Here is a 66,202-nt window from a genome sequence, read left to right as displayed (position 1 = left end):
ACAAATATTACTGAGAAAAGATGAAATTGATTCACACCCCCCCCCCAAAAGATAGAAGAAGGGGGCAGAGGGAGGTGGAGGTGGTTGGCCTCATAGATAGCATAGCATTGAGGCAGGGAGACTCTCTTGTTCCCTCCCGAAGACTAAGGCAAGCACAGGGCACTGGCACCCTGTTGCACAGTTAGACATCTCTTTAGCCAGCTGGTTTGCAAAACTTCTCATCTACTATCTGAGGAGGGGAAAAGAAAATTGTTAAGAGATGTAGAGTCGGGGGTGATCAGATAGAGAGGGTGCCAGAAATGTGATCCTGAGGTCCTCCTTCCTAGGAACTAAAAGAAGATGGGATCCGCCCTTTGGCGTGAAACACAGTAAATGGCACCCAAGGAAGTGTGCAACGTGGCAGTCCTGATGTGTATCAGGGGGGCGGGCGGCCCAGGATCACTGCTGCTCTTGTGGAGGAGGGGGAAGGACAATTTTCGGTTTGGTGTCTGCCACTCAGGTCTGTCCCAAACCATTTGTCTGGGACTTTAGGTCTTCTAGGGGGACCTAGAATGAACACTTGAAATGGCTGTCTCTCATTCTCTGACAGCAACAGGGTGTCCAACATTTCAATCTCATCCTGACATAAACCACCCCGAGCTAGAGACTCCATTGGTTTCGGTGTTCGGGCCCATGAGACTGAACCAGGCTAAAGTCTGGGGCCCCAGGCTACCCCCACTTTTGTCTGGCTTGGCTATGGATTCAGGGGCTCTCTCTTACGGACTCTCCCCCTTCAGGGTTGTTAATTTGCTAAGAATAATTCACAGAACTCAGGAAACTGCTATATTTACTATTATTACTGTTTATCATAAAGGACACAAAGAAACAGCCAGATGAAGAGGTAGATGAGTGAAGTTCTGAAAGATCCAGTGTGCAGGGGCCTCTGTCCCCAAGGAGATGGGGTGTGTCACCCTCCTGGCACTTAGATATGTTCACTAACCCAGAAGCTCCCAAATAGCAGGGTTTTGGAGTTTTGGTGGAAGTTCCACCTTGTAGGCATGATGGTTAATCATTGGTTATTGATGATTGAACGTAATAGATAGACCCTCTCCTTTCTCAGAGGGAGGGTTCCAAGGGGTGGGGCCCCAGGCTGAAAGTTGCAACCCTATAATCACAGGGTTGGTTTCTCTGGGGACCAGTCTCCCTCCGGAAGCTCTCTAGGGGCCCACCAAAGACTCATCTTATTAGCATAAACTCGGGTATGGTTGAAAAGGGGTCATTGTGCATAATAAAAGATGCAAAAGAAGAAGAAGAAGAAGAAAAAGAAGAAGAAGAAGAAGAAGAAGAAGCAGCAGCAGCAGTTCCTAATCACTCAGGAAATTGCAAAGCATTTAGGAGGTCTATGCCAGACACCAGGGACAAAGACCACACGTATTTCTCATTTCACCACAGTTTCACCAAATATTTATTAGGGAGTCTCAATTCTTTGGAATATAAATAGGGTGAGTGGAACCCTTTTGGGAATAAAAGGGATCACATTAACCAGGACTATCCTGGGTACATTGGGATGTGTGGTTACCTTAATACAGAGACAGCTTTATTTCTTTGAATAGGTGTTTCAACTATTGCATACCTCTCCTTCCCTCCCCCTCTCTTCCTTTCCCATTGAGTCATGGTCTCATGATTTCACTGTGATGAGATTCTCAATTTTGCCTTCTTTTTAGGTCAAAGCCATTCATGGCACACTGGACTCTGAAAATGCAGGGACCCTGGATCCAGGTGCAACCTGGATGGGGCCTGGGGCAGTCGGAGCTGGCCCAGTTGCCTCCTTGAGCCATGAGCGATTAATAAACATCATGTTTTTAGGAACAGTTTGAGAAGAAAAGGAATTAACTCTATGAGGTTTCGAAGCGCTTCATTAGGTTATTAGTAGGGTCTCATTTTGGTGTTTAAGATACAATCTTGTTCATTTAATTAACTCACTCCAATTCCAAATGCAATTAAAATTCTCCTCCTGCTTTTTCACATGTGGGTTCAGGAACTCCCTCTGAGCAGAGCCATGGGTTCGGCAGGCAGAGCAAGCCCTGGATCTCAGCCCCCACCCGACCCAACTATCTTGAGACATGAAACCTTCATGGCCTTGTGGAGTGTTGTGCCACAGAGAACGTGGGAGACCCATGTCCCCTCGAATGTGCTTCATTCACTCAAGAGCATTGCTCTGGGGTGCTTGCTGTCCTAGGAAGCTCCTTGGATCCATAGTCAATACAGTCAGTTTTGCTATGATATGACGTGAACTCCTGAAAATCATCGTGCTATGAAAAACTGCAATTATAAACCACAGGGCTGATGGGGGAAATGGGTTTAGGGCACAACATTTGAAAACTTTTTCAGTGACACACACACAAAAAGAGAGAGAGAGAGAAAGAAAGAAAGAGAGAAAAGAAGGCACCTAATAAAAATGATCACAATCTTGCACGTATTAAATGGTTAAGAAATACATAATACACAGCAGTACACATGGCCCCTTACCTTGAGAAAGACCGGAAACTTCTTATACAAGTGGGGAAAGGCTACAGCTTGTGGGTTATGGTGGTGTGGTGGTGTGGGGGGGGGGGGGCGGTGCTGGTTATCTGAGACAGAGCTGTAACCTCAGATTGGGGGGAAGAACTCAGGCAGCTGATGACGTTTGAGGTGTATGTATGTGTTTTGTGTAATCCTACTGACAATGTGAAACTTAACTGGAGTCCTATGATCCTGGAAAACAGGGAAGTCTAGAGAACTCCTTCTCCTTTCCGTGTTCCAGAAATAGCTTACTGCAGAGAACCATACTTCCCATGTGATTTAGATAAGGCTCACAGATGACCTCTTGTTAACCTACGGTAAGGCCAGACACAGACCCTCCAAATTCCCTTTTTTCACCTTATATATTTTATTTATTTATTTATTTATTTATTTATTTATTTATTTATTTATTTATGATAATCACAGAGAGAGAGAGAGAGAGAGAGAGAGAGGCAGAGACACAGGCAGAGACACAGGCAGAGGGAGAAGCAGGCTCCATGCACTGGGACCCCAACGTGGGATTCGATCCTGGGTCTCCAGGATCGCGCCCTGGGCCAAAGGCAGGTGCTAAACCGCTGCGCCACCCAGGGATCCCCCCTTTTTTCACCTTATAAGTGATTAGCTGAGTTGTTTTGTCTCAGTGATCTGTCGGAACACAGTGCTTGTTAACCAACCTTTGGTTAAGCTTTCTCTCCTTTCCCCAGGTCCCTGAGCTTGGTTGGCCCACCCTCAACGTGAGCCAGCATACAGCCCCTCCTTAGGGTCCTCCTGAGGGTAGGCTGACGTCCTCTGAGCCACTCTGTTTGATCATGCCAACCTTCCATCCTTCTCTCCAAGCTTGGTTCCTTCGGGCCTTGATTACTTCTCTCCAAAAAAGAAAAGATCCGTTTCCTTAATCTTTGAAAGCCTTGCAGGTCTCACAGCGGGGGTGTCCTCCCTAATGCAATTGTCTCTCCACCTCCCTTGCAAAAACCTTTCAAATAAAGTGTCTCCTTGTCTTGGTCCGGATTTTGGGTTTTATATGATACCACAAAGTTGGTTCAGGAGTTTGCAGAGCTCTGCTTTCACCTAGCGCTCCTTGGGGATGAAATAAACATTTGTATTATGCTCAAATTATTCTCCAAATTGTCCGTGGCATTGGGACAAATTCACATTTCAAAACAAATGTTAAATCTGAACCGACTACGGATGTCTGGCCCCGACATATTCCAAAGCTCAGCAGTGGATGCAGCTTATTCATATGCTGGGGTCCTAGTTATGTGATGGTCTTTTAAACTTAGGGAAAGATTCTGGTAATATTTTAGATTCTTCGAAAAACCCATGATATTTCCATTATCTCCCAGCCTTATCTTTATCTTCAGGTAAAGCCTCTTTTCACAAGACTTCCTCCTAGAGTCGACCTTATAGTCATAGCCATAAAAATCACAGAATTTCAAGGTGAGAAGGGATTTAAAGATCACTTGGTCCAATGCCTTCATCTTATGAAGAAGGAAAATGACGCTGCAGACGGTGAGCTCCTTGGGTCAGGTCCGAGGACAGTTTCACAGCTGAGACCCTCCCGCTTCGCTCAGGACCTGCTACGATCAGGAACTCAAGAGGAACTGAAATGAATTATAAACCTGAAGGGAAGGAGGGTGGAGTGAAAGGCATCAAGGCCGGCAGCCAGCTTGGTGGTCTCTTGAATCACACCAACTGGCCAAAGGCTGCTTTTCCTTCTAAAACCACCCAACAACTGTTCTCATTCCTGCCCTCTCGATGTTCCCTGAACCATCTAAGATATAGAGGTGGCTCTGTGCTCAGGGAAGACTAAATCAAGCCTTTTCTATTTTTCCTGTTTGACTGTTTTTGCCCATATCACAGTAGATGATGTGGATTATAAATGGCCAGACTGCATACTCTTAAAATGTGACTCCTCTGGGAGTTTTTAATCTATCCAAGACACAGACAAGCACAGCAGGGAAAAGTGAAAATATCTCAGCTTCATTAAAGGAAATTTATGAGCTTGTCTGGGGTCTCCATGGTGACCGGGAGATGGGAACTATTTGTAGATGCCAGTACCTGTAGAAGATCTCAGGTAAGGGGCGATGCTATGTTTACTGACAATAAACTACTGTGCCAGCTTGCTTAGCATCCATTTAGGTAACCCTTACAAAACCTGCAAGGAGGTTAGTATTGTCCCATTTAGAACTAAGGTAACTGAGGCTCAGAGGGTCTAGGCAATTTGCTGAAGACCACACAGAATGGATCTGAACTTGAGACTGTCCGACCCTGACATCTATGGGAATCGGACTTCTTGGAACTGTGAGGATCACCATGCTTTGACTTGGGTGATGGAAGTTGGCATAAAGCTGCAGAGAGGGCACCCGGGTGGCTCAGTGGTTGAGTGTCTGCCTTCGGCTCAGGTTGTGATCCCAGGGTCCTGGAATCGAGTCCTGCATCGCGCTCCCCGCATGGAGCCTGCTTCTCCCTCTGTGTCTCTGCCTCTTTCTCTGTGTCTCTCATGAATAAACAAATAAAATCCTAAAACAAAACAAAACAAAAAAACAAAAACAAAAACAAAAAAACTGCAGAGAGACATGCACATACCCAGGAAAGTGCATCCCTCAGGATGGCAAAGCCGTCATCGGCCTCCTTCAGGATGCCACGGGCCACCAATTCCCAGGATCCAGCTCATCTGCTGCTGTCTCCTTTTTCCTCCTTTAATTTCTTCTCTGCTCCCTGGGAAAAAGAATCAGGTGGCCTTGCTTAATCATAACCCTGTACAGAGTGGAGCTCTGGGCCAAGGGTGGGGGTGGCTGTCTTAGATCAAGGCTGAATCTTCGTCTAATCAGTTGAAACCGATGGTGAGCGTGGGTCCTCTGAAGCAGGGAATTGAGCACAAGATTTCACTGGGAAGGTGCAGGGCGGACTGGTAAGGGAGCATAAAAATGGCCCAAGGAAGGGGAGGTACATTATCGAGCTAGCTACTGCAGTGGGAGGCTGGAGTTAATTCCCTAGGGAAAACCCAACACAAAACATCTGCCTCCGAATTATTCCACTCAAAGGTCAAGGGAATAGAGGTATTAATTCATCAACTCCCCAGCGTCACTGGGTCAGGGCTGCTCCCCAGGGACGTCAATTCCTGGCCACTTTCAGCTGACTCTGTACCTGGGAAGAACTACCCTCTTAATTTGTAGAAAATAAAAGGCTTCAGGCTGACAGGTGCAGATACAGACCCCTGGAAGTGGGCGAGAGGCCGCTAGAAGTTCGCAGGTAGCTGGCGGGGGCAACGACAGCATCTGCTACACCAGGGTTGCAGGGTTATATGAGCAACAGCATGATGGCCTGTGTGCGAGGATTTGCCTCTGGCCACTTGGCTCCTAAGTGAGCTGCGAGCGTGGCAGGCATTGAAGGTGATCTAGGTTCTTCTTGTAGACAATGACCTCTCCTTCCAGAAGACCAAACTGTTTTCCAACATAGTCCATAAAAACAGGATAACATTTCATGCATTATCTCGTTGACCGCTCAACCCCAGCCCTGCAACATTCCTGTAGGACAGCGCTATTAGTTTCATTTCACAGAAGAGAAAACCAACCCTAAGAAAACAGAATAATGCCTATTTGAGATAATAATGCCTATCTAAGGATATCATTTTCCTTTTTTTTAAAAAAAGATTTTATTTATTTGAGAGAGAGAGAGAGAGCAAGAGCAGGAGCAGGGGGATAGTCAGAGGGAGAAGCAGATTCCCCACTGAATAGGGAGCCTGACACGAAGCTTTTTTTTTTTTTTTTAAACTTTTTATTTTTTAAATTAAAAAAAATTTTTTGGGTTCAATTTGACAACATATAGTGTAACACCCAGTGCTCATCCGAGTGACCCGTTCAGTGCCCGTCACCCCAGTCACCCCAACCCCCCGCCCACCTCCCCTTCCACTACCCCTTGTTTATTTCCCAGAGTTAGGAGTCTCTCATGTTTTGTCACCCTCACTGATATTTTCACTTATTTTCTCTCCTTTCCCTTTATTCCCTTTCACTGATTTTTATATTCTCCAAATGAATGAGACCATATAACGTTTGTCCTTTTCCGATTGACTTACTTCACTCAGCATAATACCCTCCAGGTCCATCCACGTCGAAGCAAATGGTGGGTATTTGAAGCTTGATCCCCAGATCCTGAGATCATGACTTGAGCCAAAGGCAGGCGCTTAACTGACTGAGCCACCCAGGCGCCCCTTGAGGATATCATGTTCAAAAGGTTCTCCTAAGGGCTTAATGAAAATTGTGGTGATGACAATTTTTTAAAAGATTTTATTTATTTATTCATAGACACACAGAGAGAGAGGCGGAGACATAGGCAGAGGGAGAAGCTGGCCCCATGCAGGGAGCCCAACGTGGGACTCGATCCCGGGTCTCCAGGATCACGCCCCAGGCTGCAGGCGGCGCCAAACCGCCGCGCCACCGGGGCTGCCCTGGTCACTTTTTTTTTTTTTAAACTTAAGATTAGAGTTTTATTACAGCAAAAAATCAGAACCAGCCAAAATAAAGGTACACAGGTCTGGAAGGGGTCCAAATGCAGTTCTTGTTGTCTTCTCTAGGTAGAATCGTGGATGGTGTTACCTCCTTTACAGGCAACACTCAGAGTATTGCCAACCAGGGAAGTTCATCCAAACTTAAGTATCCAAAGTTTTCATTGGGCTTTCATCACGTAGGCATGATTGGCTGAATTCTTGGCCATATGGTTGAACTCAGTTTCCAGCCCCCTCTGCTTCAGGGAGATGAGGCTGGTATCCTTTAGGCTACCTTTAAGTTTGTGCTAATGACAGGTGTCATGGAGCTGCTCTGTTTCTGCCACTGTCACTGTCCTAGAGATCCAGGAGGATGTGAGGGTCCAGGGCTGTCCCACTCAGCCAGGTGTGCAACACACAGCTCAAGCATGTGTCTCATGCACTCACCAACTGGGGCCATATAATGAGCATCCTCTTCTATATCCCTCGGTGTTCTCCCCTGGAGCCAGGAGTTCTAAATTCCACTGGTGCCAGTTTCTAAATCCTGATTTGGTTCTAAACACCAATCCCATCTTCAGTATTCGTCTTGTGTCTGGTGATGACAATTTACTTACGAGGTAGTTGTATATTGCTCCTGGCAGGTTTATTCATCCCACCATCCAGAGCCTCACAAAGTGCTTTGCACATAGGAGATGCTCAACGAATGGTGTGTTTTACTGAATTAAATCCATCCTGGCTGCAGTATACATAAGGGTACCTAAGATCATAGTTTCCAAACAGAGAAGTTCTGATTTATGAATGTTTATCAGGAGGATCTTGTCAGAGACAAAATGCACAGGGGAATTAAGAAGATATTTTGCTCGAGCCATCACAGCAGAGAGAGCCATCCAGGTGTGAAGATCAAAGTGTCCTAGCAGGGTGGCTTTAGAGTTAGAGGGAGGAGTCGACAAGTTATAGGAAGGGTGACGAAGAGCTAGGACGGCTTTGCAATCAGGGGAAGTCTCACCCAGCTGAACAGGAAGTGTTTATCTTTATGTCTGGCTGGTTTTGGAGGGGACAAACAATTCTAATCTTAATCACTGGTGAGACAAAGAATGGGAAGTGGGAGGGTCGTCTGTGTTCGGTTTTGTCACAGGTAAATGAGGGAGTCATCTGGAAATTTGTGGTAGTCATGACAACCAGTGTACAGGGAGTCTTATCTAAATTATATGGGGAAGAGTGGTTCTTCTGGGTAAGTCATGTCCAGGAACACACAGGATGGGTGTGTGTGTGTGGGGGTGGATTTTGGAAAACGAAGGTTAGGGAGATTTCTGTACTGCTGCTGTCTTCCAGGATCACAGGATTCAGAGAAAGTTTAACATCGTCGATTTCACACACGCACGCAAAACACCAAAACTTAAACTACATTTAATTCCATAGCATGCCTCATTTATCTAAAAAATAAAAACGGGGGCGCCCGGCTGGTGTGGTGGGTGTGGAGCACGTGACCCTTGATGTCAGGGTTGTGTGAGCCTCACGTTGGGCGTGGGGATTACTTAGAAACAAAACCTTCAAAATAAATAAGTAAATAAATAAATAAAAACAAAAACGACTCGCACACAGTACACATAGATGCAGCAAGAACAATCTTCTCCAAAGACAAATGCATCCCTGTCCCCTCTGCTGGCTTCCCATTGCTTTTGAGATAAAGATCGAAGTCCTGAGCAAGGCCTCTACATCCCACCTGATCCAGCCCCCAGGTGCCCCTCTGACCTCACCTCAGAGCTTCTACCTCTCGCCTGTGCATTCCAGCCTTCATTGCTCTTTCTAGAATGTTCCATGCACTCTTTTGCCTGAAAACTGTTGTCCGAGTTGTGTTCTCTGCCTCGAAGGCTCTCCATCCCTCCTGACCTCAACCCCACCCCTGTATAGACACTTCAAGCTTGTCTGGTTACATAATCCTCTTCAGTATGGATCAGGTTCCTTAGTTAAAACCCCCCAGGGATGCCTCGACCACCAGAAGTTTATCAACCACTTTGAAGTGACTTCTCTTCATTTGAATGTCTTCTGGAATATGTAAAAAGTGATAAATAACTGTATCTTCCATGATATATATATATAGTAAGAACTTCCCTAACCGTACATATGCCTTTGATGTATTTTCCCCTCAAGATGATCAGCTACGTGTTTGACAAGTGACTGTTACATAAATCTGTAATCTCTTGAAATTTGGGGTTATCAACATTATAATAGAAATTGTTTCACAACACGACATGTGAAGCACTATTAAATTTTGAGTAAACAAGTGTTCTGCAACGACTGTAATGAATGGCTAATTTACTCTTTTTCCTAAAAATGAAAATCCACGGGGATCAAAATTCTTTTCTTCTCAGGCAGCACCCGTAGAAACACAATGTGAGCCGCATGTGTAATATTCAATTTTCCTATCGGCAAATTTGAAAAAAGGTAAAACACGAGGTGGAATTCAATTTTTTTAAAAATTTTTTAATGTTTAATTGTAGGGATATGTACGTAACACAGAACGTACCATCCTAGCCATTCTCAAGCGTACAGCTCAGTAGCGGGGAGCACCCGCGGCCGTGCTATCAATCTCCAGAACGTTTCCATTTTGCAAAACCAAAACTCTCTACCCATCAAACAACTCCCTGTCCCCCCCTCCCCCGGCCTCTGGCAGCCACCGATCTACTTTCTGTCTGTAGGAGGTTGACTAAGGACCTCAGATAAGTGGAACTACACAGCATTTGTCTTTTTTACGGACTTATTTCACTTAATCATGTCCTCAAGCTCCATCCTTGCTGCAGCAGGTAGTAGCATTTCCTTCCTCTGTAAGGCTAAACAACATTCCCCTGTACGGTTTGTTTATCTGCTCAGGGCCCCTTGGGTTGCTTCCACATTTTGGCTATTACGAATAGCACTGCGATAAACGAGGATGTACAAATATTTCTTCGAGACCCTGCCTTTGATTCCTGTGGGATATATATATCCAGAAATAGAATTGCTGGATCATTTGATAATTTCACTTTTCATTTTTTTTTTGACAAGCTGCTACACTGCTTTCCACAGTAGCTGCACCATTTTATATCACCAACACCCCACAAAGGCTCTCATTTCTTCTCATCCTTGCTAACACTCATTTTTTAGAACAGCCATCCTAATGGGTATGAGGTGGTGAAATTAATTTTAAGAAGACATTTTATTTATCCCAGTCTATCTAAAATATCAAGCCTACTTATAATCAATAAAAAATAATTAATGAGATATTTTACATTTTGGTGGTACAAAGTCTTTGAAATCTGTTGTGTATTTTATACTGAGGGCACGTTTCAAGGAAGACTAGCCACATTGCAGGCACCTGGTGGCTCAGTGGTTGAGCGTCTGCCTTCGGCTCAGGGCGTGATCCCGGGGTCCTGGGATCAAGTCCTGCATCGGGCTCCTTGCAAGGCGCCTGCTTCTCCCTCTGCCTGTGTCTCTGCCTCTCTCTCTCTCTCTATTATAAATAAATAAAAATTTTAAAAAATAAAAAAATGAATGATCCCTATTAACATCTCTGTGCTTGTGACTTTGTTCAGACCCATTTGTAATTAATTTCTAGGAATAATTTGCGATGCTTTGTCCCTTGATCCACTTTCCAGACATGCTTCTCAGCCCCAGGAAAGCACGGGAATAAATGTTACCCAGGCAGATCCTAGATCTGTGTCTGTGAAGAGATGGAAATAGCAAGTAAACGCTATTGTAAGGGAGGAAAAATTTCTTTCTTCTGCCCAACACAGACTTTTGGCTGGGTCTTTATAATAAAAGACAGACTTACAAAAGAAAAGCATCCAAATTTAAGGTATGTTTTACGTGGCATGGGAGCCTTCATAAGGAAATGAAGACCAGAGGAAGTGCTTAAACCTGAGTGTTCTATTACTGAGTTGGAATGAAGAGTGCAAAGTTGTGGAAAATGTGTTAGGATAAAAGGGGTTATGAGCCAAGAGTACGAAACTGGAGGAAATTTAGCATGGCCGGTCTGTCCTGATTCCTTTTAAGGCCTCTTGATGTCCCGGAGATAAGGATGTTCCTTTCCTTATAGGGATATAGGGAAGGCATTTCTTACATGGGGGTCTCAAGACCTGCTTCAAGGGAGGGTCAAAGAGTCCTTCCTGCACCTGCTCATTCTCAAATTCTTTCAGTTTAAAATATTCAATATGTCAAGATGCCGTATTTTGGGTTGGCATGTCCTGAACCCCACCACTGTCACAGCAACACGCAGATAACTGGGTTCACTGGAGTATAAATATTCCCTAACACCAGTAAGATTTGAGAGTGTAATCTTCGGCTTTTTAGAATTATTTTCAGTATAAGTCAAGGAAGGGTAAGGGCTATTAATCACCAGCATTCCGATGTGGAAAATGTATATGCAGAGGCCAGGAAGCCGTCTCATAGCAGGAACCTAGGTGGGGCTGGGGCATTTAGTTCCTTTTTGAGTTTCCTATGGGGCAAGTCAGGCCCCCACTTTGGATTTTGTTACAGGACTACTACTTGGTCACATGGAGCCTCTGAATGGATTAGAGAAAGGTGCTCCCTGTGGGTAGAGGAACGGCTGGATTTTAGTCTCACTGTCTTGTGCAGTGAACAACCTGTTCAACTGTAAGCTCTGGCCCTGCAAAGTCTCTCTAGAGCCCTGACTTTGTCTTAGACAAACCTCCATTAACTAAGTTCGTTAGGTTGATAGGTAAAAGGCCCACTGATTATTTTTCTTTGAGAAGCCACTGTCACAGGGATTCAGATACCTACGTCATTAGTAGTGAGCACATTCAAAGCCAGTTACATGTATCAACTAATTTAACCTTCACGATTACCCTATGATACTACCATCAACTTCATTTTGAACATATGAGGAGTCTGAGGTTCACAGACGTGAGGTAGTCTGCTCAAGGTCACCCAGCAAGTAAAGGACAGAGTTGGATTTGAACCCAGCTGTCTAGTTTCCTCAGGCAAAGCAATGAGAGGCCCCACCTCCCTTGGTCGTCGCTGAGCTGGGACCTGTGAAGGTCATTATTGGCTCTTCACCTTGTTTCTGGCTTGTGTTTGAACAGCCACACATCAGACCGGGCAGTCTTTTCTTAGATGTGCTAATACTTTCACTCATCAGGGGTACAAAGTCTGGGATCCACTCTGTAACCTTCAGACAACTTTGTGAATCTTTGCTCTGGACTGCAGGCTCAGGACTTCAAGGCTTCCCTTGGAGGGCAGTTGCTTCACCCTCATTTCTTAGTTATTTCGGGACATCTCCCCAGAGGACCCAAGTTCTGACAACCAACACCCAGTCAGATAACCAGAAAATACCAACCAGTCTGAACATTTCAGAGAGCGGATTGTCCAGTATTGCTCTATACAGTGAAATTTTGAAACGTTGCAAGCAAAATAAATAAAAATATTTTTTTTTTAAAAAGAAAAAAATCTGGAACATGTAGATATTTTGATGCTTTCAGGAAGCTGTTTGTTAGAGGAACCCTAGTGTGAGGGCTTTTGTTAAGTCCCGAGGAGGACCAGGTTTGTAAATCAAACAATTACCCTCTAGCCAGATAAAAACAACAGCTTCCATTTCCTGGCATTTACTACAGACTAGAAACCGTGCAAGTGCAAGGGCTTCACATCCTCCTCCTCCTCCTCATCTCTCTCTCTCTCTCTCTCTTTGTAGGAGTTTTATTGTGACATAACTCACATACTGTCCCATCCACCCTTTTAAAGCAGTTTGGCATTTTAAGTATATTCATTCACAAGACGTGCAACTGTCACCACTACCTCCATCTGTCACATTTCCGTGATCCCAACAAAGAAACCCAGTTAGCCATTGCTCCTCGTCCCTCTCCTGGCTAGCCACTAACCCACTTTTGTTTTCGTGGCTTGGCCTGTCCTGAACATTTCACCTAAGTGAAGCTGCACCTGTGGCCTTTTGTGCCTGCATCTTTTCAAATTTTTTTTTAATTTTTATTTATTTATGATAGTCACAGAGAGAGAGAGAGAGAGGCAGAGACACAGGCAGAGGGAGAAACAGGCTCCATGCACCGGGAGCCCGATGTGGGATTCGATCCCGGGTCTCCAGGATCGCGCCCTGGGCCAAAGGCAAGCGCCAAACCACTGCGCCACCCAGGGATCCCTGTGCCTGCATCTTTTCACTTAGCATAAAGTTAACCAAGGTCCATCCAGGTTGCGGCCTGTCTCGATCGCACACTTCACTCCTCTTTAGGATCAAACACTATTCCATTGGGCGCATGTGCTACATTTTGCTTATCGACTCCTTTTGTTTATCAGCTGACAGGCCTGTGGGTTATTTCCACTTCTCGGCTACCATCATCTCCTAATCCTCTTGCCACTCTTGGAAGTATGTGTTGTCCTCTGTGGACTGGATGAAGCACACTTTCTTAGAACACTGAAAAATGACAAATCTTCCTAGCAATTGGTTGACTGGACTTAACAGTCCCAGGGACCAGTCAAGCGCTGCTTCCTTCAGCAGGAAAGAACAGGTGTTCTGGATTTTAGCTCTTTCCCCAACCCCAGGTCTGACTTCAAGCAAACGAAGATGTCCTGAGTCATGAGTCCAGCTCCTCCCTGAGTACAGAGAGACACTCCTGTCGGGAAGTTCTGGCATCCCTCGTTCCCGGCGCTCGGAGGGCGGACTCCGGGGGACCATCTGGTGCTTCCCCAGCCCGCAAGAGGCTCCCCACTTGCAGAGGAGCGCAGTGGACCAGATGCTCCGCTTTGCCAGCCTGGCTCCGTCCAAGTGCCCCATCCGACAGAGGGGGGGGGGGGGGGGGGGGCTTGGGCAAGTTGCAGACCCTCGCGGGGACTCAGCTTGGTTATTGGGGACCCGAGGGCGCAGCGTGGCTCCAGAGCTGCTCAGGAGCGGGTCAGGGGTCTGACCTCCTTGTCAACGCCACTTCCTTGGGAAGGCCCGGGAAGGCCTTCGGACACCTCCCCGCGCCCCCTGGCCAACGAGCTCTGCATTTCCCCTTCATTACTTGCTCAGTCTACCACTTCCTATTGATTTTGATTGTCTGCCGCGCGCGTGTGCACCCGCCGAGCGCGGGACCGGGGACCCCGCGGCCTGCTCCGCCCTCGGAGCGGGAAAGCGGCGCGGAGAAGGGGGAGCATCCTCCCGGGGGCACGCGGGGCCGCCGCACACGCCGAGCCGCGCCCCGCCCCCGGCCCGGGAAGATTGTCCTAACGTTCGACCTCCTGTAAGCGCCAACGCAAAGCTGCAGCGCGGGGAGAGCGAGCAAGGCGCGGGGGCACTAGAGGGGACCGGTCCGCGCGCTGCTCCGCCCCGCCCCGGGGCACCTGCGGAGCGGGGGAGGGGAGGGCCGCCGGCGGGTCCTGCGCAGGCGCAGCCGCGCCCCCCGCGCCCCTGGCCCCGCCCCGCCCCTTCCCGCTCCAGTCTCCGCGCCCGAGCGCGATCAGCTGACGCGGCGCCGCGGCCGTCACGTGATGGTGGGCGGGGCGTCGGCGCAGCGCGCAGGCGCAGATCCCAGCGGCTGGGTCAGCTGACCCGGGGGAGCCGCTCGAGCCGGCTTAGGCCGCTTCGCTGGGCCCCGGAGCGTCCGCCGTCGCCGCCGCCGCCATGGCCAGCCAGTCGCAGGGCATCCAGCAGCTGCTGCAGGCCGAGAAGCGCGCCGCCGAGAAGGTGTCGGAGGCCCGCAAGCGTGAGCTTTGGGGCGTGGGACGGGCAGCCGGCGGGGCGCGGGGTGCAGGGGACGCGGCCGGGCCGCGGGAGGCGGGCGGGGGGCGGGGGGGCTCGGCGCCGTCGGTCCCCGGGGGCGGCGGGGGGCCTGCGGGGGCCTGCGGGGGCCTGGGCGCGCGGGAGGGGGCTGCTCCGGCGGAGCGCGTCGGCCCCGCCCCCGTTGCTCGCTGCTCGGGCCCGCGGTCTCATTGTGCGCGGCTGCGGGGCCTAGAAACCGCCCTCCTCGCTGTTGTTCGGCCTAGAAACCGCCCTCTTCGCGGTTGCGGGGCCTAGAAACCGCCCTCTTCGCGATTGCTCGGTCTAGAAACCGTCCTCTTTGCGGTTGCGGGGCCCAGAAACCGCCCTCCTCGCGGTTGCGGGGCCTAGAAACCGTCCTCTTCACGGTTGCGGGGCCTAGAAACCGTCCTCCTCGCTGTTGTTCGGCCTAGAAACCGCCCTCTTCGCGGTTGCGGGGCCTAGAAACCGCCCTCTTCGCGATTGCTCGGTCTAGAAACCGTCCTCTTTGCCGTTGCGGGGCCCAGAAACCGCCCTCCTCGCGGTTGCGGGGCCTAGAAACCGTCCTCTTCACGGTTGCGGGGCCTAGAAACCGTCCTCCTCGCTGTTGTTCGGCCTAGAAACCGCCGTCTTCGCGATTGCTCGGTCTAGAAACCGTCCTCTTCGCGGTGGCGGGGCCTAGAAACCGTTCTCTCTGTCGTCTTCCCTCCCTCGCGGTGTTTAGCCAGTCGCCCAGGTGTTTATGGCTGTTCACCCCCCCTCCCCATCCCGACACCTAGCATCTCAGGCCGGGACACTAGGTGTTCTGAGGCTCCGGTGCCAGCCTAATTTGTTAATTCCTCTTTTTTTCTTTTTTTTTTCCCCGTGGTTACTATGTGCCAGAGGCCTTGCCCGGTGCACCAGCGTTTCCATCATCACGGTATTCGGAGTCCCGGTGAGGGGAGCAGAGAGTGGGCCGGGTAGTGGCAGGTGAGACAGGGTTAGAGTTGAGACGTGGAAGGTTGCTCAGGAACTTCGCAGGTGGATCTGGATCTAACCGGGACTGGTGAGCGGAAGAAGGCCGCTGCCGCCTCCCAAGTCCAAGTGTGTTCTCCCTGCTGGAGTCCGAGCCCTCCCGGGCGTGCGAATAGGACTTCCCCGCGGCCTTAAGGAGCCTCAACAAATGTTGAGGGCCTGCAGAGTAAATAAAGCCCAGGTTCCTTGATGGTGGGGGGGGGGCAGCGTTTTTGGGTCAGTAGCTAGCTTTCTTCCCTTCTCCCTCTCAGGTTCTCTCCTCCAGGCCTCCTGAACCACCTTATTCGCCTTATTTCACCTGCAAGCCTTTGCACAGCTCTTCTGCTTGGAGGTGCTTCTTCTTAGTTTCCACTCTGTTTTCTCTGACACTTAGGAGTCCTTCAGATCTCAGAATGTAGGCAGCAGTTCTTCCAGGAAGCCTTCCCTGCTTTGTCCTCCTCCGCTCCAGCTAGGCCAGGAGCCCTTCCTAAGAGCTTATTTCTGTCTTCGCGGTGCAATGCCTTGTTTCTTTAGGTGGCTCAGTTGCTAGACCAAGCTCCTGGATTACAGGGACTGTGTGTCATTTAAGGGTACGTATTCATTTCCCCACCTGGTGAGGTAGGTCTCCGTGTCCCTGTTATACAGTTGGGTGACGCGAGGCGTGAGAAATGGTTTGACCCTGCCCTGGGAAGCAGCCTAGAGGCCTCTTTCCCTTTACAAGGATACCATAGCAAGATCTGTTACTGTTAGTAGTTCCTTGGTGTTTCTCCCCTTACAAGACTTAGGATTTTATCCCACACCCAAGTAGATTTCAAGCATGGCTCTTGTACTTTATGGATTAGGGGCCGTGTGAGGCTCTGTGCTTCAGAGGAAAAGTTTTCTTTGAGGGAGCTGGGGGTGGGAACAAGCCTTTTATTCTTGGTCTGGTCACTGGAAAGTTCTGTGTTCTTCACAGAATATTTCTCATCACGCCCTTGATAAGCTATTTCCAGAATGACTTTTCAGAGCATGTCCTGTGATGGCTCCTTAGTAACAGAAGTTGTGTCTGTGGGGAGGCATGTGAGATGATTCAGGGGAGGGGCAGGAACAAATACTGGGAATATAGGAAGAAGAATTGAGTGCCCTGGACGTAGGGGTCACGTTTTACGCTTCTCTTTATCTCTTCAAGCTTGGTGCAGGATCTTGTGTGTCTCAGATAGCCTTTTGATATTTACTGAATGAGTTTGTTTTAGAGGAGTAAGTTTATGGCTAGAATACATCTCAGAATTTGTAGTACTTAGGAACAGAAGTATTGACAAGAGCTGTAATTTGAAAAGAATCACTGCCTTACTTGATCAGTAATTGTGGTTGACTTGCCCAGTGAGGAATTGGGAAGAGGAAGTGTGTGCACGATGTGACAGAACTTCAGTTTTTCATGAAATCATTGCTTTGGACCATAAAACTTAATTGGGTTACAGTTTATTTCATGGGAGTAGAAACAAAATGCTCGCTCCCTCAAAAATAAAGTTTAAAAGAAATATGATTTCCTTTTCAAATATTTAGTTTTGGTTTTCAGAGAAGCCCATCAGAAATGAACTTTGAAGGTATGATGGGCAGAGCATGATTTTATTTTTATTCAGAGAGCTGTGGGAATTGAGAGTGACAAAAAGAGTGGTATTGTGTAATTAGGTGGAGGTAGCATAATGTTTGGGCCATAAACGTTATTTGTAGATTGTTGGTTTGGAAAAGATCTTCGGCTCTGAAATACGGCTTTGAACGTAGCCGATGAGGAGGATGGCACGTGGAGGAAAGGGGAATTTGGCTCACGTGGACAGCAGTGGGCCCTAAATAATACTGGAGTAAACCTACACTTGCAGAGATAGTCTCTGGGTGCTTAGATCTGTTGATTGTTGTACCAGAAACATCAAGGAGTGTTGATGTCATGGGGTCATTATACATCCAAAATCCTGTTCTTCGTTAGGAGACAGAAGGTTTAATTCAGTTTCATTCACGCCTGTGGGTTGAGTGGGAATTGGGAAATTATGTACATTGATGTCTAACAAAGCTTGCTTTTAGATGTAGGATGTCTTTGCTCTAAATTCAATAAATGCTCAGGTTGATCGTCTTAAGTTCTCCTCCCCTCTCCCCCTAACTAATTTGAGTATCTGAGAAATTTGATCAGCGAGCCTAGATTCAAAACAAAGAATATGTGTTGGTTGGTCTTGTGGCCTATTTTCATACAGGCTCCCATGGCATCTAGAGAATTTTCTCAACTGTGTGTTTATTTTCTTCAAGAAACCAGAGCACCTGTGTCTCCTCGCTTCTTAGATGCTTGTGCAGTCTCAACTATCCAGTGCTCCCCATTCAGGATTCCTTTCCAGAATCCCTTTCATCGCTTATTTTCTTGCGCACAGGCATGGTTTTTAGTTTCCAATATTACATCATCTGTTTCATTAGTTACATTTTAGGTTGATGTCCCTTGGGAGCATATTAGTCTTGCTCAGCTTCTCAGCAGAGCTCTGGTTGTCATCAGCAAGCTACTTAGGTGTTTACTAGTTGGGAAGAGGAGGAGTTCCCCCAGATGGCTAATGTCACCCATTTTATGTTGGTTCTTAATAGTGGAGATGGAGAGAATATTCTGACACATTCCAGAATTTTTCCCATCATTTACCGTATCATTTTGGGAAGACTGTCCTTTTGACCTAGTCACTTCCTAGTTAAGTACAGCCTGAAGGAAGCAGGAACCTGTACCGGCAGTTAGCTCTGTATTCCCTCTTTCCCATGCATGTCTCTTGGGACTGCACCTTAAAATTTTTTTCCTTGTTTACCGTTAGAATTTACCATCTCAGTCTCTCCTTCCTCTTCTGCTTGTCTTTTAACCACTACTTGATGTAGCTTTTTCCTTTGAAAACAGGAAAGAACCGGAGGCTGAAGCAGGCCAAAGAAGAAGCTCAGGCTGAAATTGAACAATACCGTCTGCAAAGAGAGAAGGAGTTCAAGGCCAAGGAAGCTGCGGTGGGCCTGGCTTATTTTCATTATTGCTTTAATTCCTGAGGCTTTCCTCTTCTCCCCTTTTCCCCAGGGTCTCAAAATATCCAGCACAGCTTGGAGATTGTGATTCTGAAAATTGAAATTTGAAAATTTGGCTATTGCATGTCCAGGCTGAGTCTCCTAGGTGATCAGCTTTTAACTAACTTTGAGTGCTAGTGTTCACTTAGTCATTTCACAAATATCTATTGATGCTAGGGGATCAGCTGTGAACAGAGATAGACACAGTCCCTGTCTCATGGAGCTTAGTTTAAAGTCTGATGGTCAGGGGATCCCTGGGTGGCGCAGCGGTTTAGCGCCTGCCTTTGGCCCAGGGCGCGATCCTGGAGACCCGGGATCGAGTCCCACGTCGGGCTCCCGGTGCATGGAGCCTGCTTCTCCCTCTGCCTATGTCTCCCCCCCCCCCCCCCTCTCTCTCTGTGTGTGACTATCATAAATAAATAAAAATTAAAAAAAATAAATAAAAAAAAATAAAGTCTGATGGTCAGTCTAGTCCGACTCAGTAACAAAGTACAGGTCATGCAAACCTACAGCTGTGAGAAGGGCTGTGGTGGTCATAAACATCTGCCAGCTGGAGGCCACTCCAGTGTAGTCGAGACACTCAGCAACAGGGTAGGCTGGGCTATGAAGCAGAAGATGCATGCGATAACAGTACAACAACAGATCATGAAACGGAAAATTCTGGAAAGGGGGAGGATGGCGGAGGGCTTCACAGAGAAAAGAAACTGTCAGGACTCTAGGATACAAGTAATAGAAAACAATTCAAACAGGTTTTAAGCAAAGTGAAGTTTATTGGTGTACATAATTAAAAACTCAGGTGAAAGGCTAACTTTATTTTGATCCAGGAGCTTAATCTCTCAGGACATTATTTCCATCGTTCAACTCGGCCCATGTCTTTGTGGGCTTCATTCTCAAGTCTACCTTGTGACCTTCACTGGTTCCAGGCACACACCCTCTCAGGCCCAAGTCCAGTGATTAAAGCCACATGCCTCTCTCATTGCAGTAAGTAGCAGAAGTGTCTTTCATCTTTGCACTGGACTGTTTCAGTGCTATTAAGACTTCAGATGTGTCTGACTCGAACTGGGGCAGATCGGTGCTGTAAGCTGCCAGACTGCCCACAAGACAGTGTAGAAGCACTCTTGTCAGGGCAGCTGCCTCCTCTAATTTGTACATCGATGCTGCAGTTGCTTCTAGAGACAGGATCAGTGCTGTGATGCAAGCATGAGCTCTGAGGTTTCCTAGCATGTTCATTGTAACCCCTTCAGCTTTGAGACAACTTACTGAGGCCTGGCATATAGTTTATATTCATGGAATAGAGGTACTGTCCCCTTTTCTCCTCCCTCCTTCCCCCAAATTACTGGGTTATGGACCTTTTAATAATAAGAGCAACTGAGCTAACTAACAGGAAATGCCCCCCTGTTCCACCAATATGAGCAGTTACAGTAACAATAAAGGATGAAGAGTCCTAAGTTTGAACTCGGGAAACTGCATGTTCACTTTGAGCTCTTTTTTTTTTTTAAGATTTTATTCATGAGAGACACAGAGAGAGAGAGAGAGGCAGAGACTTAGGCAGAGAGAGAAGCAGGCTCCATGCAGGGAGCCCAGTGTGGGACTTGATCCTGGGATTCCAGGATCACACCTTGGGCTGAATGCAGGCACTCAACCTCTGAGCTACCCAGGCATCCCTCACATTGAGCTCTTTTAGCCTTGGTTTTTTCATCTGTGAAAAGGGGAGTGATGGCCTCCTTACAGGTTATGGAGGACTAGGTGACATGTGAGAGAATGCTTTCACCTTGTGCACTAAAGAGCATGTACAGCTTGGAAGGGACATAGTTGTTAATACATATGGAAAGAGGCAAGAGCAGCTCAGAAGATAGAAAGGGTCAAACACAAAAAAGATTCGTCTTCAAGAACCTGATGGGAGACTTCCCTAAGCTACTTCCTCAAGCTCTTAGGAGCCCTCCCTACCCCCGTTCCTGCCAGGGGACTCCTCTTCCGGCTCTCTGCGTGTAAACTGCATGTAGGCACTGGCTCTCCTGTGTGTCTGCCCACGCAGGGGAACACAGTGCTCTGGGCTTCCTCCGGGAACCCCTCACTCCATCCCTCCCTGTGCAGCCTCAACAACGTTTGCACATTCCCTGCCTGAGGCCCAAGCCACTCCCTCTTGGTGCCCCGGGGCTGCTGTTCCCTGGACAGGGCCTTAGGCCCTCATCTCTGTTCTGCCTCTGGCTGGGTTGCCTTCCTGGGCCTGCTAAGTTCTGACAGTGCCTGAACTCCCGATGGCCTCCAAGAAAAGTATTCTTACAGCTTTCTCCCTTTCTTATTGACTTGTTAATGAAGGGCTTATAGGAGAAGAAGAAGAAGAACCTGATCAAGGTCTCATTCTAACAAAGTAGGCATACCCTTGATGGAAAGCTGACTATACGGTGAAGACTAAAGTATATATGTCAGTATCTATTAAAATTGTGAATGGAGATTGAAAGAATAAGATGTGAATATGGCAAAAAATTCAAGCAGTAAAATAGGCAACGATGAAGTTAGTCTCCCTCCCACCCAGACCTGCAATCCTCCTCAGAAATAGTCACTTATTAATAATTTCTTGCATATTCTTCTAGAGTGTTTGTTTTTGTTTTTGTTTTTTAAAGATTTTATTTATTTATTCATGAGAGACAGACAGAGAGAGAGAGAGAGAGAGAGAGAGGGGCAGAGATACAGGCAGAGGGAGAAGCAAGCTCCATGCAGGGAGCCTGCTGTGGGACTTGATCCCGGGACTCTAGGATCATGCCCCGTGCTGAAGGCAGGTGCTAAACCGCTGAGCCACCCAGGGATTCCCGAGTATTTATGTTTGAAAGAATAGATGTCATGTATACATAATACTGGTGAATCCAGTGCTTAATATAAGAGCTAGAACGTTAACTAGTAATGTTGAAACTGTTTCTTCAAAATTGCATCCCCTTCCACCCTTATTTTTTTAAGAGGTGTTCTTTTTTTAATAATCTCATTTATCTCTCCCTTTTAAAACGACACAAACCCATTTACCAACCACACTGACACCATTTTATATCTTGCTTTTTCCCCGTTAAACTGCATATTTTACAGTTCATTCTGTTTTGCAGCACACATCTACTTTATTTTTCTTTATAGCTGAGAATGTTCTCTGGAATAGGTACCCCATGATTTGTTTAACCAGTCCTCAGTTATTGGATCTTTAGGTTCATTCCAGTCTTTGGTTAGGGCTATACGTTTGACATAGAATGAATATATTGCTCTCTCGGGTGATTTCTGAGTAGGGGAAATGTGCAGTTTACCTTTGATTGATGTTTGAAGGTTGGCCACCAGAGTGATTGCATCAATTTTTGCTCCCATTAACTGGGAACGCCACCTTCCCACATGCTCTTCAGTCACAAGGTTACGTTGCCTGTTGCTGATGATTTGTATTCACTGATGAGACTGGGTTTTTCCAGAACTAAGGAAGTTGGACCAGCCTGAGTGTCGATCTGACCTTCCCTATGTGTCCTTACCCCTCCCCCGACTCTAGGCTCTGGGATCCCATGGCAGCTGCAGCACTGAAGTGGAGAAGGAGACCCAGGAGAAGATGACCATCCTCCAGACCTACTTCCAGCAGAACAGGGATGAAGTCCTGGATAACCTCTTGGCCTTTGTCTGTGACATCCGGCCAGAAATCCATGAAAACTACCGCATCAATGGATAGGAGAGGAGGAAGCAGCTCTGTGAGCAGATTGGCATTTTATATGCCTTCCTGGAATATGAAGCTTCAGCACAGCTTGAGTTACATCCTTGTGAAAAGGCATTAAATTATTTCTGTATATTATAGTGTAGGTCCCTTCACTTTTTGGAGAATAGCAAATCGAGCTTCTTTGTACAACGTAGAGCTTATCCAAAGATTTTCTTCTTTTACCTCATTATTTCTTAGAAATTTAATGTGCATACGTTCTGTTTTCCTATGCCTTTTAAGCTCAAGCAACATATATATCGGTACTTTTTCTTTCTTAGATGTAGTTAAAATCATTTTTTTTTTTTTTTTTTGTTTAAAAGAAAGAAAGGGATTAAATATTTTTTTCCCTAAAGCTTTCTTGAAGGTCAGGGGCTTTATCTATGAAAAAGTAGTAAATAGTTAATTGTAACTTGTGTGAAGCAGCAGCCAGCCTTAAAATAGTCCTTTCTGGCTAAGGGGCAGAACAGCAAATACTAGTATAATTGTTTGGGCTGCTTTTATTTTCTCTTAATCAAAATTATTAGATGATAAAATTCAGGAACTTGTTACATGTTATTACTTGGTGTACTGATAATCATTTAAAAGTAAGGACTTTGGCATGCAATCCCCTCCCGCCCCCCCCCCCTTCATCCTTTTTGATGATGCAGAGTACGCTTTGACCTAGATGTTCTGCAGAATTTCACGTAGGAAATTAAATTAGCAGATGTATCACATACACATTTGCATGCATACTCTGAAAATAAAGCAGGAAGGAAATCACTTGTGATTTCGCCCAACATCCGGTTCGAAAAACAGCATCAGACTAGTAAGTCTGCAGTTTGCCTCTTCTCTAGAGCACGCTGGACTAGTGCAGCCTTGGGCCAGTTACCAAGCAGATTTCCTCCCTGGCGGGCTAAACGATATGTGTAATACCTATAGGAGCTTCACACTAGCTCTGAAAGAGTTAAATGCTCTGTGACTCTGTTAGCTGAAAGTCTTTGGCTGCAAAATAATTTCTAGTAGACACAGAGTTGAGAGAGAACATGAATGGGATTTCCTTGCTTGTTCCGAAATAGCATGAGAGCAGTAGATGCCCTTATAGGAATCACATTTTATGAGACTCACGATGGGTTGCTTGCAGGCCACGTTTGTTCCGTTTTATAGTGCGATTCCTCATAAGAGTTTTCTAGATGAGCTTTTCCAGTTTTTACTGTTCAAGCACTCCAGTCAAGCTTTCCACTCCACTGAAACCACGTCAAGGTCAGCAGTGATGAGCAGATTGAGAGGTCCAGTCTTCTTCCTACTGGACTTTTAGTCCTGTTGGACAGGGTTGACTAGTTCTTCTTGAACCCACTTTGTTAGCTTTGTTTTGCAGGGATGTGCTACTTTGCTCCTCCGTCTCTTGCTTTAGTTCTGATTCTTTTTCCAGGGATTTGTTCTTGGACGTCTCTACACTCATTTCCTTGTTGAAACCCACCTTCTCGTGGCTTTAAATATTTGTGCTGAAGATCCAAAATTTATATCCAGCCTCTCTCTCCTGAACTCTAGAGTTGTCAATTGCTTATTTGCTATTTTGATTTGGATATCTAATAAACATCTGTATCTTAACATGGTTCCACACTGTACCCGGTTTTGTTAGGACTTTATTCCTGATGCACGAAACCCCACCTCTGTCTATTGTAAATACAGATTTCCCAAACTGGAGGACCATGAAGAAGCAAAACCCACATTCACCAGTTGAGAACCAGTATCTAACCTGTTGGCCACCAACATTTTCATCCTGGGTTAGTAGGGTTGTACTTATATATGCTTCTGCTGACTCTTCCCTTCAGGCCAACCAGCTGAATGTTGGTAGAGCTGAAGAAGCGACATAAGGAAGTACTTAAAAAATGTGATCTAGGGTCAATTGAGAGGAAAGATAACATCTGAACAGAGCTGGGTGATCTGGGAGAGAGGAACTGAAGTGGTCTGAGGAGTGAATGGAATGTACAGTGAGTGGAGAAACTTGGCTGGGAAGGGGAGGGGGCAGGGGAAGAGCGGCAGTGGTGGCTGATGGAGGGCGTGGTTTAAGGGAGGTGAGAAGAACATGCTTGAGGCTGGTAGGGAAGGGAATAGAGGGAGTGAGATCCCCAGGGGTAGGAGGCTGTAGAAGAGCACAGGGGGACTAGCTCTAGCCTTCCAGCTTGACGGTACTCAGGGAAAATGGGTGCTTGGGTGCTAGTAGGCCAGTTGAATCGATTGCTGGGAGTGGGGCCAGGACTTGGGTTTTAAGAGCTCCCTTCTATTGTGGCCGGACGTGATAAACTAGCATCTGTTTGGTTCTTTGACCACTAAGGCAGATAATGTTGGTTCTGACATGGGATGAACTAATGACCTCCAAGATACACATATATGTAGAACAATGTGTGATTTGTTCCCACTGAGCATAAAAAAGGATATTCACATGCCTCTACTTGTATTTGCAGAAGGTACTGGAAGGTAGAACATGGCACTAATAGTTCATCTCAGAAGAGAGGGTCTGGGCTGCCGTGGGAGGGCTTTTTGCGTTGTTCATTTACAAGGTCATTCAGCAGTGTCCTTGGCCTCTACTCATTGGACACCTGTACTGTCCCTTTAGTTGTGACAACCAGAAATACCTCCGTTGTCAGATGTCCCCTGGGGGCCCAAACCACCCCCAGTTAAGAACCACTGTCCTGTAGCAACAACAGAATTCTCAAAAACAAAGTACCACATGTGATTCCTGGAACATACCAGGTGCTCAGCAAATGTTTCCTAATTTTCTAAAACATGCTTTTCCTTTCCCCCTTGATTTATTTATACGTCTAATACTAGCTGTTACTTGTCAGGGCAGGATACACTGAGACCTCGGCTTCATAAAGGTTTATTTCTTATGATGTCGGGTACAGGTTTAGTCACCACAGGGCAGCTGTTCTCCATGCAGTCATTCAGTGACTCAGTTTACTTCCCCTTTGCACGTGGTTTCCACGATTGCAGAGGCAGAGGAAGGAAAAGTTGGCAAACATGCACCACCAGCTCTTACATGCTTCACTCCTGAAAGGACACGTGACACCTGTTCTCAGCCCACCGACCAGCGTGGGTTGCATGAGCCAACCTAACTGCAAGGAGCCTAAGACGGGAGAGCCCAGGCATGCTTGGATATTCGGTTAGTAAAAAATGTCCGCTGGAGTTGTTCACAGCTTCCCCCATGCTGGCTGCTGTTCTGAGGGCTTCTGCATCGACATTAGCTAATCTAGGCTATGAGGCAGTGAGGGTGCGAGGATGAGCGGTGCGGGAGCCAAGACAGGGACTGGCAGTCTAGCTTAGCATCTGTGCCTAACCACTGTGTGTGCTCAGCACCGAGCAGGTGTGTCTCCCCTTTTATGCTTCTCACCTATGTGATTCTTTTCACTTTGCAGCTCTCGCATCCTAGATTAATTGCTCCTCTGGGCAATTTCTCCTTTTAAATTTTAAGTGGGCTCCCTGCCCAGCAGGGGGGCTTGGAATCATGACCCCGAGATTAAGAGTCGCATGCTCTACCGACTGAGCCAGCCAAGTGCCCCTCCTCCGGGCAATTGGATGTCCTGTGAACCGCTGTCTAGAAGGATGCCCTCACTGTTGCCCATTACAAGCACAGAAACTCTTTGGCCATTCTATTTGGTGCCATAACTCAGATCCACTGAAGTTCTCCTTGACAGAAGGCATAACATGGCTTCTAGCAAGTCAGACCTTGTGTGTAATCCCTACAAATTTCCTCAGGACATACCTTCCCGCCTTATGGGTGGGGAAAAAACCCCTGAGTTTCTGAAAGGTGAGGCAGTTTGTCGGAGGCCATACGAGGAATCACTGCGCTTGGAGTGAGGGAGCCTGTGTTCCAGGCACCTGTGTGAACCCGAGGGCCCTGCAGTTCAGGTGTGTGATGCCGCTTCATGGATGGGGAAGCTGAGGCCTACAGAATGCTCCTGGTCACAGAGTAAGGAAGTGACCGTGGGCGTCCAGTCCAGTCCGGTCAGCCTGACGGCTGCAAGGGACAACCTACCTGCAGGCTTTCCCGAGGCCTGTGGTGGGTGGAGTACTCCCCAACTAAAGCTTCAAAGCCTGTAGCTAAGGTTCTTGGCACACGGTCTTCCCGCCAGGAGGCTGGCGGTACCAGGAGTCGAGGGAAGCCGCTCGGTGAGGGGGACCTGTTCCAAGGAGTCTGGCACGCTCCTCGTCTCTCACCTTGCGCACTTCTTTCCTTCAGGGGCAATCCAGCAGACCTCCGAGTGCTGTTCTGTCAACTAGCTCCTACCACTTCGGTGGCTCCGAAATTACCGGAAGCGCTTCCATACGGGCAGGCAGCTTGGGTTTTGCTCCTTCCACTCCCCTTCCCCTGCGTAGGCTGCTCTGAGAGACAGGAGAGGCACCATCTTTACTGAAAGATTTGGCCAGTAGTTCTGGGGGAGGAAGCCGCCGGATCATGTCAACATCTACAATCTCTGGCTTTTTTTTTTTAAAGATTTTATTTATTCATGAGAGACACACAGAGAGAGGCAGAGACAGGCAGAGGGAGGAGAAGGGAGAAGCAGGCTCCATGCAGGGAGCCCGACGTGGGACTCGATCCCAGGTCTCCAGGATCAGGCCCTGGGCTGAAGGCGCGCTAAACCGCTGAGCCACCGGGGCTGCCCTCATCTCTGGCTTTTGAAGAACTTCTGGGTCAGATGTTAATTCAAGGCTCACTGTTTGGAGGGCATGAGAGTTAGGAATGGGTGGGCTTGGGGGGCCAGGGGCACACAGCATCCCCCCCTTTTCTCCTCCTCGAAGGGAGGGAATAGTGGCGGCATTCTGGAACACGCGGAGGAAAGGGCCCCGCAGACAAGACGGGAGAAGCTAGGCTGGAGGTTCCAAGGACGTGACTGCGTTGGCTACCCGTGTGCAGTTTGTAAAGGTCCAAAGACCAGAGGGTGGAGCTCCCTAGTTGAGAGCCTGAGTCCTTCCCATTGCCCCTCCCAACCCGACATGAGCTCTCCCTCTTTTATTCTCTTTGTATCCGTCAGTGGCTCTTCAGCAGAGTGGAAACGGCCTGGACACCCCAGGCCTTCTGGGCAGGAATTCAGAGTATTTCTTGTCTGGTTCTGACCCAGTTTCCCGGCAAGCAGCGTGTGACTTGTCTTCCTGCCCGCGCACCTCCTGACCAGGACCGCTGTGTGTTGGGTTCCGAGCTCTCAGGGCGGTTAGACCTACCTGCTTAAACCTACCTGCGTGTGTCCCGCCGCCGAGAGCTCCCTGCGCAACTGCGAGTCCACGTCCTGGAGTCCTCGGCCAAGGAAAATTCTGTCGGAATTAATGCTTTGGGAAATAATTTTAAAAATAGCTCACATTTACTGACGTTTTATACCAGAAAAAAATTCCAGGTGCTTTATATACACAGTTAAATTCTCCCAGTGTCTCCTGAGCTAGGTATCATTGTTCCCAGTTACACATTAGGAGACTGATGCGCTTGGTGCTGAAGTCACTTGTGCCCAAGGACAGAGCCAAGTTAGCGGCAAAGCCTGGATTTGAACCCGGGTCTGTCTAGCTTCCCACCCCGAGCCTCTATGACTCTGTTAAGATTGTTCAGGCCACGGCAAGGTTTTAAGTGGCAGGTTTCTAAAAGAGGAAGTCAGTGATACATAACAGACCAGTTTCCAAAACAAGCTCTAATTCCTAAGCGCGTTTATCACGTACCCAGCGGTTCTGAGCCGCCCCCCGCCCGCCGCGTGTCCCATCTGCCACGCTCGGAGGAGCTTCGTTCCTTCGCACCTCATCCAGGTTGGCGGAGAGTCGCAGCCCGCCCTCGCACACGAGTCTCTAACCCTTGCAGACACGACAGGACAGACGGTGAACTGCTGAGTAATGGTGACTGGCCGGAGCGGGTGCTTATTTGGATTTATCTGCAGCTGAAGCCCTGATGGTTTCACTCACGGCCGTTCATTCACTACTCCGGACGCGTGTGGCAAGCGCCGAGGGCAGGGAGCTGGGGGACAGCGGGGAGCATGGGCAGAAGTAGCCTGTGCCCCAAGGTGGGCACTTCCTCTGGGGAAGGCGATGTTAGCAACGAGCACCTCGCGGGCTAGGGGCGGCTGCAGGGTAAACGAGGACGACTCAGAACGGGGGACTGGCCGGGGCCCCGGGATAGGAAAGGGCTCCTGGAAGAAGGGCCCTTTCACCTGAGACCTGCGACTGTGTCTGGCAGTCACGTGGTGAGGTAGGATGGGGTTTGGGGTTACTTTCCAGATGCAGAGGGATGGCAACCACTGAGAACTGGAAGTGAGAGAGGGCACGGGGGTTAGGAGGAACTGAGAAATGCTCTGTGTTCTTGGAGCTTAGGGGCTTTTGGGGTTGAGGGGAGCCTGTATAGATGACTCTGGGGCAGGCGGGGAGGGGAGGGGGCCCCACATGCGGCCTTGTGAATCCGTGGAGATCCTGCTACCCAAGTCCGCTTCCCAGAGAACTCCACTAGACTAGTCCCCGTCCCCTGGATTTTATTCGCCTTTCTCTACCCTGTGGGGCCCCGTCTCCCCCATGCCGTGGTGCTGGGACCTCCCGTGCGCCGCACTGGCAGAGAGGGGGGCTGCTTTCCTGGCTGGCCGAGAACGCGCCTGAGTCCCACTGAAGACCTCCCGTGACGCCCTTCATCCTCCAAGCCCTACCATCAGGCTAGCAGACAGCGATGCCCTTCACGGAGGAGGGAGCTGAAGCTCCGAGGGGTGAGCTCGGCCTGCAAGTTCACGGGCAGGAGTGCTGGAGCCCGGACAGCCGGCCCCAAAGGCCCACGTCTTCTGGGCCTCCCTGGCCAAGGAGACTCACGTGTCCAAGGGTCAGTTCGGCCGCAGTGACAAGCAGTGAGCGTGGGGTCCAGGTAGCCGGGTGGAACAGGCGGGCTTCACGGAGGAGGTGAGCCGTGGAGAGGCGGTGGGACAGGAGCCGACCAGGCCACACGCCTGTCAGAGGATCCCCTCCGTGGCCCATCGGCACGTAGTGTAGCTCCAGCATCCAGGGGCTCTCGCTCCCACGCCCCCACATTGTGTTTTAGGAAACAAGACTAAGACAGGGGCCTCGTGCAGCGCAGCCCAGCGCGAGGCCTGGCGCTCCCGCTCCCGAGGCACCCGGCGCCCTCGGTGCGGGCAGGTGAGCGAACCCCCCCGGAGCTGCGCACTGCCCGGACCGCCCCTGGCCGGCGCTCAAGGGAGCCCGTGGCCTCGGAGGCCCCGGCCAGCGGGCAGCGTCTGTCGGGGTCGAAATGCGTCCGCGGGGGCTCGGCGCGTGCCCTCCAGGAAGGCCGGGGTGGCCGTGGCCGTGGTGGGGTCGCGGGGCTGGAGCCCGGGGCCGGGGGCCTTGGCGCGGTCCTGGGGCCGCCTGCCTGGGGGGGGCTGGGGGAGGGGCGCTACGGCGGCCTGGGGGTGCTGGGGCGGCCTGGGGGTGCTGGGGCGGCCTGGGGGGGCTGGGGGAGGGGCGCTGCGGCGGCCTGGGGGGGGCTGGGGCGGCCTGGGGGGGCGCTGGGGCGGCCTGGGGGGGGCTGGGGCGGCCTGGGGGGGCTGGGGGAGGGGCGCTACGGCGGCCTGGGGGTGCTGGGGCGGCCTGGGGGTGCTGGGGCGGCCTGGGGGGGCTGGGGGAGGGGCGCTGCGGCGGCCTGGGGGGGGCTGGGGCGGCCTGGGGGGGCGCTGGGGCGGCCTGGGGGGGGCTGGGGCGGCCTGGGGGGGCTGGGGGAGGGGCGCTACGGCGGCCTGGGGGGTGCTGGGGCGGCCTGGGGGGGTGCTGGGGCGGCCTGGGGGGGGCTGGGGCGGCCTGGGGGGGCGCTGGGGCGGCCTGGGGGGGGCTGGGGCGGCCTGGGGGGGCTGGGGGAGGGGCGCTACGGCGGCCTGGGGGTGCTGGGGCGGCCTGGGGGTGCTGGGGCGGCCTGGGGGGGCTGGGGGAGGGGCGCTGCGGCGGCCTGGGGGGGGCTGGGGCGGCCTGGGGGGGCGCTGGGGCGGCCTGGGGGGGGCTGGGGCGGCCTGGGGGGGCTGGGGGAGGGGCGCTACGGCGGCCTGGGGGGTGCTGGGGCGGCCTGGGGGGGTGCTGGGGCGGCCTGGGGGGGGCTGGGGCGGCCTGGGGGGGGCTGGGGCGGCCGCCGGCGTGTGCAGGGCCCCGCGTCCCGCCTCCCGGGAGCTGCCCGCAGCCGGGTCCCCGCGGGCGGGCACGTGCTCGGCGGCCGGAGGGAGCGCGGCTGATGCAAGGGCGCAGCCTCCCCTCGGGCCCGGAGCCCGGCGGCGGTGGCGGCGGCGGCGGCCCCTCCCTCCCGGCGGGTGACGGCGCGGGGCGGCCCGGCCGGGGGCGGGGGCGGGGCGGGGCCGCGGGGCGGGGATCCCGGCGGAGGCTGCGGCGCGGAGGGGCTGCGGCGGCCCCGACCTCCCGCGTCCCCGGGGGCGGCGGCGGTGAGTGTGCGCGGGGGCGGGGGCGCGGGCTCGGGGCGCTCCCGGGCGGGTGCGGGTGCGGGTGCGGGTGCGGGTGCGGGTGCGCGGGCGGCGGGGGAGGGGCGCTCCCGGGCTGGGGTCGGGGCGCGTCCCTCCGAGCGCCCGGGGCCGCGTTCCCGCGCGTGGGGGGCGTGGGAGCGGCTGGCGGGGCGGGGCGGGGCGGGGCCCCCGGCGGGGGGAGACCCGGGCCGGCCTCGAGGGCAGAGACCGCCGCGCCGCGACCTCCCTCCCGGCCGCGCTCGGCCTCCGACCCGGGCAGGCTCTCTGACCTTGGGTGGTTCACTTTCATTTCTAGGCCTTACTTTCCTCATCTGCAAAATGGAGAGCTAGGGCCCGCCGTCTTTTAAGGCCTTTCCACCCTGCAGCCTCCGTGACAGGCCCCCTTGCGGCCTTTTGCTGGGGCTTTCCAGTCTAACAAAAACAAAACCCGATTTGCCAAAAGTAAGTCTCTCCCTCTCCCTCCCTCTCTCCCTCTCTCCCTCTCTCTCTCTCCCTCTCTCCTTCTCCCTCTCCCCTCCTCTCTCTGCCTCCCGCGTCCATCCCAGGGAGGCACCTGATTCCTGGGGAGACCCGGCATTCTGTCCCCAGAAACGGAGACCTCTGCTGAGCGGGGCTTAGGGATGCCACTCTTCCTTGCAGGGGCTCACCAGCTTATTAAAAAAAAGAAGTACGACTGGAAGGTCTGGTTGAAATGCAGGATCAGCAAAGAAAGCGCAGGAGCCACTGAGCCTCGGGCTGTGCTCACTTGCTGGCTCTGTCTCCCCCCTGGGGTCTGGCCCCGGCCCCCCAGTCCTCCTGGGGCTGCTGCAGGGCTGAGCGGAGCGGTGGGCCAGGACACACTGGAGGGTGACGAGCGGTGGGCCAGGACACACTGGAGGGTGACAAGCAGTGAGCCAGGACACACTGGAGGGTGACGAGCGGTGGGCCAGGACACACTGGAGGGTGACGGGTCCACCCTGCCCTGGGCCGCCGTTGCCAACACCCACAACTTCCACGCTCTGCAGCCTGCGGGTTGGTCCAGGGGCTGCAGGGTGAGTGCAGAGGGCGCTCCGTGGACCCATCCCGGCCTCTGCTGCTCTGCTCCGAGATCCTTCTCTCGCCCGCCCGTCTCCACCTTTGCAAAGCCTTCCTCCCATCCCCTCCCGTCCCCTCCGACCACCTTGTGTGGTCATCTCTCTCAGTCCTCTTTCTCTGAGTTCATCTTTCCCACCTGATGGGATCCCCAGCACGGAGGGCTGACCAAGGGCTTGAGATTTTATTTTTGGTGTCGGAGCTGAGAAAGCACAGGGCCTGACACTTGAAGGTTCCTCGGGAACGTTTGTGGAGGAAAACTAGTGACAGCTGTATTCCTTGGGTGATTCCTATTTGCCAGGTGCTCTCTGAGTGATTGATGTGCCTGGACTTTTTTTTTTTTTTTTAGCCTCAGTTACCATATTATCCGCCTTTAAAGTTTTTTTTTTTTTTTTTTTTAATTTTTATTTATTTATGATAGTCACAGAGAGAGAGAGAGAGGCAGAGACACAGGCGGAGGGAGAAGCTGGCTCCATGCACCGGGAGCCCGATGTGGGATTCGATCCCGGGTCTCCAGGATCGCGCCCTGGGCCAAAGGCAGGCGCCAAACCGCTGCGCCACCCAGGGATCCCTTATCCGCCTTTAATGTAAAGAAACTCGAGGGAGAGAGAGAGTTGAGTGACTTGCTCCAGGTGACACGGGAGGGAAACAGCAGGACTGTACAGGTGCTTCTTAGCCACCACTTGTTACTTCAGTCGAGTGGATGAACTCTGATGGAGACTTTGCAGGAGGCTAACTGGGCCGACTGCGGCGCTGGGACTTCTTCTCCAAGACAGTGCCTACTTGTGAGATTTTGCAACTAACGGAAAGTTTCCACGGGGGAAGGGTACCTGGGCAGCTCTGGCTTGTGGGTGGTCCCTCCTGCCTGGAGGAGGGTGGGTGCGTTCCTGGGTCCCCCAGGCCTTTCTGAGACTCCGGTACAGCTTCTCTGGGCTGTAGGCTGCTAGCTACAACATCTCTGGGGTGTCTGGGAAAACAGATGCTTTCTTGCCTTGGAAATGGGCCTGAGGAATATATTTGCCTCGTGGGCCCAGGAGGTGACGAGAGGAGGCAGGGAAGGGCTTCAGAGATCGCCAAGGGCAGGGCAACCTTCCTTGGGCTGCTGTTGTTGCTTTTATGCTAACTCTTGGGGTGGGGGTGCAAGATAAGAGGAAGGAAGTAAGGGGTGGTGCCATTGACTGGTAATGCTCTGCAGTATTTAGGGATGCCTGCTGTGGGCAGGGCTTGGGGGAGGGGAGGGGGAGATGGCCTCTGAGGCCAGCAGGACTTTGCTGCCTGTCACACCTGGGAGATGAGCCTCTCTCAACTGTGTTTTTTTTTTTTTTTTTTTTTAAGATGTGTTAAATAACAGGCTCAGAGACAGCCAGACATGGGTCCTGGGGCTCAGAACCGAGGGATTATGGGCTTGGACTCTGGAGCCAGGTGGCCTGAGTTCCCCTCTTGGCCCTACAGCTTCCAGCCAACCCACTGGCTGTCATGCCTGTGTCTCCTTCCGTTATCCCTGTGCAGCTATGCCAGGTAGGATTCCCTGAAGCCATTTTACAGATGAGGACAGCAAGGCTCAGGGGGTTGAGTACCTTGCCCCGGAGCACATGAGTGGCTGAGCTGGGATTCAGATCCAGGCTCTTGGGTGTTCAAGTCCTTGCTTTTTCCTGACATTTTGTTGCTTTCTGGCCTCAGAGCCAGGTACAGGGCAGGTGTGTGATACCTGTTAGTTGAAAGGCTCATTTTTGTATATTCCTGGTTGGTGGAGGGGGCTCCCAAGTGATCTTCTGGAGGTTAATGTCACAGCTGGCTTCAGGTGCCTGCAGTCGGCGGGGTCACACAGGCTCCCCACTTAGAAAGCCGTGCCCCCCACACCTGGCTTAACGCTCTGCTCGAAATCCCTGAGTCATTTTTGAACAAGGGACCCCATGTTTTCATTATGCACTTGTAGAGCTGGTCCTTTCTAAAAGACTGAGTGAAATGGGGGGTGGGGAGGGTCTGGGAGTCAGGCTCCCCTCTTCAGGGGACCGCAGCAGCTTGTAATCAAGTAGATGTGTGCCGACTGGACACTTGTTTTCACCAGCGTCAGGTACCATGGCCACAAAACCCAGTTCTAGTGGACTTTTCACCGAGATGGTTGGCAAGGCCGGCGTGTCATCCCAGGGACTTAGGCGTGGTTTTCCTCGGTGATGGGTGATTCTTAGGGCCCCGAGTGGACACATAACAGAACGAGTAAGCGTGCAGGCTCCAGCCAGAGTGTGTGGCACCGGAGACTCCGCGTTGGCATCGAGAAAATCTCCACGAAGGACATTTCTGCTTTCCTGACACAGGTGTCCTAAGGCCATGTTCATGGTCACCGTGCTGTCTCTGAGCAGCTCCCCAGGCTTTGCAAGCATTTCCGAGATCTTTTGGAGCTAGATGCCAGGAAGATGCATTGCTTTCCTCACCCTCCTGTGTCCTGTCTCTTTGTAGGTAACAGGAACTGTTCCTCTGACAGCATTTCTAGTTTTGCTTTGGCCGCCTGGAAGCTCAAAACCAAATTTCTTGGCTCAGGCAATGCAACGGTGCCAAACTTCCAAGCAGCAACGGTCAACGCTAGTATTCCTGGGATGCCCCCTTGGTCCTAGATGCCCTCACCCATCCTTGTGTATTTATCATCCCGCTGAGTCTGTGTAGCAGCCCTGTGGGGAAGATACCGTTGAGGAGAGGGAGGCAGGTGTCTGTGAGGCTAACCCACTTGCCCAAGCTTACGTAACTAGTAGATTGCAGAAGTGTGGTGGAGCCTGATTAGTCCCGAACCCGGAGCCCATGCTCTTCAGCAGAGACTTCCACTGCTTCTGCCAGGGACTCTGATTGCCTGAAAATCTGGGTATTTTTGTTTTTCGTGGTTGTTATCATTATCATTATTATTACGAATGTGTGTATGTGTGTGTGTGTGTGTGTGAGATCTGTATTTCCCACCATCCTGATTTTTTTCACTTGTACTTTGTCACGTCTTCTGGGGAGCTTTGCATAAACAAGCCTCCCCGTGATGAGGGTACTGGTCCTGGGCCTGGCTGCCGGGGCTGCTCTCGGGAGGGGAACGGAAGCCCCAGATGCCTGGGCAGCTCATGGGCTCCCGGTGAGTGCCCGCGTGTCCGAGCAGAGGAGACCCCAGCCCAGGGACAAGGTCTCCCCCGGAGCAGGGTCTTATTTCTTGCTCTTCACTCCCGAGAGTGTCCCTCAGCCTGACTGGAGAGAGCAGAGTCCGTGGAGAGGCTCTCGGCGGCGCTCCGTGGCCTTGGAGAGGGCCAAGGAGCCGGCCTGCCCGGGCCTGAGGTCGCTTCTCGCACTGTTCTCCGAAGGCAAGTGAAGCCCAGCCGGCTGCTCCAGGATGAACCAGGGCTCCAGGAAGGGGAAGTAGACGCCCGGCGATGGCCTGCGAAGCACGGACGGGCCCCGGTGCCGCTGCCAGCCCATTGCCCACCGCCTCCCCTGGCTGGAGTGCCTTGCCTGGAGGGAGTCCTCCGGGCTGGGGCCAAGGTAAGGCTGTGACCCCCCCCACCCCCCCAGGATGCGAGCTGGACTCACTAACACATGGGGGGGGGCGCTGTCATTTGTACCCATTCTCTCTGTCCCCTTGCGCTTGGACCTCCTGCCCTATCTTCCTAGCTGCTCTCTTCTTCTTGCCCCTTCCACTTATATGGCATTTAGAGCTTTTAAAAATGCAGAACAGACTCTGTCACTTTCTGCCTCCGTGTTTCCCACGGGGCTTAGGGTGAAGATCTGTCAGGCAGCAGCCCGCGAGGCCTGCCTTCTGGCCCCCGCTGCCCGTGTCCTCTGCCCCCGGCACGCGGTGCTGCCTCAGGGCTTTTGCATCTGCTGTTTCTCCTGCCTGCTGGGCTCTTTCCTTTCCTCCTTTCCTCTGATTAATTTCTAGTCGTGCTTCAGAGCTCGGCTCAAATTCCCCTTCTGTGGGGAATCCTAAGTCAGGCCTCCCTGATGGGTTCCTGCTTCTCTGCACCGCACTTCCCTTAGCCTGCACCGAAATAATGGCCTGTGCGATGAGTCGAGTGCCAGCTTCCCCACTAGAATGTAAGCTCCCCGAGGGCAGGGGCACGGTGCTGTCCTGCTGTCCCCGCACCCGCACACCTCCGCATGCCCGGCCCCCAGCAGACGCTCAGTGAGCGAACGGAGAGAATGGGTGGCTGGGGGTGGGCATCTTGAATTGCGGCTGCCTACCTAGACCATTTGAAACCTGACCACTGAAGAACAAAGGTTTCCTTTTCTACAACTGTTATTGGGGAGGCAGTTTGCACACCCACACACATGCACACACATGCACACACGTGCACACGCACACACATTCCCCAATAGAAGAAGACGGGATGAAATAATTTTCCTTTAGAACTTTGAAGACTTTGCCCCACTGGTTTTTGGCAAGCCAGTTCTTGCTCCTTTGTAGGAAACTTCTCCTTGCTATACACACACGCGCGCGCACGCACACATGCATGCACACGCTCACACGTGTGTGCCTGCCCACTTCTTTCGTAGCTTTCCAAGTTCTTTTTCTTATCTAGGTGTAAAAAAAAAAAGTGTTTCTAAGTGGGGACTTGCTGTTCCCAGTTTAAGGAACAGATGAGAGAGATGATTGCCAAGAATCCAGGAACTTGGTTTGAAAGGCAAACAAAGACACCTCGGAAAATCTTTGCGTGGCCGGGGGCCCGCAGTCTCCTGGGTGTGCAGAGAGCCAGGCCGGGGGAGCAGCTGGTGTCCCGCAGGCCCGGCCCCTGGTCCCTGTGGGTTTTCTCCTCTGTGCCACCAAATGCAGGGCTAGCCTGTGGCCCCGGCTGGCGTGCCCGCCTGCGTTTTGGGCACTGCCTTGGCCCTGCTTCTTCTCTTTCTTACTTTCATTTCCCCTGGTAACTTTGGGCAGGTCTGTCCGCGGTGCAGAGGCCCTGTTCCCTTTTCCACGACGGTGGTGTCCCTGTCTGAGGGGCTCTCGGAGGATCAAAGGAGATTAGGACCGAGAAGCCCCAGCCCTGTGCCTGGTGCCCAGCAAGGGCTCCATGCCTGGGAGCTCTTCTTGTTTTTATCCGATTCTATCTTATTTCTGCCTTTGCTTTCTTTCTGTCCAATTTTTCTCATTTGCTTGTTTTCAAATATAATTTTGTAATTTTATCTTTGCCTGTTTTCTTTTTATGAAGTCACCTTAAATCCTTTCTGGCGCAGGTGTGGGAGGGTAAGAACACAAGTAAATGGTGTGCGTGGGTTGCTCTGTTGGCAACTTTTGAGTCCTGACAAGCTTGCTTTTACGCTGGCAACCGTCGTGGCCTGTTACGTTGTCCCAAGCATTTATGTTCATCCTCTTACCTCTCAGTAAAATCCTCTGCGGTGGATACGATTCCCCCTCCGAGGGAGGAAGCAGGCCAGGGATTTGGGTCACTTCTGCAGGGCTACTCTGCGAGCGAGAGGCCGGGCTGTGCTTTGAGTCCAAACCCAATCTAGCTTGTGCTTTCCCTGCCCCGCCACCTGGCCTCCACACCCCTCACCTCTTGCAAAGACTTAAAAAAAAAAAAAAAAAAAAAAAAAAAAAAGGAGGAAAGCAAATAAAATTCTTTTTAGCAGGGGGATCAAATACTGTGTCACCCTTGAGCTCATAGGTGATACCCCAGGGAACAAAAAAAGAACCCTGTTGGGACTGGGGACCAGAGTTCTATCCTGTCAGTTCATCTATACATCAAACCTTTATTTAGTGTCTGTGGTATACCCGGTACTGAACCCCGCTCAGGGGATTCAGTGGTGAGTGGAACTGGGGGAGCACGTAGTCTAATGGGTGAGGTAGACTCTGATCAACTAAATACACGCGTAAACAAAATAATTGCAAATATACGTACTTATCTTGGATGAGAAGAGCAGTTCTGAGTAGGCTTATTGGGGGTTTGATCTGTTAAGGGTATAGTGTCAGGGAAGACTCCCTGAGAAGGTGGTTAATGAGTTGGGCTACTCATGATGAGTCGGATTTAAGTGTGTGAACCCCGGGGGATGTGCTCTAGGGAATGGGAGCAGCATGTGCAAAGGCCCTGGGGTGGGAGAGATGCTGCGTGTTCTAGGAACAAAGGCGGCTGGTGTGGTGAGACACAGAGCTGAGTGGCCTGAGGTGAGTTTAGCAGGAGGCTGGTGCTTCTGAGGGCTGGGAGAGTGCAGTGAGGGGGTTGGTTTTGGTCAGGAGAGCACCGAAAAGCTATTGAAAGTTTTACCCTAGAGGATGTTGGGTCTCATCCGGTAGGTGTGCTGGCTGTTGTGTGGAGGGTGCATTGTAGGCAGGAGCAGTAGGTGTGGAGAAACCAGTGAGGAGGCTGCCCCAAGGACGCGAGGGCGAGTGGAGGTCACCTGGCCTGGGCTTGGGGTGTGCGCGCCAAGAGGTGTGTGGGATCCAGAGATGTCTTGTTGGCCCAGTTGGCAGGGCCCAGCGAGGGGCTGCGTGAGGGGCAGGATGGGTGGGCCGGGAATTCCCAAGGAGGTAGGACTGAGTCATTTTGGGTTAAGGACTCAGGCACTGCCCAGAGCCGGGCCCTGAGGTGACCGCTTCTGGCCAGCACATAACGTGTTTACGGTTTGCTGCCTTCCCTGCTGCTCCATCTTCTGGCCCTGCCCACAGAAGGGGCACCAGCATGTCCAGTCCCCAGCCTTGCGTGGCCCGAGCACCCGCTGCTCCCCTCCCCTGCCCGCCCCCAGGCCCCTGGCTGTTGACCGGACCGTGGGGGTGGCGCGGAGGGTTTGGGTGCTGTTGTGACCCGGCTGGGTTGATGTGGTGTGTTTTTTGAGGTTAGACTTAATTCACTTGGTGCTTTTGAAATGTTGAGTGAGTTGCAGATACCCTGGGGACGGGGTGACCAGTAAGGCAGTGTATTAATTTCCTGTGGTCGCCGTGGTGAGTTGTCACCCACACCGCGGCTGGAGAAACACAAATCCATCCTCTTACACAGCTCAGGAGGTGGGGGGGTCTGACGCTGGCTTCACTGAGCTGCAGCCCTCAGGGGGGATAATCCGTTTCCTTTTCCGGCTTCTAGAGGCCACACACGCTCGCTCCTTGGGCCACGAAGCTCCCTCCACCTCCAAAGGCAGCGGCGCCCCGTCTCTGTGCTCCCCACCCCCATCACATCACTCCCGATGCTTCGCCACCGCCTTCTTCCATTTTTAGGGACCCTGGTGATTACATCGGTCCCACCCAGACAGTCCAGGAGGCTCTCCCGATTTCAGGCCAGCTGATTAGTGACTTTAACTCCATCTGTAACCTTAAGTCTCCTTTGCAGCGTAAGGTAACAGATTCACAGGCTCTGGGGAGCACGGCGGGGACATCTCTGGGGGCTCATTGTTCTGCCCACCGCAGTCACGCTGAGGCCACTGGGAGTGTAGTATTGGGGTGAGCTTCCTTTGCGGTGATCCTACAAATGTCTGATGCGTCACCTTCCCCATGTCGTTAGTTGTTCAGGCTCCGTTTAAGTATCTTTTGTGATGGGGACCGCTGTACCTGCAGTTCGTTGTGTGGACAGCTCTCATTCTTGGCACGTTCTTCCTTATATGGTCTTGCATGGTGTCCAGGTAGCCTCCACGCTCTGGTCCCCATTCTGCCTCCGTGGGGGTTTCTTGTGAAGTTCAGTCCTTCTCGCGTAGGGACTCAGGGACCGCCACTATGCCACCTCCTTGCCGTGAGAAGGACCTCAGAGCCCAGAGGAGGTGATGTCATCAGGCTCTGGGCTCGTCCACAGTAGTTCTCACCCAGCCAGGTGAAGCTTCTGGTCTGCTTTCAGAGCTCCGCAATGGCCAAGTCCTCACGGTTCTCCGGATCGACAATACCTGTGCCCCCATCTCCTTTGATCTGGGCGCCGCAGAAGAGCAACTGCAGACCTGGGGCATTCAGGTGAGTGCTGATTTTATTGAGACCCTGCCATCTTTCCTTTCTTCCATCCACCCACCTGTCCGCCCATCCATCTATCCATTCTTCCGGTTTTTCACAAAATATTCGTTCAACGCTGACTCTGTGCTCCGTGTGGTAGGGCACGCACGGAAGATGTATTAGAAGTGTCCTCTCCTCCCAGTTACTTCACTTAACAGATACGTGTTTTGGGGTGCCTGTCATTTGCTAGGCACCGAGCCGGGTGCTGGGTACTATAGAGGTGACCAGGACCCAGCACCTGTGTTCCCACAGCTCTTAGAGCCCAGGGCGGGAGATGGGCTCACGCTGGGCTAACTTAGGACAGCAGGCTCTAAACGTCGAGGTAGAAGGACGTACAGGGCACTGAAGGCCTTCACAGGAGAAAGCGATGAACTCCCCTTGGGGAGCAGTGGTTTGGAAAGCATCACGGAGGGGCGGATACTTGACCTGGGGTCTTGAAGGAAAAATAGGAGTTTGCTGGGTAGACAGGACGAAGGGCATTTGAGGAGACGGAACTGCATATTCAAAGAGGGAAGGTGCAGGGATCCCTGGGTGGCGCAGCGGTTTGGCGCCTGCCTTTGGCCCAGGGCGCGATCCTGGAGACCCGGGATCGAATCCCATATCAGGCTCCCGGTGCATGGAGCCTGCTTCTCCCTCCGCCTGTGTCTCTGCCTCTCTCTCTCTCTGTGACTATCATAAATAAATAAAAAAAAAAACAAAAAAACAAAAAAAACAAAAAAAAAACAAAGAGGGAAGGTGCATGAATTCATTAGCTGGTAATGCAGTGCCCTCGAGCATGCCGAGTTGAGGCAGAGGCTTCTCAGACCCAGGGGTCTGGGTGCAGATCCAGCTCTGCGGCTCACCGCCTGTGTGACGTTGAGCAGATGACTTCACCTCTCTGAGTGGCAGTCCCATCCTCTATACAATGAGGGCAATATTGAGACCTACTACCCAGGGTTTTCTTGTGAAGAGGACGTGAAATAATGCTTGAGGAATCGTTGTACTGTCTCTGGCACGTAGTAGACGTTCTGTAAGTTGTGAGGTATTGGTGTCGTGACGAGGTACCCCACAGCTCTGGTGTTCTCGCTTCCCTAAGCCCTCAGCATCACCAGGCCTTTCCCCTGCACTGTCTAGGGAGGACTCATTTATTTATTTTTTTAAAAGATTTATTTATTTATTAGAGAGAGAGAGAGGGCATGAGCGGGAGGGGCGGAGGGAGAGGGAGAGAGAGAGAGAGAATCTCAAGCAGACTCCGCGCTGAGCTTGGAGCCCCGAGATCATGACCTGAGCTGGAACCAGGGGTCAGGACGCTTAACCGACTGAGCCACCCAGGCTCCCCGAGGGGAGGACTGATTGTAGAGGGGAAAGACACACCACTAATTTTACCCTGAAGATTTTAGGGTTTACTTCCCTCAAACTGAATTGAATGACTGTCTAAATGAACATTTTATCGCTTAAAGGGAAACTTTCTGAATTGACGCTTCTAACCCCACACCAGCACAGCGGCTGGCTTCTCATCCCACGTTCCCTGTCAGCCTTTGTGCAAAGGAACACTTTGCTTTTTTCTCTTTTATTTTCTTTTCTTTAAAGATTTTATTTATTCGAGAGAGAGAGAGTGCAGAGTGAGACAGAGAGAGAGAGAGCGAGCGCGCACATGGCGGTGGGAGGGGCGGAGGGAGAGGGAGAAGCAGACTCCCCCCAGAGCAGGGAGCCTGACCCAGAGCTCGATCCCAGGACCCTGAGACCATAACCCGAGCCATAGGCAGACGCTTAACTGATGGAGCCACCCCGGTGCCCAGAACATTCTTCTTAAATCGTCTTCGGGTGGGGTTTTAACCGGGGAACAGTTCACATATTCTTCTATCATGTTCCTAAATATTGTCTTTAATGGTCAAATTCTGTTTTCTTAAGCAGCCTGCTCTTGCAGAGCCTTTATCTGCTAAGCCATTTTCTTCTGGGGGGGTTGGGGAGAGGAGCAGGAAGATGGGAGCTTTCAGTACCTTGGGCTGCATTTACAGTTCTTGATAACGCAGTATTGGCAACAGCTCCCGTGTATCAGGTGTTCACTACGGAGCGTGCACCGGGCCTGTGTGCACATACGCTGAGATGCACACGTCTGCTAGAGTAACACGTAGCCGCTGGAGTAGAGGAACAGAGGTCCCCCCGAGGTGCCCGTGTGTGCGTACGTGTTATGCATACACTTACTTTATAGTATATACATTAGGACCGCACATGTGGCACGTTATTTAACATGCAAGTCGCCCCTACATGGTAGGTATTCTTACCCTCGTTTGACAGAGGGGGAACCTGAGGCTCAGAGAAATGGGGGTCCTTGCCCCAGGTCACATGGGACATGAACAGAAAGGCCAGGGTTAGGACCCAGGCTACTGACCCCAAGGCCTGTACCTTAACTGTTAGGCTGTCATGTGCCCGCTGTGAGGTCCTGAGCCTTGGGCCGCAGGCTTCCCCCCGGGGCTGTCCTCCTGGATCTCGAGTTGTCCCACCTCCTCAGGGGCGCCCAGCCTTCCGGGTGCCTAGGGCTGTGTCCGGTGATCGCCTCTTGGAGTGCTCCGAGCTCCTCATCCTGCCTTCCAGGGCAGTCTGGATCCACATGATCGTCACAAGAACTGGAAATGACATGATTACGTGCAGGAAGGAGGTGGGAGTGGTTCTCCGTGGCTGATTGGTGTCTCTCCCTCGCATGGCCAAGCAGGTCCCTGCCGACCAGTACAGGAGCTTGGCCGAAAGTGCCCTGTTGGAGCCCCAAGTGAGAAGATACATCATCTACAACTCCAGGCCTATGCGGCTGGCCTTTGCCGTGGTAAGGAGGCAGGGGCTGCACGCCCACCCTGTTGCGGCCCCGCGTGCTGCTGCCCATCTGGCCTTGTGTTCTGGGGCCTGCTGGTGTGGCCGAGGGGCTTGTGGCCTGTGGTCCAGCCGCCTGGGGTGGAGCAGGCCATGTGGACCTGGACTTGGTGTAGGGCGGCTGCGGGGAGAGAGTCGCCACCAGATCCCTATGTGCGGGGCGAGAGGGGGAGCTTACTAAGGATAGAGCTTGGGACTCGGAATCTGCGGACCCACCATTGAGACTTTGGACTCAGTGTCTGGCTTGGGGGAAGACTTGTCTTCTCTCTGGGACTTGGGTCCCTGATCTGTTCCACGGGTAGGTCCATTTCTGCTCTGATCACATATACATGAGAGTGTGTAAACATACGTGTGTGTATGTGAACCCATGAAGGCACATACATGTGAGCATCCATATCCACCTCTGTGTGTACGTGTCCGCACACACGTACACACCTAGGTACATGCAGCAGAGCCAATATCTGAGCCCAGGCAGTCTGATTTCAGCATCTGTGCTCTCAGCTACTCCCATCTGCTCCGTCTCTGCACGTATACGTGGCCCCACAGTACTCTTGACTCGCACGTCTGCTGCCGGGTGGCCACCGGCATTGTTAATCCTCTAACACGTGCTAAGCTGTTACACCTGTTGTCTGATTAACCCTTATAACAACCTGCAAAGCAGATAAGTGTCCCCATTTTATGGAAGAGGAGATGGAGGCTCAGAGCATTGCTAATAACTTGTCCAACGCCACACATGGCTGTTGAAGGATCAGTGTGGGTTTCTTTCTTTTTTTTTTTTTTTTTAAAGATTTTATTTATTTTTTCATGAGAGACACACAGAGAGAGGCAGAGACATAGGCAGAGGGAGAAGCAGGCTCCATGCAGGGAGCCCGATGTGGGACTCGATCCCAGGACCCCAGGATCACGCCCTGGGCCAAAGGCAAACGGTCAACCGCTGAGCCACGCAGGTGCCCCTCAGTGTGGGTTTCTGAATCAAATTTATCTCACTCCCAGGCCCCCTGCCCTTTTCTGTTTTATTTAAAATCAGGGTAAGCAAGGATTCGGAGTAACTATCCTGACCTGTTTCCTCTACTGTTGCTTATGGACGAGGAGCAAGGGCTCCGCACAGACCCTGGTCTGTCCCTTCCTGGCCCTGTGAGCTGCGTTTCTGAGGAGGGCACCGGATGCACCCAAAGGCTGTCTCCCTTTGAATGGAGCTGCTTCGTTCGAGCTCTGGAATTCCTGATCGTGCTTGTCTCTGGCCTCTTGCAGGTTTTCTACGTGGTGGTGTGGGCCAACATCTACTCCACCAGCCAGATGTTTGCCCTGGGGAACCACTGGGTGGGTGTGCTGCTCGTGACCCTGGCCGCCATGAGCCTGACCCTGACCCTCGTGCTCATCTTCGAGAGACACCAGAGGAAGGTGAGATGATCCGGAGACCCCGGCCATGCTCCCTCCGGGAAGGGCATGCCGGCTGGAGAATCCCAGGTCCCATCTTTCTCTTTTCTCTGCCTCCGAGAATTACTCCAACCATGAAAATTCATGCAGGCCCATGTGCCCAGCAACTAAAAGAAATGAAATCACGTGTGTGGTTAATTCCTCTCTGTTTTTCTTGCCTAATCCCTGTGGGTTGTTTTTCTGGAAGCGAGCTGTGCTTGGAGAGAGTCTGGGACGGGGCGGGGAGGAGGGCACTTGGGGTTTACTGAGCCCTTTCACACTAAGAAATGGCTGAGCTGGAATTCAAGACCAGGGCGCTTGGATCCCCAGCCGTGTTCTCAGCCAACAGCCTAGGGCACCGGTGGTCTGCGTGTGGAAGACCGTACACGTAGTGGCTCAACCCAACGCAGCGGGGCGGTGGCTTAGCTTAGAGCTCCATACTTCTGGGCTGTGTCCTCTCTGGAACCTCCAGGGGAGAACGTATGTCCTGCCTCTTCCAGCTCCTGGGAGCCACCTGCACCCCTGGGCTGATGCCACGTTGTCCATCTTCAGAGCCAGACATGGCGGGGCTAGTTCTCCCCACATCTTTGAGTCTTCTGGCTCCTTCTTGGCTTTTAAGGCCTCTTGTGATGACATTGAGCTGCTGGGGTTATCTGGGACCATCTCCCTTTCTTTTAAGGGTCAGCTAATTAGCAGCGTCCATTCTACCTCCAACCTTAATTCTCCTTTGCCATGGAATGTGGTGTAGTCACTGGTCCCGGGGAGCAGGACTTAGGCGCCTTGAGGCCGCACCTCTGCCTTCCACACCGCCGCTGCCTCCCCAGCCGCTGCCGAGGCTCCCCCAGCCCCCCGCACAGAGTTGGAACAGAGTCTGTTCTTGCCCGACTCAGGAGGAGAGGGATGCTGGGAAATGTGGTCAGGCTTTGGGGTATGAATTCTCTTTAGTTCCTGTGCTCACAGGGACAAATAGGAACTTTATGGCTTAATCATCCTGAAAAGATCTTTGTTGGGCTTTGCGGCGAGGCTGACGAAATAAGGCTGCCCTTGGGCTCTGTTGAAGCTTCCGTGGCTCTTGTGCTTGGCATATAAAAAATAATAATAATAATAAACTGGCTGCTCCTGCAGCCTTGAAGCCACTTCTCTTGGGGAGGGGAAAAAGCAGAGTGTCCGGCCTTAGCAGGAGCAAGGGACATCCCTGGGCCCCCTCAGGTGCTTCAAGGACGCAGATGTCGTTAATGCAGTTGAGAGCATGTCCGTGGGGGCCATCTGCCCTCTTCCCCCGCTGCCTGTTCAGCTGGTGTTCGTGCCACACAGGTGAATAAGACCCTGTGTCTTTACTCATAGGTGCTGCCGGGGGCCCCAGGTGTGCAGTGGTCCTGCTGTCGTCAGTGTTTGCTCATTCAGGGACCCTGAGTTTCCTTGTTCCTAAGCATTTATTATTTTTTTTTAAAGATTTTATTTATTTATTCATGAGAGACACAGAGAGAGAGAGAGAGAGAGAGGGGCAGAGAGAGAAGCAGGCTCTATGCAGGGAGCCCGACGTGGGACTTGATCCCAGGACCCCAGGATCACGCCCTGGGCCGAAGGCATCGCTAAACCACTGAGCCGCCCGGGCTGCCTGGTCCTAAGCATTTCACGAGCACCTACTGTGTGCTCTGTGTTCGGCACCTGCTGTCCGAGGCCACCAACCAGACAAGGAGGAAGAACTCTGGGGTTGGCTAGCTCTGCCGCCGGCGGTGGGTTACTAGTTAACCCCTTGGGGCGCCTGGCTGGCTCGTGACTTGTGATCTCATGGTCGTGAGTTCAAGCCCCACTGGGCCTAGAACTTACATTAAAAAAAAAAAAAGGTGTAGCTCCTTCATAAGATTATTGGGGGAATTGGATGACGTGATCCGTGCAGAGTACTTAGAACAGTACCTGGCGTAACGGAGACGCGCAGTAAGTAAGCGTTACCTGTCGGGATTATTGGCGCAGTTTGCGGGTGGGGCAGCCAAAGCTCAGGACGTTGAGCAGCCAGTCTGTGGCCACACAGGTGCCTCATCCCTCGGGACCTCGCAGCCCCCCTTCCTGACCACATTGTCCCTCTTCCTGTCCTGCCGTCTCACAGCATCCTTGGGAGCCTGAGCACTTTGCGGGCACTGCCTTGTTTTCCCCTTTCTCAGGGTTGGAAGGTTTGAGAAGGCACACGAGACCCGGCCTCGTGTCGCAGACAGAGGAAAAGCACGTTGCTGAAGCCTGAGGGAAGTCCCTAACACTATCTGTGGCCCACGAGGCGCAGCGGAAAGCGGTGTTGTCAGCTCCGTATCATCTCTGAGCTGATGCCAGGAGCTGACGGGCACTGCAGGTTCTTTCTTCTAGGTGCTCTATGGGCGTCGACTCATTTCATCCTTACGAGGAGGGGTTTTGCTCCGCTTCTGGAGGCGAGGGGACGGAGACGGAGAGGTGGGGGGGCATTTGCCCAAGGCTCCCAGGTGGTGGGAGGCAGAGCCAGGGTTTGAACTCCTGGTGGCGCAGGTTTCAGAAAAGGTGCACAGCCCTTCCCGAGGCTCCGGGCAAAACAAAATGGAATCACCCCCTGTTCTCTTGCTCGTGGCATCCCTGGAAAATTCAGTATATTTTACACCCATTAAAAACAAAACAAAACAAAACAAATAAACCACTTCAGGTTTCCATGTCAAACGGAGCCAGGGTTGGCTGCTCAGAACCGTAGGTAGACTTTTCACCTGTGTTCACACCCAGTGGGGAGCCTGGAGAGGTGGGGAGACTGCCCTTCCGAGGGTGGGACTGTCTCTCATGGGACGCGGCCTTCAGCAGAAGACATCCCGGGGCCTCGTCCTAAGTGCCACCAGTGCCCGTCCCATCCCTGTGACAACCATGGGGTCTTCTCACAGTCCTAAAGCCTCCCTGCAGGAGTCCTGCCCTCCCGGGGACCGTGATGGTCCTTGAAGGGGTTGTCATCTAGTTGCATCTCTAAATCCTGGTGGGGTCTCTTCCCCAAACCAGCCCTTTGGGTCCTGACACCCTTCCTCCTGCCCTTCCTTTCTCCTGCCCACCCCAGCCTGCATAGTTAGCATCTACTTCGCCAACCGGATCCATGGTGTCTGATTGGTTTGGGTAGGAAAAGAGGCAGATGGATTCCCAGAGTCCCCCTCCGCGGGCCTGGCGCTGCGCTCGGTGCTTTGGGAAGTAGGTGCTGTATTTACACCCTATGTGCTCGAACCCATCCCCCCCGCCCCTCCTGCAGATGTCTCTGTCAGCACACCGGGCTGCGTCCCAGGCGCTGGGTGAAGTGCTTCACACACACAGTCAAGCTCAAGCCCACCACGCTCCCGGGTGGCAGGGATGCTCTTGATCTTTATGCTGCAGCTGAAGAAAGCAGGACTCGGGAAAGGAGCGTAACTTGTCCAGGGCCACGCAGCTGGGAGGTAGCAGGGCTGGGCCTCAACCCAGGGCTTTCTGACACTATTGAATTTATTGTCTCCAAACCCTGCAGTCCCATTTTTCTAGGGGAGGCGATGGACATGTCTCGAAGGCCAGGATCGCCCTGTGGCGTCCAGCGGTGGGACAGTGCGTGGATGTTGTCAGGGCCCCCGAGTTCCCTGGTAGCCTGGGCGTCTGCCACGGGGCCGGCGTTTGTCTTGCAGGCCAACACCAACACGGACCTTAGGCTGGCGGCTGCCAACGGAGCCCTCCTGAGACACCGGGTGCTGCTGGGGGTGACGGACACGGTGGAAGGCTGCCAGAGCGTGATTCAGGTACTGTGTCTGGGGGTGCCCTCCGCTCAGGGGCCCGTGTGAGGACTGGGTTGATGGGGACAGGCGGCCCCAGGATCCCCGGGTCTGCATGGTGTCTTGGGGTCTGCTAATGAGGCAGGTGAGGGCAGCCCTTCCCTTTCTCTACCCCAGTGCTGCTTCCTTGGGGTGCCGACCCGCAGCCTAGGACCTGCCCAGGGCGGGGCTGGAAGGAAGCGTGGAGACCGTCTAAGCCACGCTCCTTAGTCAGCATTTGTTCAGCAAACAGAAGGGGCCTCCTCTGTGCCGGAGCCTTCGATGGGCAGTGAGGAAGCCCGGCCAGGTGGCCGGGGAGGCAGTCAGATCCTGAGGCCTCGTCCACCTGGCTCCGTTGTTTTCTTTGTTCCAAGCGCACTGGGGAGATCTTCAGTGACAAGTGTGAGGTCACACAGTGGATCTGGGACACAGCTGGGGCCCAGGTCTCCTATTCTGGCCTGGTGGGACTGCTGGATCTCAGAGCCACATCTGCGTTCTCACCGGGCCCCTCTCCTGGTTGGAGCCCAGGGGTGGGCGTGTGGGCGGGACCTGGGAAGAAGCTCCTTGTGCACAAGTTCATCCTACAGATATTTATGGGGAGCCTCGTATGTGCCAGGCCTGCCCTATTCTAGGTCCTGGGGCCGCCCCAGGGCACAGACCTACCTGGATCCCTGGGTTATGGGCTCCAGCACACCCGAGATGGTGTAGTGCACAAGGGGATCTTGCCTGAGACTGTGTGTGTGTGTGTGTGTGTGTGTGTGTGTGTGTGTGTGTTGAACTCCGTGACATCACAAGATTTCTGGCAGTTCAAGTGTGACATCATCCTTTTAGCCTCATTTGTTCTCAAATCCTTTTTATGGATTGGCATGTAAGGGTGACTCCGCAAGTGTTCGCTGAATGCACGGGTGACTAAGGAATAGGCACATCCTTTGAAATAATGGGGAGTATCTTTTAAAATAAATAACTAAAAAAGCAACTTCAGTTTCCAAATAGTATCCTAGGGTGAGCAGATACAGTATCTTGGATTTTCTATAACATCTGGGGTGGGGAAGGGGAAGGGTGGAGGTGTCTGGGTGAGTGACGGTGAAGCAACGAACTGAGAGGAGCCACGAACTGAGAACCGTCGCCCCAAGATGAGGGGCAGCTCGAAGCCAGTGACCTCATTTGCTCCACTTAGTAGATGTTTGGGAAATTTCATAATAAAAAGCCAAAAAAGAAATTCGTTATAAAAAGCTTCCCTTGGGGCTGAGACATTGAGAGAGACTAGTTGGCACAAGGGATGCAACCTTGGGCCTCCTGGGTCAGTCGCCGGGAGGACGGAGATCTGGGCCCAGAGGATGCGGTCGGTGGCTGGGGGCGCGAGGCGACGGCCACCAGTGTCGTACGTACAGAACTTCCGTTGTGATGTGTGTGGCCTGTGTGGACCTGGCCGGAGGTAACGAGTGAACGTGGGGCGTTTTGGCCTGGCCGTGTTGCCCCTGACCTTCTGGGGACCGTCAAGATTGAGGAGGAAGGGGAGGTAACGGTGAGGTGACTTTTTACCCCGTCCCTCCACCCCTGCCCCAAGTTGGATTTGCACCCGCCTGGCCTTGAGCGGCGGCGGTGAGCAACTGAAGGGGTTTCACCCATCTGCATGTAGGGGTCCCAGGCAGCAGGGCACCCCAGCCCCCGAGGATGAAGGTGGCAGCCCGGGATGGGTACGTGGTGTCCAGGATGGTGTGGCATCTCCCTGGGATGCTCAGTGCCTTGTAGGAAGCGAACCCCCTTCTGAACGGGGTTTGACGTTTTCCAGGTGTGCGCACAAAGCCACTTTGTACCGCAGGAGGCGTTGCTGCGTACGAGGACTCTGGGAGGGGGCTGAATGCATCGTCCCACCAGAGATCAGCGAAAATTAGCTCGTCCTCAGAAGGGCGGACCTCCGGGGACGAGGCCGGAGGTGGAAGATGGTGTCAGGGACGGAGGGTTCGAGGTCGGGCTGGCTTGGGGCCTCAGCCGGCGTGGCTTCTCTCCCCAGCTCTGGTTTGTCTACTTCGACCTGGACGACTGCGTGCAGTTTTTGTCTGACCACATTCAAGAGATGAAGACTAGCCAAGAGGTAAGATACCGTCAGCGAAAAAGCAAGCAAACAAAAATAAACCAGGGGCCAAATTGTACAGGCTGCATTTTCTTTTTTAAAGATTTTATTTATTCATGAGAGACACAGAGAGAGGCAGAGACACAGGCAGGGGGAGGAGCAGGCTTCCCACAGGGAGCCCGATGTGGGACTCGATCCCGGGTCTCCAGGATTGCACCCTGGGCTGAAGGCGGCACTAAACCGCTGAGCCACCCGGGCTGCCCAACAATTATACTTTTAATTGTTAAAGATAGGTCATTAGTTACATGAAAAAATAAGCAATATCATAGTTTTTTTTTTTTTTTTGAGATTTTATTTATTTATTTGTGAGAGACACACAGAGGCAGAGACACGGGCAGAGGGAGAAGCAGGCTCCATGCAGGGAGCCTCCTGGGAGACTCCATCTGCAGACCCTGGGGTCACGCCCTGGGCCGAAGGCTGATGCTCAACCACTGAGTCCCCCAGGCGTCCCCAGATGGCATTTTCTCAATGTTGGAAAAATAGCTAAGGAAAAGTTACTTGGAAGAAAGAAGATCTATGTGGAATCAGCGGTGGTTTTTGCCTAGGAAATTATTACTTCTTCACTAGATTTCAGTTAGGCTCCTTTTCAACTAACTGCATTTTCCACATTTCTGAGAGTGCTCACGTATTTATGGATAACACGACCATTATATTGACGATTAATGGTAATAATACTAGTAAAGATTCTGGGGATCCCTGGGTGGCGCAGCGGTTTGGCGCCTGCCTTTGGCCCAGGGCGTGATCCTGGAGACCCGGGATCGAATCCCACATCGGGCTCCCGGTGCATGGAGCCTGCTTCTTCCTCCGCCTGTGTCTCTGCCTCTCTCGCTCTCTCTCTCTCTGTGACTATCATAAATAAAAAAAATAAAAAAAAATTTAAAAAAAAATTAATAATACATTTATCATGGAGAGATCTCAAAGACTCAGTATTAAAAACTGAACAATTCTTTAGGACTCTCATTTCTCACTTGTTTCCAGTAAAAAAAAAAAAAAAAAGATTCTGGCAGAGGAACGTACCAGGTATTTAGACGACTCTCTTGTCCAGAAGGCCTTCCTGCCATTTATGATCAGCCTGCTCTTACTCCATCCCCCACACAGGGAAACAGCCTCTGAGGAGTCCCCATGCCACCCGAATTGTGGCCACGGGGCCCGCAGGTGATGCTGGGTTTGCAGTGCAGCCTCCTGTCTCGGAGCCCTGGGCTCCTTCCCTGGGATCAGCCTTCCCCTGGGCCCTGTGAGTGCTGTAGGGTGGGTCTTGAAGTCAAGATCGCAGTTTGTCCCTGTCCCAGCCCATTCATTCCCATGTGGCTTTGGGCAAGGCCTCTGAGCTGTACGTGCTCATCTGCACCATGTAGATAAAAGATACCCGTGACCTGGGCTGCCCCGAAGGGCAAATGAGAACATGGAAGGAAGGTGCTTTAGAAGCTATCAGAGGCTGTGGGGGACCTTGTAGGCAATGACCTGACCCCTCGAATGTGGCTCTTCCCGACTCTCCTGAGGCCGGCATCCCAGTCCAGGAAGTGGCTCGGCCTCCGACATCCCCCCCAACCTGAAGGGACACCATCCACGTCCCCTCTCTCTTTCTTTTGCAGTCCTTGCTGAGAAGCAGATTGAGCCAGCTGTGTGTTGTCATGGAAACCGGGGTGAGCCCCGAGACAGCCGAGGGGCCAGAGGACCTGTTGGAGGATGCTCCCCTCCTTCCCGGCGGCCCTCAGCCCGAGGAGAGGCCATTCATGCAGACTGAGCTTCGCCAGCTTATCCCCGAGGCTGAGCCGGGGGTAAGGGGCAGCTGGGCTGGTCGGGGGCCCCCTTCTCTCCCTGGGGTGTTTGTGGAGTCCGGACGGGGCCTCAGGTTGTAAATCCCAGGGAACGTGACTTCACTGATTGGTAGAGGCCATACACAGCTTCTAGCCTGCTAGTTTTCATTATATATTTATTTTTTTTCCCTTGCAGCACTTTAAAAAGCAGTTTATAGGAATCATGTTCTACTTCCTGGGTTTTTCCCCTCCCCATTTAAAAAAATATTTTGGATATTCTTCTTGGTCCTTCCATGGGATATGTAGTTGCATGTTGATGGGTCATAGCCTGCCTACCCGTGAATGTGTTGGTGAACATTTGCGTCATTCTAAAAATCTCTTTCTCAGTCTGTCCTCTGTCCATCCATCTACTTAAATTGCAGTCGGATAGATAAGTGTTGTGTGCATTTCTGTTGGATTCCAGTGTCCCCAGCCAGCCCCAGAGCCCCGTCACAGAGAGCCCCTGCTCTCTGTTGGGTAGGACCAAGTGCTGGTAGACCAGATACCCGTAGCATGGTGTTTTATTTCTTCAGTCTGTGTCCTCCATGAGGACAGACTGACTGGGAGACACAGACCAAGGCGTGACCTCAGGCGTTCTGTGATGCAGGGGAGCACCTGCATTTTCTTTTCAGCCAACAGATTTGAGGATTAAAGGCCCAAACCAGCCCAGACTTTCCCTTTTGCCTTGGTGGGGAGGGAGGGGGTCCGGCAGGCAAATGGGACTCATCAAAAGAGAGAATGATAAATATAGTAATCTCTTCACTTGAATCCCACCGAGCGTTTTAATTTTTATTTATTTTAAAGATTTTATTTGTTTATTTGAGAGGCAGAGAGGGAAAGAGTGAGAGAGAGAGAGCACGGGGAGCTGGGAGGAGCCGAGGGAGAGGGAGAAACAGACTCCCGGCTGAGCAGGAGGCCCAGCACAGGGCTCGATCCCAGGACCCCAGGGTCATGACCCGAGCCAAAGGCAGATGCTTAACTGACTGAGCCACCCGGGCGCCCCCGCTAACTTTTTTTTTTTTTTTTTTAAAGAGCAGAAAAGATTGATAAGATCGTGTACTTTATTGTGGCATGCCCGGGTTTATGTGACATAGCCTGTTAAATCTGATGGGTTTTTTAAATCATTTTTTTCAAATTCATTCAAACCGATGGCGATATAATATCCTGTCATGAATATCAAGTGTGCGTGCGCATGTTTTTAAAGCTGCTGCCCTTTATAACTTCGCTGGGGAAAATGCAATCAGTGCCGGAGTCTCAGCATGGGCCACACACCGTCATATTTCAAGAGGAAACCAGCACCTGTGAAAGACAGAGAAATAGTTATAATCCCCTCTTACCTTGTAACCGATTTCTTTTGCATAAAGTCCGTGGGCATACCCTCCTGGGTAGGGACGGTTTTTCCTTCTTCATTGGGTTGGGTGAAATAAGAAGTCAGCTGACCTGCCCAAGGTCACAGAGCAAAGGGAGAATGTGGCAAAGCCACGGGCAGAAGGCAGCCCTGCGGGTTCTAAGTACACTTTTCTCGCCTCGGCTCTTTGCTTCTTATGCTCTTGATTTTATTTATTTATTTACTTACTTATTTATTATTTTTTAAAGATTTTCTTTATTCATGAGAGAGACACAGAGAGAGAGAGAGAGAGAGAAAGAGAGAGAGGCAGAGACACAGGCAGAGGGAGAAGCAGGCTTCACGCAGGGAGCCCGATGTGGGACTTGATCCTGGGTTTCCAGGGTCATGCCCTGGGCTGAAGGCAGGCGCCAAACCGCTGAGCCACCCGGGCTGCCCACGCTCTTGATTTTAGAGTAGATTGGCCGGGAGGCCAATGTGAGTTAGGGAATAGAAGATTACCTGAGGTTTTCAGTGTGTTTCTAGCACGAAGGATGACTCAGCGGAGGCGCCAGTCCTACAGAGCGAGGTGGTTTGTGCTTCCTAGAGTAATGATAATAATAATGATATTAGTGACACTGAGCACAAGGTGGGGAGGCTCTCTGTTGATTAGGTGCTGTGATTTTTCTCTGTTTTACTGTTGAAGAAAAGGGCAGGGTGAAGTAACTTGTCAGGGTCTGCCATAGGGTGCCAGGTGGAAATTCCTAGTCAGCCCCTTCGATTTGGAAGCCTGTTTTTTTTTATTTTTTATTTTTAATAATTTATTTATTCATGAGAGACACACAGAGAGAGGCAGAGACACAGGCAGAGGGAGAAGCAGGCTCCCTGCGGGGACCCTGATGCAGGACTCGATCCCAGGACCTCGGGGTCATGCCCTGAGCCGAAGGCAGGTGCTCAACCACTGAGCCACCCAGGCGTCCCTGCAAGCCTGGTCTTAATCAGTAACCCCCCTGACGTGAACAGCCTGATGTGACCCACACCTTATTTTTATTACATTCACACTGGACACAAGGGATTGTGAAAAACAGTCAGTGCCACGCCAACGGGGCTGAAGCATCTCTGGAATCCCAACCGCCAGTCTAACGAATGGACAAATGTGTTGATAAGAGCGTGCATTAAATCTAATTTTTTAAATTTTTTTTTTTTAATTCTTTTTACTGTTTAAAATTTTTTTTTCACTACACTAAAATACATATAATAGAAAATTTGCCACCGTAACCATTTCCAAAGGTATGACTCAGGGGCCTTCAGTACGCTCGCCTTGTGCGACCATCAGCAGCAGACATCTCCAGAACCTTCTCATCTTCCCAAACTGAAACTCCATACTCACGAAGCAGGAACTTCCTCTTGTCCTCTTCCCCAGCCCCTGGAAATCACGTTCTACTTTCAGTCTCTGTGAATTTACTTCTCTATCTGCTTCAGATAAGGAGACTCGTATATACAGTATTTGTCTTTTTTGTGCTAAATCTGCTTTTTTAGAAGCAAACTCTTAATATGGTAGGAGTAGTTGTCTAAAGAAATCCAGCAGGTGCCAGCATGGGGATGATCCCTCAGCCCATCCCCCCCCCTTTTTTAAGACTTCATTTACTTATACATGAAAGACAGAGAGAGAGAGAGAGAGAGAGAGAGAGGCAGAGACACAGGCAGAGGGAGAAGCAGGCTCCACGCAGGGAGCCCTACCTGGGACTTGATCCTGGGACCATAGGATCATGCCCTGGGCTGAAGGTAGTGCTAAACCGCTGAGCCACCCAGGCTGCCCGACGACCCCTGTTTACTAATGATTTTTATTCAAGTGTATTATGTTGACCTCATGCACTTTATAGCCTTGTGGTCATTTGACTCTGGAAATAGTGCGCGTATGTGTGTGATCGGTTGGTATAGATCAGTGGTAACTTCTCTAGCTTTGAGGCCCCATAGCTTTTTTGTGGTTATTCTTGTTGCCCACGAGCGGTTAGGTCTCCCACCTTGGAGGTGGGGAAGCTGAGGCTGCCCATGGGATGAGTGGCAGAGCTGGGGGCCAGTCCAGGCGTCTCCCAAGAGCCCCAGGGGAGGACCTGGCAGGGTTCTTCCCAGTGAGCATCACTGCTGGTCCAGGGGTGTGAGGACCACTTGGCTTTCCCCTCGTGCATTAGATGCTTCTCTGTGGCCCTCACTCCGCTCCCCTGCCTCTTCCAGGAAATGGCCCAGCAGCTCCTGGCGGTATTTGGAGGCTATTACATCCGGCTCCTGGTGACCTCGCAGCTCCCCCAGGCCGTGGGGACACGACACACAGACTCTGCAAGGATTCCCTGCCCTTGTCAGCTCATAGAAGCCCATATCCTGGGTACCGGGTGCTGCCCATTCCTGGCCAGGTGACCTAGGGAGGACCCAGCATCTTGCAAGCCTGAAGGTGAGACATCGGGAAGACTGGGAGCCCCAGGTGGCTGAAGGTGAGCCCCAGGTGAGGAGAGAGGCATCTGGGAGTTCTCTGAAGAGCGTCGGTCACGTCAGCGGGGGTATCGTGCTCACTCTAGGACTCTGCACAGAAATGCCTGTGGACATCTCATGCTGACCCCTGACCCCAGAAGCTGCTGGTTGCCAGGCTGGTCCCGCTCCAAACTACTCTCTGTGCTGCTTAGAACCGGGAGCACCGATGGAAGGCCACCCTCCCATGCCTTCCATTGTGTGCGGAGCCCAGGAAATGTGAAGAGGACCCAACCACGTGTCCAAAGCTCGGTCTCAGATGCTGCTCCCGTCCTCAGCTACTTCGTGTTGGATGGGGAAACTGAGCCTTGGAGAGGACTCTGTTCTTTGTACCTTGTCTTGGGCCTCTAGAATTCCTAATATGGAGGACAGAAGCAAATTCTCAGAACCTTCTTCACTTTTAAGTTTCTCCTGCCCTATATTATATGAAAAACTATGGCCCCGTGTTGCTTGCTAGCTCACAGGCTTCCAGGGGACAGGAGAACGAGACCAGCAGCACGTAGCTGATAATGGGTGGGACTATTTGGAAAAGACCGGTTCTGGCAGATTTGAGGCTGTATTTTGTGCAGAGGCATGCATGCTTGTGGTTGTGGTTGTGGTTTTACACTTCAGGCCTGGAGCCACGGTCCTGTGTTCTGACACTACTACCGTCCCGGAGTGGAGCATCATCTGTCACTCGTGGTGTTCCTCGAAGAGCTTGGGGGCTTCCAGGTCTTCTGCTCCTGAGCTAGTTTGAAGCCCAATTATTCCAAAGGCCCAAATCCTAAAGCCCTGGCCGGGCATATAAAGTCTCCCCCATCTCCAGGACCCAGCCCCCATTCTGTAAGTTTGGCTTCATCTCCCACAAAACTTCTCGATACGTTGAAACACTTCCCTGGACTAACATACTCGTTCCGTTGCATCTGTCAAACTCCTGTGCACGCTTCAAAGCCCAGCTTTATGTCCCCTTCCTTCAAGAAGCCTTTCGACATAGACCATGCCCTGCTTCTCTGCCTCCTTTAAATTCTTAACGTAGCTGCTACATCTGTGGAGGTTTTTATATTACTAATTCTGTTTTTCTGGGCACATGTGTGTTTTTCGAGCTAGACTAAAGCTCCTCAAGGACAAAGATCGCACCTTATAATTTTTGTGCATGGGCCTGGACCTGCTAGGGGGAAAAAAAATCTAGTGGGTTGAGTGCTTTGTCATCTCCGTAGTAACTTTTGCAGATTGTGCTGTGTTCTCCGTTGAATGATGAGGTTAGCACAGACCTGGGCTCTGGTCCCGCCTGACATTTCTAGCTGTGCAACTTGGACCAGTTCTCAGTTAACTCATCTTTATATATATGGGTATAGAGTGGCCAGGATGGATGATTCTTAATTGCCCTTCCATAGCCAAAGTTCTGGCTTTTTCTGCTCCAGGCTAGCCCTTGGCCTATCTGTTATGTTTTTATCTATATGTAGAAGGGTCCTCTAGCCTCGCATGACCGGGATGTCCCAGCCCTGATGGGCCTTTGGATAGAACAGGGGCCTTGCGAGCAGGAGACCTGGATTCTCATCCCAGATACTCCACTTCCTAGAAGCATGAGCGTGGCTACGTCACTTACCCTGTCCGAGCTCCAGTTGACTCCTTTCTAAAACAAACAGATCTGGTGAACATGACAGGTAATCATGCGGGTGACTTGCTCGTGAGAGACCAGTCTGTTCATTTGCTTTCTCTGGGCCAGAGAAGAGAAATCATGTACGTAGACCCACCCTTGGAAATGGCCATTTTAGACCTTTTTCTTTAGCCATTTCTCTGCGGGCAGCTGTGCTTAGGTAAGAGTAGTTCCTGGAGGCAGTCGCTGTCTTCTCACCTGCCACAGAGGAGATGCGCCCTGTGAGTGGGACCTGTAGAAGCCCGTATTTGTCACCCAGCCATAAAACCCTGGTAAGTCTCAAACAGAATAAACATGTGTATGTTAAATGACAAAACAGCCGTTTTTCCATTTTAAGGCTTGCTTACAGACCCTCCTCCAGGTGTTCCTTCTAGCCTTTTCCTCTCTGGAGTTTCCAGTGGTCTCACCTGGTGGGCGGAGCAGCGTTCAGGTGTGCCCCCAGGGACTTCCTTTGCGTCTGCCCTATGGTTTCCTCATTTCAAAAATTCCGTGATCTCTGCCTTGCCCCATTCCCAGGGTTGTGTGAGGATCAGATTCCATTCATGGACCCGCACTCTGCTCGAAGGCTCTGTGTCGAGGACAGGCGTGGAGGCCTGGCAGGTGATGCAGTGTCTTGAAGTGGGCACCGAGGGAGTAGCTCAGAGCTCAGGTTCTAGACGTACTCAGATCCAGGTCGTGGTGCGGGGAGTGGTCCTTCCCATCCTTGGGTGGCACTCCTCAGTGTGGAATGAGGGCAAGAGTACCTCCTTGGCAGGTGTTGTGAAGATGAAGGGTAAAGCCCTTGCAACGTTGAGTTGCAGGCTTGAGTAAGAACGCAGTAAATTGTTGCTATATATATATTTTTTAGTCTCTCACTCTTCTTCTATTCTGCAGGTGCCCATGATATATATTTATTGATGTATTAGGTCATTGACAGTTAATATTTATTCAGTCTGCATCAGACCTCAGTTACTCCAGCACCATGGGGTGTGTTTATGTGAATAAAGGTCCTGGTCCAAGTCTCTTTGAAATTCAGGACCCGGAGATGGTGAGCAGGGAGGTCAAGAGCAAGCTGGTGACCCTGGGCCAGAGGCTCACCCTCTCTCCTCCTCCTATACCTCTATTTCCTCACCTATAAGGGAGGGTGTGAGAATAGGGGCATTAACTGAGGTGTTGTGCATGGGAAGTACAAGGTCTGGTCCATAGTATGGTGTAAAGGCCAGCTCCGTCAGTGACTGCGTTTCTTGGCTGCTGTTGCATGCTGTTTGCTACCCGTGTCTGCAGTGCAGGCTTATTATTTTTTTAAAGATTTTATTTATTCATTCATGAGGGACATGGAGAGAGGCAGAGACACAGGCAGAGGGAGAAGCAGGCTCCCTGCGGGAAGCCTGATGCGGGACTTGATCCCGGGACCCCAGGATCAGGCCCTGAGCCGAAGGCAGACGCTCAACCACTGAGCCACCCAGGTGCCCCATGTCAGTGCAGGCTTACACCTGCCTGGTTCAGATCCCCATCTTCACCGATTTTGGTTTGTTTGTTTTTTCTATCAGTGACCAGGGGAGGAAAATCTCCCAGTATGGTTGTAGATTTTCTGTTTTTGCCTTTTACTTTTGACACATTTTTTTTTATTACATAGTTCTTAAAAAGTTGAGATATAATTCACAGAGCAGAAAACTCACTGTTTTAAAGACTTATTTATTCCAGAGAGAGAGCGTGTGCGAGACTGAGTGCACACGTGCGAGTGAGGGGAGGGACAGAGGGAAAGAATCTCAGGCAGGCTCCATGCTGAGTGCAGAGCTAGACTTGGGGCTCGATCTCAGGACCCTTGAGATCGTGACCTGACCCGAAACCAAGGGTTAACCACACCTAACTGAGCCACCCAGGTGCCCCCAAAAACTCAGTTTCAAAGTATATAGTTCAGTGGCTTTAGTATATTCGCAGGATTGCACGACTGTCACACTATTTAATTTCTAGAATATTTCCATCACCTTCCCTGCCCCTCTCCCCTCAAACCCCATATCTATTAGCAGCCACCCTCCATCCCCGCCCCGTTCCCCAGCCCTGACGGCCACTGATGTGCTTTCTATCTCTGGATTTTCCCGTTCTGGACATTTCGTATACATGGAATCATACAGTAGGTGTCCTCTTGTGTCTGCCTTTTCTAACACCAACATAGTATCTTCAAGATTCATCCGCGTTGTAGCGTGTGTCATTATCCTTCATGATTGATTATTAATTCCTTATTATTCCTGAATAATATGACATTACATGGACATATCCTATTGTGCTTATCCTCCTTCAGCTGGGTGGTTTGTACTTTCTTGCTCCTGTGAATAATGCTGCTGTGAACAATCGCAGGTAAATTGTTGTGTGAATGTGTCTCTTAGTTCACTTCCCACAAGCGTTGCCTGTTGTCGCCCGCAGGCAAACTTCGAATGGTTAAAACTTCCCGATGGGTTGGCCCTTTGGTATCTGTGAAGTGTCCCTTCTTACTCTATCCGACGAGTGCCTTAAGACCGACTTTGTCTCTGGCTTAGGGATTCCACAGTTTACCTTGGTTCACCTTTTTACTTTCAGTTTATCTGAGTTTTTCTATTTAAGGCGCCCCTCCTGTGGACTAGGGGAATTAGAAAGAATCAATTCTCTGCTTTTTATTTTATTTATTTATTTTTAAAAGATTTTATTTATTCATGAGAGACACATAGAGAGAGGCAGAGACACAGGAGGAGGGAGAAGCAGGCTCCGTGCGGGGAGCCCGACGTGGGACTCGATCTCAGGACCCCGGGATCGTGACCTGAGCTGAAGGCACGTGCTTAACCTGCTGATCCACCCAGGCGCCCTCAATTCTCTATCTTAAACCACAACAGACGTGATTATCCGTGCTTTATATAGCCAGCATTCATTTAAATTTATCCCCACGTTTACTTTTTATTACTCTTCGTCTCTTCCTGCGTTTCTCCACGTTTATCCATGACTGTTCTCTTTTTCCTGGAACTACCTTTGGAATTTGTCCGTAGGATAGGATAGTATTCAGTACACTGAGAACTATTTTTGGCCTTTTCTTTCTGATACAGGTCCTCTGGTGACAGATTTGAGGGTTTGAGCGTCAGAAAGCCTGTTTTGTCTTGAATTTTGAAAGATCTTTTTGGTATGTCAGGAATTCTAGGGCACTACAGCTGTTTTCCTTAAAACTTTGGAAGATGTCAAAACACAAACAAAAGACCCACGCCACCACCTTTGGAAGATGTCTTTGGCTTTCACTGCTTGTGTTTGCCAAGTCAGCTGTCCGTCCCTTTGCTGCTCCGGTTGGCTCTGGGCTGTGGGCTTCACAGGTGAAGCAAACCAGGTGTGCTTTGCGCATCCAGCGGTAGCTGCCTTCATGCTTCTCCTGCGTGGGCGTCCGGGGCGCATCTGGAATCCGTGGCGCAGCTTCTTTCATCATAGCTTCTGCCCTCTTGTCCCTCATCTCCCTCTGAGGCTCTCATGGCCTTTTTTCTGCATCTCGACGGCTCTTTGCGCTTCACACTCTTGGTTCTTCGCGATCCAGTCTGAACGTTTTCTACTGGTCGCGTTCTCCTCCATTCCTCTTGCCTTCCTTTGTGTTCAGTCATTGTTAATCCTTTTGACTGTGTTCAGCTCACCTAGGATCCAGTCCTCTAACATTTTTAATCGACTTTTTAATACAGGTTACAGTTTTTGGATGAAATGACCCATCTCGTCACCTGTTTTCTCCAATATTTTAAAGTGCGTGTTTGCAGATTGCAGTTTCTGGCTCTTCTGTTTAGATGTGTTTCTTTTGATTCTTTGGTCAGTTGCTCTTTCTTCCTTATTTTATTTATTTTAAAAATATTTATTTATTCACGAGAGACACAGAGTGGGGCAGAGACACAGGCAGAGGGAGAAGCAGGCTCCTGCAGGGGGCCCGATGCGTGACTCGATCCCAGGACCCTGAGACCATGACCTGAGCTGAAGGCAGACGCTTAACCAACTGAGCCCCCCAGGCACTCTGGTCGGTTGGTCTTTCTCACCTTCTGGTATTCTTGGTATTTTTTGATTGAGTGCTAGACTCCAAGCCTGGATATTCCTGCAGAGCGGATTTACTTTTGTTTCTGAGAAAAATAGGTTGGGATAGATTGGACTCTCGGTTACAGTCCTTGTGAGGCCCAGTCGATTTCTCGATAGCCCTGACTTCCCCTTCCAGGATTTTAAATGAAAACCTGTTTTAAAAAAAACCAAAACAAAACCAAAAACCAAACACTTTTTAAAACCAAGACTCTTCCTCCAGGGCGAATTCCTCTTTCAGAGTGAGCTTTCCGCTTCCAATTTTTGCTACCCCGAGCTCTGAGTCTGCTGAAAGTCCCTCCCCAGTTTTTCAGCCTCGTAGACCCTGCGTAGGAATGGCAGGTGCCTCGGCGAGGCCAGGAGACCTCAGTGTGCATTTCATCTCTGCACTTCCTTTCTCTCCAGGATGTTGGTTCAAGTACAGCACTGGGAGCTCTCTGATGCATTCAAGCAGATTTAAGAAAAAAAAAAAAAAGGAAAGAAAGAAAACAAAAAACCCTCAAACTACAGCTTTTTAAAACTGCCCTCAGCAGGAGGATTGGCCTGACACAAACCAGTCTGCCAGAGTCAGAGGTCAAGTCCAGCTGTGGCTTGTTATTATTTTTATTGTTATTAGTTGAAAATCCTTCAAAGGAAGGTCTCACCCTGAGGCCACGAACCCCTCTGGCAAGTTCCTAAAATGTGAGCCTCTTCTCCTCCCTCTGCAGAGAGGCCTCTACACGATCAAAGCAGGAAGCGGCATTTAGGAGCGTCTTTTACCTGCCAAGCACCCACTGGAAATGGTTCCAGCACAGAAGGAACATGGGGCCTCGGCATGGGAGGTGGGGATCGACGGGTAGGAGGAGAAGAACCCGGGTCAAGGATGGGCCCGGGGCATGGGCCCAGGGCATGCAGATAGGCCCCAGGGGAGTGTACTTTCTCTTCACCTGGCTGATGCTCCTGGGGAAGAGGTGCAGCCGAGTGAACTGACAATGCACACCCAGGTCGCAAGCCCTCTTGCTTCCCTCCAGCCATTGTGCTTTTACCCCTTCCTGCTGCATATTTCCAACCCCTTCTGGGCACGGCCACCTAGACAGCCCTTAGGCACCTGCGGCTTGACGTAGCCCAACACATGATCCTCTGTGTATTGTCAGCTTGGCTTCAATCTCACCTCCCTTCTCAGTTCTCTTGAGTGGCAGGAGAAGTCGAGAAGATTCCCAGACTCTTCTCTGTATGCTTCTAGGTTAGGCACAGGCCAGCTTTGCCTGAGAAATCTCTAAATGGGGGCTGCGGTCCTAGTTCAGGCCGTCTTTCTGGCTGGCTTCCCCGGCAGCCTCTCTCCCGGGGTGTTTGTGTCTGTCGGGGCCCAATCTGAAGGCAAAAACCACATGCTACTTTGAATACGGGAAGTTGAACATGAGCGATTACGCGTAACAGGGCCGTTGAATAATAGATTGGTCAAGAAGAAGAGATTCCAAAGAATATAGACGAGCACATGTAAGGAGCAGCCTCTACCCCTGGGGTGGAGACAGAGGCCCTCCATACCCCATCCCCAGCTGAAGTCTGGCCCTTGCTGGGAAGGACATCGCTGCGGCTTACCGGATGCAGAGAAGTCTCCGAGATGCTGTGTTGATAGGATGTTCTAGAAATCTGCCCTTTGAGGTGCCAGGGAAAGCTGTCACAGAGAGATGGAGGTACTTCCCAGTTTGTTGGTGGGCACTGGGAGACGCGGTTGGCTGCCAAGTCCTGCTTACGACCATGCAGGATGTGGGTGCTGGAAAGTCGTCTACACTGCAGGAGCCTGGATGTTGGAGAAGCTTCTGCACAGCAGCAGCTGAGTACTGAGGAAGCCATGTGCACCCCCAAAGCCAGATAATTGGAGGAACTGCGTGGACTGCAGGAGCCTGCTAGGATGAGGGCCCCAGCGCCAGGAGGGAAAGCCCCCCATCCCCCAGTGTCTCCAGCCCCTCCTGCTGACAGAGCGTAACGCTGGACCAGTTGCCAAAGGAAAAGGATAGAAAGGGCCCAGCTCCACGTTCCAAGAGCAGGCGACGAATGGCCCGTTTGGGAGCCAAGAGCAACAACCGCACGTCACTCCGCCGTCATCGTGCAGCGTAACCGGCTGGCTGAGAGGCTCAGCTCTGGGGTCCGGCTTCCCGGGTTCAAGTCTCGGCCCTGCCACTACTGTTGGTGTAACCTTCAGAGGCTTAAATGAGCTCCCTGTGGCCCGGTTTCCTGCTCTGTGAAGCCAGGGTAGTGATCGCACTAACCTCGTTGGGTTCTTATGCCAAGTGGGTAGGTACCCAGAAAGCAGCCTCGCAGACGAGCGCCACGACGGAATTTACGCAGTCCCCTCTAAGCTGCGCATCCTTCAACCCGCAGCCTGGACGGGCTTGCCACGTAGGTAGGAGCCTCAGGCGACAGCCCTGTGGCCTAAGACATCATTTTCCTTTCTCTTCCTTTCTTTTCTGTGGCCGGGGCCCGGCACAGGGAGCGCTAGTCGGAGAGGTTGTCTTCTTAACAACTCCCCGTGTTCAGATCGCAAAAATCAAAAACTGGCTATGTCATGTTGCCTGAAACTCCCCTGTGGCTCCCCCCGCCCCCCATCAGGTGACAGAAGGATGTCCGGTCCCACATCCCTCCCAGGAGATGGCGCTTGTACCCATCCTCTGCCCCGCTCACCTCCCACCACACCACAGCTCAAGTTTCCACGTTCGTCGTCCCCGAACATTGAAATTCAGTTCATCCACCCTCACGCCCCTACCGCGTTTGTGCCTCTGCTTTGCAGCTTCATTCGTGTTGTCCCCCCTTCTGGAATACTGTCCCCCCTCCTGTTTGCTTGGTGAATTCCCTTTCAACGCTCAGAACACTCAAGCACCCATCTCTTCCAGGAAGCCTTCCCCAAACCCCCAGGTGGGTCGCAGGGTGCTTCCCGTTCCTTCGCTCCCCCAAATGGTCCTCTTGTGTTGAGCTCATAGGCTTCTGGGCCTGGTTCACTGGCTAAAGTGGAAGCCATGTGGGGTCTCCTGCATATTACTCACATTTGCATGCTCTGCGTTTTAGCAACCCCCCTCCCCGCCCCGTACCTCTGGGGCGTGCTTCATCGCTCTAGGGCTGCCGATCGCAGAGTTGTGCACAACCTGCTCCCCCGTTCTATGGCCCTGAGCACCAAATGGAGTCGCCCCACGGATGAGAATGGGATGAGAATGGTGCCCTCAGGCTCTAGACATTGGTTACAGCACCCACTTAGAGCCACCTGCCACACTGGCCAGCGTCTCCTGAGCACTCCCTCGGCGGGCTGGTGAGGAGGGATTGAGGAGGTTTGGAATCATCAGACCACATTTCTTTATAAGAGATGCCAGGTTCCAGTTGTGCCCCATTCAAAGGAACCTCAGAAGCAGGGCTGGGGGGAGAGGAAGGGAAAAGAGGAAGGACACAGCCCTGTGATGCAACCAAGGGCTTTAATTAGAGCCCGCTCCTCCCGCAGTGGCTGGGGTGACTCTTGCTGGTGGCACAGGGGTGGCTCAGATGTCTTCTCCTCCAGGGGAGTTTCTGAATTCATCTTCATAGCTCCTGCTCACCGCCCTCTTCCTCCTGGAGGAGACTCGCGGGCAGCCGCCCAGCGTGGGGACTGCCGGCTAGAACGCTCAGGGTCTCCCAAGAGTGCACACTCTCAGCACCCAGTTATTGGTGACGTACCGTGGGTATCTCCTTTTAAAACCGTTTCTGCGAGGATCCATGTTCAGGTCTGCAAGAGTGAAGGAAAATGTTGAGCCTTGGGGAAGGCTGTGGATTACGCCTGGATAGACCGTCTCGGGCCGGTGCTACGCGGGGACTGCTCGAGTTACTGAAGGCTTTAAAAACAATGCTGCTCGCCTGAGCTAAAAATAACCCCAAACTGGGTTCTGCAAACGAGATTTTGAAGTTTACTTGTTACACCAGCATAGCCTCGCTGGTCCTGACCAGAACAGGTACACAGCCAACGTCTGCTGGGTGCCCTCTCTGTGTGCGCCCAAGTTCTAGGCACGTATAGGTGTTGCCTCATCTCATCCTCCCCACAACCTGTCGGGTACGCAGTGTGCTCCCATTATCCCCGGTCTGTAATGAAGGATGCTGAAGCTCAGAGAGAGAGGTTCGGCGGCGTGCTCAAGCTCCGGACGTGGCTGAAGCAGAATATGACTGGTCTGTCGGACTAAACGCCAGTGATTTTACCTAATATCTCGTATCTGATAAATAGTCATCAGGCTACACTGTTACGGGCGTGGATAACTAGTCCCGTGTCCCCAAAGGGCTCAAAGAAGTCTGATGTGTCCCAGCAGGGAGTGGCTGGGGGGACCGAAGCCCAGAGAGGTAACTCCGGCCGGTGTTCTTGCACCTACCGCACCCGCACTGCACCACCTACTGAGGGCCCGTGGCTGATGCTGCTGGGGTGTGCTTGGAGGGCGAGCGCCAAAAGCGGTAGAGCTCCCCTTGCTGGCGTGGCAGCAGCAGCAGAAGAACTTGGACGCCATGTGTTGGTGGGCTGGGTAAGAGGAAAGGGCCCCGGGCTCTGCAGCCCCAACCCCAGAAGCCCATTGTTGTTTCAGCGCTGGGTCACACTGGGCCAGCCTCTCCCAAGGCGTCATACCCCCTCCCCTCCCAAAGCGCCTGCGCTCCCTGTGGCCAGCACGTCCAGGCCCACCTGTGTGGACCTACTGACCAGTCCTTCCTCGTCTGTCCAGAGTTCTCTTGCCTTTGAAAAGGACCTGGAGCCTCTGCTCTGCTCGTCTTTCCCTGCAGGGGTGTGTTGTTGAATCAGTAGAT

At 51.8% G+C, this 66,202-nt stretch overlaps 2 protein-coding genes and 1 long non-coding RNA gene across 11 annotated transcripts; 2 read left to right on the top strand and 1 right to left on the bottom strand.

Moving 5' to 3' along the window:
- The first annotated feature begins 14,442 nt into the window (after positions 1-14,442).
- On the top strand, positions 14,443-24,084 carry ATP6V1G1 (ATPase H+ transporting V1 subunit G1). Its single transcript, XM_072727551.1, has 3 exons — positions 14,443-14,709; positions 18,628-18,728; positions 22,300-24,084. Exons 1-3 carry the CDS (start codon positions 14,628-14,630, stop codon positions 22,471-22,473), a joined length of 357 nt encoding a protein of 118 aa, XP_072583652.1. The 5' UTR covers positions 14,443-14,627; the 3' UTR covers positions 22,474-24,084.
- Positions 24,085-26,963: 2,879 nt separating this feature from the next.
- On the bottom strand, positions 26,964-29,385 carry LOC112923092 (uncharacterized). Of its 3 annotated transcripts, none has more exons than XR_011995409.1 (4): positions 29,302-29,385; positions 28,255-28,755; positions 27,711-27,801; positions 26,964-27,191 (listed from the first exon to the last, which is right to left on the bottom strand). It is a non-coding gene; the product is annotated as an uncharacterized lncRNA (long non-coding RNA). The 3 variants fall into 3 exon arrangements; XR_011995408.1 differs by lacking the exon at positions 29,302-29,385 and adding an exon at positions 29,145-29,234 and having other exon boundaries at positions 28,255-28,574; XR_011995407.1 differs by lacking the exon at positions 29,302-29,385 and adding an exon at positions 29,145-29,205.
- Positions 28,821-59,733, top strand: TMEM268 (transmembrane protein 268). 7 transcript variants are annotated; one of them, XM_072727547.1, is made up of 10 exons: positions 28,821-29,622; positions 31,240-31,385; positions 35,345-35,522; positions 39,794-39,903; positions 42,632-42,739; positions 44,035-44,184; positions 47,844-47,954; positions 49,981-50,061; positions 51,693-51,878; positions 55,456-59,733. In XM_072727547.1, exons 3-10 carry the CDS (start codon positions 35,414-35,416, stop codon positions 55,633-55,635), a joined length of 1,035 nt encoding a protein of 344 aa, XP_072583648.1. In that variant the 5' UTR covers positions 28,821-29,622; positions 31,240-31,385; positions 35,345-35,413; the 3' UTR covers positions 55,636-59,733. The 7 variants fall into 7 exon arrangements, with proteins under 7 accessions (XP_072583648.1, XP_072583651.1, XP_072583645.1 ...); XM_072727550.1 differs by having other exon boundaries at positions 29,336-29,622; positions 35,217-35,522; XM_072727543.1 differs by lacking the exon at positions 28,821-29,622 and adding an exon at positions 30,695-30,905 and having other exon boundaries at positions 39,776-39,903.
- Positions 59,734-66,202: the final 6,469 nt, after the last annotated feature.

This window comes from Vulpes vulpes, chromosome 12, assembly GCF_048418805.1.
Source record: "Vulpes vulpes isolate BD-2025 chromosome 12, VulVul3, whole genome shotgun sequence".
NCBI lineage: Eukaryota > Metazoa > Chordata > Mammalia > Carnivora > Canidae > Vulpes > Vulpes vulpes.
This window is presented reverse-complemented; position numbering and strand designations above follow the sequence as displayed.

Bases quoted from the DNA above. Each gene is read 5' to 3' on its own strand.
- TMEM268 (XM_072727544.1), top strand. From the start codon at position 35,414: ATGGCCTGCGAAGCACGGACGGGCCCCGGTGCCGCTGCCAGCCCATTG. The intron at 42,740-44,034 runs GTAAGGAGGCAG...GGCCTCTTGCAG, and splicing joins TGCGGCTGGCCTTTGCCGTG to GTTTTCTACGTGGTGGTGTG. The intron at 47,955-49,980 runs GTACTGTGTCTG...TTCTCTCCCCAG, and splicing joins GCTGCCAGAGCGTGATTCAG to CTCTGGTTTGTCTACTTCGA.
- ATP6V1G1 (XM_072727551.1), top strand. From the start codon at position 14,628: ATGGCCAGCCAGTCGCAGGGCATCCAGCAGCTGCTGCAGGCCGAGAAG. The intron at 14,710-18,627 runs GTGAGCTTTGGG...CTTTGAAAACAG, and splicing joins GGTGTCGGAGGCCCGCAAGC to GAAAGAACCGGAGGCTGAAG. The intron at 18,729-22,299 runs GTGGGCCTGGCT...CCCCGACTCTAG, and splicing joins TCAAGGCCAAGGAAGCTGCG to GCTCTGGGATCCCATGGCAG.